Source organism: Chenopodium quinoa, unplaced genomic scaffold, assembly GCF_001683475.1.
Source record: "Chenopodium quinoa cultivar QQ74 unplaced genomic scaffold, ASM168347v1, whole genome shotgun sequence".
Lineage (NCBI taxonomy): Eukaryota > Viridiplantae > Streptophyta > Magnoliopsida > Caryophyllales > Amaranthaceae > Chenopodium > Chenopodium quinoa.
In genome coordinates, this window is record NW_018742951.1 from 4546323 (window position 1) to 4617659 (window position 71337).

General features: G+C 35.7%; 7 protein-coding genes across 7 annotated transcripts; 4 read left to right on the forward strand and 3 right to left on the reverse strand.

The window, feature by feature from the left end:
• Window positions 1-12902: 12902 nt before the first annotated feature.
• LOC110728439 (protein TIFY 5A-like) lies at window positions 12903-13935 on the reverse strand. The gene is made up of 3 exons (XM_021908086.1): window positions 13650-13935; window positions 13453-13540; window positions 12903-13321 (listed from the first exon to the last, which is right to left on the reverse strand). The coding sequence occupies exons 1-3, from the start codon at window positions 13700-13702 to the stop codon at window positions 13097-13099; spliced, it is 366 nt and encodes a 121-aa protein (XP_021763778.1). The 5' UTR covers window positions 13703-13935; the 3' UTR covers window positions 12903-13096.
• A 2969-nt stretch (window positions 13936-16904) lies between these two features.
• On the reverse strand, window positions 16905-23285 carry LOC110728544. Its single transcript, XM_021908186.1, has 6 exons — window positions 22882-23285; window positions 22267-22378; window positions 22020-22112; window positions 20582-20779; window positions 17368-17584; window positions 16905-17233 (listed from the first exon to the last, which is right to left on the reverse strand). The coding sequence occupies exons 1-5, from the start codon at window positions 23172-23174 to the stop codon at window positions 17378-17380; spliced, it is 903 nt and encodes a 300-aa protein (XP_021763878.1). The 5' UTR covers window positions 23175-23285; the 3' UTR covers window positions 16905-17233; window positions 17368-17377.
• Window positions 23286-27089: 3804 nt separating this feature from the next.
• LOC110728545 lies at window positions 27090-28320 on the forward strand. The gene is made up of 2 exons (XM_021908187.1): window positions 27090-27512; window positions 27601-28320. Exons 1-2 carry the CDS (start codon window positions 27260-27262, stop codon window positions 28215-28217), a joined length of 870 nt encoding a protein of 289 aa, XP_021763879.1. The 5' UTR covers window positions 27090-27259; the 3' UTR covers window positions 28218-28320.
• An 8974-nt stretch (window positions 28321-37294) lies between these two features.
• LOC110728637 lies at window positions 37295-38190 on the reverse strand. Its single transcript, XM_021908281.1, has 2 exons — window positions 37818-38190; window positions 37295-37716 (listed from the first exon to the last, which is right to left on the reverse strand). Exons 1-2 carry the CDS (start codon window positions 38188-38190, stop codon window positions 37295-37297), a joined length of 795 nt encoding a protein of 264 aa, XP_021763973.1.
• Window positions 38191-38958: 768 nt separating this feature from the next.
• LOC110728546 (pyruvate dehydrogenase E1 component subunit beta-3, chloroplastic-like) lies at window positions 38959-46459 on the forward strand. Its single transcript, XM_021908188.1, has 4 exons — window positions 38959-39474; window positions 39747-39850; window positions 40031-40065; window positions 45169-46459. Exons 1-4 carry the CDS (start codon window positions 39396-39398, stop codon window positions 46139-46141), a joined length of 1191 nt encoding a protein of 396 aa, XP_021763880.1. The 5' UTR covers window positions 38959-39395; the 3' UTR covers window positions 46142-46459.
• A 10521-nt stretch (window positions 46460-56980) lies between these two features.
• Window positions 56981-57670, forward strand: LOC110728638 (probable prolyl 4-hydroxylase 10). The gene is made up of 3 exons (XM_021908282.1): window positions 56981-56990; window positions 57204-57336; window positions 57453-57670. The coding sequence occupies exons 1-3, from the start codon at window positions 56981-56983 to the stop codon at window positions 57661-57663; spliced, it is 354 nt and encodes a 117-aa protein (XP_021763974.1). The 3' UTR covers window positions 57664-57670.
• A 4472-nt stretch (window positions 57671-62142) lies between these two features.
• LOC110728547 (gamma-glutamylcyclotransferase 2-3-like) lies at window positions 62143-65871 on the forward strand. Its single transcript, XM_021908189.1, has 8 exons — window positions 62143-62572; window positions 62701-62777; window positions 64148-64201; window positions 64309-64365; window positions 64495-64535; window positions 64649-64720; window positions 65198-65277; window positions 65395-65871. The coding sequence occupies exons 1-8, from the start codon at window positions 62464-62466 to the stop codon at window positions 65496-65498; spliced, it is 594 nt and encodes a 197-aa protein (XP_021763881.1). The 5' UTR covers window positions 62143-62463; the 3' UTR covers window positions 65499-65871.
• Window positions 65872-71337: the final 5466 nt, after the last annotated feature.

Below are 71337 nucleotides of genomic sequence, written 5' to 3' on the forward strand. Positions count from 1 at the left end.
TCGGTCAATAATTTGAGTTGTAGTCTTCAGATTAGCTAATTAAATATCATTGTTTGTTCAAAGTGTAATGGTCTACACCCGTCAAGACCTTCTATTTCAGTAGTCCATCTGTCTTGACTTGACTATAAATTGCCGATAATCTTTAATACATCATTTATTTATGATTTGCCTAACTAAATTTGTCTAATAACTATAATAAATTATGCTAAATTGACAACTGCTCATATTGTATATCCTAAGAAAGAGTTCTTTTTAACTTGTTCCAATGCTGGAATGCTAATATAGTCTACTACACTATTAATCTGTCTACTACACCATTAATCTGTCTACGGCACTATTAATCTGTTACGCAATTATGCTACAACTGTATACCCTATTATCATACTTCTTTATAATTAAAGCATTTTTTGCAAAACAAATTACAAAATAAAGGGAACCCGGTGGAAAAAAATATAAATAAAAATGATGACGACGTGTAAATTCACCAAACCTATTTAGCTCATCATTTTTAGCTGTTGGTGTTAGGTTGTTGGTGTTACATCAATCAACTAGCTATTACCCACAAGCTATTAACCATTGGACAAAAAGACCTTTTAAGCAATTCAGGAAAAAGGAAAACTGGATTCCTAAAAAATGGTACAACTGCAAACATTACGTAAATTAAAATAACGAAGGGGTAAAAGTGGGAGAATAAGTATTGGCGCATAGGCCCTATATATTTCACTTGTAAATAGGATGAAATTTTTGTAAATAATGGGAATCTGAGAAAAATCGGTGGTAGAAAATATGATGACAAAATGTACCACTAAATTCATAATAGTACATAATAGTACACAAAAATGTACCACTGTACCATTAAAAGAGAGAAAATGTACCACCGAATCCCCGATTACTCTCCTATATGCATGCAAAATACATAGGCCCTATGCGCCTATATGCACTCAAGTGGGACCAGCCAATACAGATTCAACCCCATCTTATTGAATAATGTGTTTAGTAATAAAAGAACAAATCGAAAGTCAAACCCTTCAAACCCTCCAAACCCTAAACCCTAAACCCTTCAAACCCTAGTGGGTAAACCCTTAAATATGATCAAACGCAATTGGATTAAATTATTATGCAAATCTAGTAATGTAACTACTTTTTGGAAAATGTTTCATCGGTCTACTATTCTTCTCGAGTTGATCGTATTGTTGTTGTTGTTGTTCCTCCTAGCGTTGTGAGATTTATGGTTCGTCTATATATTGATGTTCCATTCATTGCTCCTTTGGATGATTATATTGTGCAAGTAGATCGAAGTATCGATGCTCCATTCTTTGCTCTTGTAGTTGATTTTATTGCCCAGTATAAAAGAATGTAACGGTATTACACAATTGTTGATTCGCTCATAGTTGAACAAAGCAACGTTGTTAGTTACTTTCCCTCGTCGTCATCCTAGTAACGTGGTTAGACTTATCTAATCTAATAGATCGAAATATACTTTTCATTTTTTCACACAGTGCACTTTGATAGTACATTTTCTTTTATTAAAAGATCCATATTCCTAGAAAATTTGTTTGTTACAAATGATATTATTAAATCGTACTAAGGTTATGCAATGATTTAATAATTATTTGTTAATAAATATTTTCGTTAGTAGAATATTTTAAAATAGTAATTGTAAATTAAAAAGGCCACAACCTTAATACATACTATCTTCAGAAGCATTGTAATTTTGTACTATTCCATTGAATTGTTCCGACTCAAATTACCATCGTATTCTAGTGCCAATTATTTATAAACCTCATAAACGCAAATTTATAAACCCGAAGAGTATTGGTATCAACGAATTTATGGTTCGGGTCCCATTCAGATTTCAACATAAGGGTTCGGCCTATGGTCGAATAACAACCTTTACATATTATCTTGCATATTACCTTACATATTATCTTACATAAATAATAAATAACAACTTAAATTATACTTGTACATTGAATTGCTCCGACTCAAATTACCATCGTATTCTAGTGCCAGTTATTTATAAACCCGAAGATTATTGGTTTCAACGAATTTAATTACGGTTCGGGTCCCATTCCGATTTCAACATAAGGGTTCGGGCTATGGTCGAATAACAATATTTACATATTATCTTACATATTACCTTACATATTATCTTACATAAATAATAAATAACAACTTAAATTATACTTGTACATTTTATTATCCGACTCAAATTACCATCGTATTCTAGTGCCAGTTATTTATAAACCTCATAAACGCAAATTTATAAACCCGACTATATATACAATGTGCGTTGTTGAATTCTTCTAAGCTCCGTCTAAGAATTATTATTCCGTAACAATTGCATTACCAACACTGCAGATACGATTTACGAATGGGTGTATGAGATATTTGAAAGTATGAGTGTGGTAAAAGGACATGGATTCACCCTGGTAAATCACCTTAATTCACGTGATACTTTTGTTAACAATGACAATGCAATGGAAATGACCCACTTCCCTCATGATTCAAATATTGCTGACAATGACAACTCAATGCCCAAGTGTCGGAGATATTAAAAGCACGTCATTCAGACTGCTGTTGTACAACTTCCTATGAGAATGATAATAATGGCAGTATAGTGTATAGCCGAATAGTCAATCAGTAATTTGACAATGAGCAGTGAAACGTCATAAAATTGGCTTCGATTGTCGTGACTTGTTTGGCCCCTATGAACTTATGTGGCCCCTACAAAATATTTATATTTTACCGTACCCCTTTTCTCTTTTCTTCATTGCCACCATGGGACCTAACTAACAAAACAACTGTCTTATCCAACTGGGTTCTTCGCGGCTAGGGCAAATGATAACGCCAAACACTGTTTCAAGTACAACACGAACCCTTTACAAGAAATGAACTTCAACGACTATGTCTATTTTCACAGCCAAACAGGAAAATTGACCTGGCATGTCATTAAATACAATTTTCTGAGGAAAATTTTCGCCACCCTTAAAGAAGAACAACACCTCATGGACAGGTTGATGATGGTGAGATTTTTCCGGCTCACTTACCCAACATTGCTGATTTCGTTGGTAAACCGGAGGTGCAAGCTGCCAGCTGGAAAAGGAAAGGATGATAATGTCAATTTTACTTGATGTCAATTCTTGTTCGACCATCAAAGTAGACTGCTTTAGCCAATTGTAGTGGTTGCTTGATTAATTCTATTCTTGGTTCAGTAATTTTTCAATGCTAAGTTAAAGTTGTGTAATTTTTCAACGCTAAGTTAAGATATAAGTTAATCATGATAATTTTTAAGTTAATCATAATAATTTCTAGTGTTCAAATTGGTCTCAACGCTAAGTTGGAATAAGAATTCTCAAGGTCTTGAAATACGCTTCAAAGGCGGAATAAAATGATTCACTTATCGGAGTCAAGGCTTTGAGATGTACTTCAAGCCTCGATATCTTAAACAGAATATAATTTGCGAATTAAAACCGAAATTATAGGCAAATAAAGTAAAACATAAATAAAAGCAAGTAAAGTAAAGTCCACTTTGCATAGTCCATGCACAGCCTGTATTCGAGGCACCATGGTGTTCTGGAACCCTCATAGGGTGGATTCCAACCACGCTGATAGCAGCCGATGACTCGAATGATGACCGTATTATGGGCACCTCCTATAAAATGATCTCAAGACCTTGAAATTATGAAATTTCGTCCTAATCGAACCAAAAATAAAACTGAGACAAAACCATTAACAAACATCGCACGTGTAGTAGCAATTGTCCTTTTAACCAAATAAACTTTGTTTATAAATATGTAAAATTTGTTTTAAAATCAAAGAAACTCAAAGCATTTAAAGTCTTGTTTTTAAAAAAGTGAATCAATTTACTCCGCCTTGAAAATGATCTCAAAACCTTCAAATTATGTTAATTCTGTCCTTTTACAAACTATTGAAAAGAATATGCTCCCGTAATCTGTTTCTTCATATGCTCAAACAATAAATGGTTCTTCATATGCTCCCGTAACAATAAGCTACATTTTCTTCATATTTAATCATGATCAGAATCGAGTATATTAATTTAACGATGCAACTCAAATGGTCACGAAATGCTCATTAGTTCATCAAGACGTTTCTGCTTCACCTGTGACAGGTGCGATGTGTTAAATGTGATATAAATAATAACTGAGGTAGAATGACATAAATTTAGTATTGAAACTTACAGGTAGCTTCCGAGAAGACGTATTTGCCTTCCCTTTCCCCTTTGTTGTCTTCCCCTTTGACATACCGGGTTCTGTCATTCCAGCCTTTTCCTACATCCTCCTCCTAAACACCAAATCCTGCAACACCATTTCCTCCTCTTCAACACCTGCATCCTGCTCTCCATCCTGCTCAACACCATTTCCTGTTGCATCCTCCTCAACACCATTTCCTGCATCCTCCTCCTCAACACCATTTCCTGCAACCTCCTCAACACCATTTCCTGCATTTGTTGTCTTCCCCTTTGTCTTACCGGGTTTTGCCATTCCTGCCTTTTCCTGCATCCTCCTAAACACCAGATCCTGCAACACCATTTCCTCCTCCTCAACACCTGCATCCTGCCCAACACCATTTGCTGTTGCATCCTCCTCAACACCATTTCCTGCATCCTCCTCTTCTCCACCATTTCCTGCATCCTCCTCAACACCATTTCCTACATCCTCCTAAACACCATTTCCTGCATGCTCCTGTATGATATAGATATAGATATAACAGCAGTCAGAAAATAATAACAGGATAAGCAGTCAGACCCTTTAAATATTGAAGAAAGCATAAATCTTACCGGGCTAGGCTTCTTATTCTGGTTGGTTTTCTTGTAGCCAGTTTCAGCTAACGTTTTGTGCCTTGAACCCTTAGGTCTGCCCCTTTTCCTTTCCTTAATTATAGGGTCTTTGATAACAAGGTCCATGGCAGCTGGACAGGAGTCTATGGCATTAGCAATAGGAGCAGGATTCCTAACTGAGGAAAACGTTCTGCCTTCACTGGCTGATGACAATGTACTAACTACAGGAACAATTTCCTTACTCTTCTTGTCCCTACGCTCTTTAACAGCTAATTGAAGCTTCGATAGTGTTTCAATTACCATATGGACTGTTTGATCGTCCACCATGGCAGCGGTTTCACATTATGGCTCGAATATTCCCATCATTTTGTTGAATCTCTTCACATTGACCGTGTCCCCCGAATCATGGTAGGCCACCTTCACCCTAGTGTGCTTCCGGGGTATGTCCTTCCTCCAACGGTCTACAACGTACTTCTCTGGTAGATCTTCAACCAAGTTTTCATCCAAAATCCTAATACAGTGTTTGCAAAGTATGCCACTTGTCTCAAACTTCCTACAGTCACACTGCACCTCCTTTGTCATTGGACAAAAAGTAACATTGTAGGTTCTTCGCCTATTTGTAATGACATCCTCACTCGCACCGGGAGGTACTATCCATACACGATCGACCACCGAATACTGAATAAGGTTTTCAGACAAAACCTTCTCGTACACTCCTTTTGAACTTCTTAAAACTTGTTTTTGAAGTTCTTGAAACTTGTTGTCCGTGTATAACTTTTAGAATATTTTTTCGAATTTGAATCCACTAACCAACCTCCTAAGGTACTTCGAGCAACGCTCATCTGCACTCACTTCATATCGAACGCGTTGATCCAAGGCCATGCAATACTTTTGAGGAAACTCATGGAGTTTTGTTTTACGGTTCACATATCCGTCAAAAAACCGATTGATGCTCTCCACCCTTTGTGTGGTCTTCATACCAGCCTAAAAAAAATCCTTCATGTACGTAGGCACCCACATACGACTCTCTTTGTGTAGGCTCTGTAGCCATTCATTGTCCTCCAACTTATACTTAGCAATAAACTCTGCCCATCGGGTTTGGAACTCCTCGGGTCAAAGCTGTCAGACACCAGCTCTTTGAGGGGGTTGACAAACTCTGGGTAACTAGACAAAAATGATAACGGCAGAACAGCAACAACAGGTTAGCTTATCTTTAATAAGGGAATCAGATTATTACGCCTTTGAAACTAATATCAAGACCTTGAAATTTGTAAAGTCGGGAGGAGGAATTTCACAACATACCGTGCACACTTGCCAAGTTTCCTAGGGATCTTGCTCATGATATGCCATATGCACCAACGATGCACTGTGTTTGGCATGACTTCAGCAAGGGGCCTCCGCATAGCTGCCACTTGGTCGGTCAATATGGCTTTAGGAGCTTGATTGTTCATGCAAGCTAGCCACTATCGAAATATCCACGCAAACGTATAGCAGTCTTCATGTGAAACAAGACCACATCCCAACAACAACGATTGCCCATGGTGGTTCACACCAAAAAAGTTCGCAAATGGGAGCTCGTACTCATTCGTTAGGTATGTTGCGTCGAAGCAAACCGCATCACCAAAGTCCTCATAAGCTACCCTACTTCTTGCATCCACCCACAACACATCCTTAAGCCTCCCTTCTTCATCCAAACGTTGAGCATGGAAAAAAAATTGGTTCCCGGTTTTCATTTTTTCAAAGTACTCCATCATTGCCACCAAGTCCCCCCCAACCATCTTCAACCGCCTAGCCTTGTACACCTCATGTTGTAAATCTTTTACTGTGAGAGCCATGTTACCTTTTCGTTCGGTCACCATGCAATCGCGTATTTGAGAAATTGGTACACCTACCTCATAGAAATCAATCAGCCTCTTCTTCACTGTGGAGGTCATTTTCTTCATGCGGTACTCCTTCACAAGCTTAGAATTCGCCGGATCAATCTCGTGATTATGCTTTAGTTGCACGGTCTTCAACTCCCGCTAGCCATCTTCGTTAACTTTAGCATAAACCCGGGCCTCACATTCGCACTTTTTCGAAGTCCTCTTCATACCACTTAATTCATCCTCACATACCACCCCATCAACTAAACCACCTGAACCTCCAAGACCTATTGCCTTTGCCCTCTTCTTCGCTTCCCTCCTAGCCCTCATGTCGGGTTTTCCCCAACACTCACACTTCCACGTGACTTTGATTTATTTTATTTTTTTGTCCGCCATCTTAGAATTTACACCTTGAGCATTTGAAACTCCAAACCCCATCTGCTCAGCATAGTCCTTATAGTAGGCTTCAACCTCTTGCCAAGACTGGAAAACCATCCCTTCCTTAGGCTCCTCAACAACTACAGCTATTTCGTTGCTACCAACCACAGTGTGAGTCGTATGAATTGTTTTCACGGGAAATAAATACCTAACATTCATGTCATCTGCACAACTATGTCTTCTATACCCTCCTCCATATGGACGTTACCCCGAGACTTAACTCCACTGCCACAATCACCAACACCAACCTCACTGCCCCTTATAACGCTTTCTGTTTCCATTTCCATAATATCCGTCATAATATCAATCTTCTCCATCAAAAACAATTCACCCTTCAAATACAGAACACCGACATAAATACGATACAAATTAATACAGAACACCAACATAATTATAATACAAAATTCAACACAAATCAACCAACACGTTTTCACAGCACAAATTCAACCCAACACAGATATACAACCATCCGAAACAAATCAACCAACCAATTGAACAACCAACACAACCAATTTTCAAATAACCTCACAAATCAACAGAGGGATTTTTTTCATAGCATACGAAGACAACACGTTTTCAAAAAGTAAAAATTGCATTTTAAACAAAATCCTCCGGCCATTTCCGGCAACCTTAAACCCATTTTAACAGATGCGGAAATCCTCATAATCCCATTACTTTCAAAATTATTCCTATTTCGGTCGCAAATTTGAATTCAATTTCATGAATTGTTGGCGCATCAAGACAACAACAGAATAAAACTAACAACTGGAAGAACATAAAACTACCTCGTAATTCGAAGATGTGCGTTTTTTTCAACTGGGTCTGTTTACTGGGTCTGGAAAGCTGTACAAGCCTCCAATGTGTGAAAAACTGAAAACTACCTGCTAATTGATGGAGGCTTGTTTTCCAACTGGAACCTGGGTATGGAAGCTGTGAATACTTTCCCTCCAAAACGTCCAGAAGGTAACGTCATCTCTGTTATGGATTGACAGAAGGATGTCCCCACTCAGCATTGCTCCAAGATACACTCGGCAACACTTGACACATAGGCGAATCCGAGTCAGCAAGTCAGGAAGTGAAAAACTTCGATTTAATTTCCGAAATTCCACTGTGAGAAACTCTTCTATTTCTCACAGTGAGTAACAGAGATTTTCCCGTTGTCCAATCTAAGAATTAGTCTGTACCATGGTGCTAGTAGTAGATGGAATGATGTGTTGCTTTTACTAAGATGTTGTCCCTCTTTGGAGGCACTCCAAGTATCATTGGCCTTCTTGTTGGACTCGGTTAAAGAGGATAGATATAAGATATCTTGGTGTGACTAATGCCGATTTTGAGATGATAAAGTACATTTTGAATTAAGGAATAGGGTTCGAATTTCTTTCGGTTAACCTTTTCATACAAGGTAAAAATGCAAATGTTCGAAGAGAAAAAAATGTGTTGTGTGAGAAAATTCTCCACCTTCATAAACCCTCAGTTAGTGAGATCAAATTATCTGGTCGATATGTATCCTCTTCAAGTAAGGACTTCATTCCTTTTTGTCGAAGTATTTGCTTAGCGCCTTGCATAAACAGAAAGTAGTTTATCATTTGACGATCTTGGTGATTAATGCCTAGGAAGATCATACTCACTTCGTACCTAATAGATTCATTGTTTATGTATAAATCTTTTGGTTCGGGACATTTTGTTCTTTTGGTTCATGTGTTACTTTAAGAATAAATATATATACAATATAGTGATGACATTCTTTATTTTGGCTATATTTAGCATTTTTGCTTTACCTTATTATCTTGGCTTGGTAAAATAATTTTTTTAATAAGTCTCCTCTGTTTCCTATAAAGTGAGGGATTTCTTGGTGCAGTATGATTATGCATACATCAATGTTCATCATAATCAATGATGCGACTTCTGAACTGATAACTCTATGTTGTAACAAATTCTTTGTTATTCCACAATAACTACAGTGGAGTAAGTTTAAACGATAGACTTTTGAAACCAGACGTATTTCATATTTGCGTCCTATTCAATTTTATCTTAGTTTAAAGGTAGTGATGCTCTATTCATGGGGTTCCATGAATTTTAACTGTTTTGAGAGTCTGCTAGAACTAAACAGCAGTGTTGTATGTTTGAAGTAAAAAACATGAAAGGATTAACCGAATGTGCTAGCTAGTTTGCGATTAACGACAATTAACAACAACGAAGACGGAAAAACAAGTAACAAACGAGACAGGGAGAATTTACCGTGGGAAACCCGAGAACTGGGAGAAAAACCCACCAATCCACTATGGAGTAACAATTTGATAAAGATTAATGTAGTTTACAAGCTTTCAATCACCATGAAAGCTCCACCCCAAACTCACCCTCTCAAACACTCAAACCCTAAGTGTTTGGGTTTACATTGAGGCTCTCTCTCTCTCTCTCTCTCTCCCTCTCTCTCTCTCTACATCTTTCCCTTCATCCTCTTTCTCTCTACAATGACAAAACAAGAGTATATATAGTGCAAGAAGATCAACGGCTAAGATTACATCCCAAGAGAAATAAAAGAAATCGCGTCGCTAAAACAGGGGCTGTCGATTCGACCGAACCTACCCAGGGTTCGGTCGAACATAAAGTGCTTCGGTCACACTTCTTTCTTGGTTCGACCGAACCTCCTCTAGAAATCAAAGAGCTGTAGAGTCTGCCTCAAAACTAGGTTCGACCAAACTTTTCAACAGTTCGGTCGAACTCCCGCACTACGCAAACAACTCTTCGTAAAACGGCCATAACTCCCTCGAATCTTGACCAAATTAAGCTTATGACCAGTCATTGGAAAGCTCTTAAGACGAGCTATCACCTGCAACTTGAATCGTCTTATTACCACTTCTAGATCTTGAGATATGGCCATTTGAAGTTAGCCCTTTGCCATTCACCATTGCTTAACACCAAGCAATAGCCCATAGCTTAAAATCCTAAACTATGCACCACCTTAGCCTTCTTGAACCGTTCTCCACACTTCTCAAACCCAACAATCTCCCACCTAGAGATCGGTTCAAGTGTGAGAACAAACACACTACACATATACTCTCATGGCTTCTCCATTGTACTCTAACATCTCTACATAAGCCTCACAATCTCCCAACCCGAAAATCGACTTATCATCACGAGATCACACCAACACAATGAGCCAACCATTGTCATTAACATCTTTACTAATCACCATAGCAAAGACTCGTTTTCTCTACACCAAGAAAGCAAACCCACTTCTTCTAAACCAAGGAAGTGACATCAAAACCTTGACAAACTCATCACACAACCGAGGGGCTTTGCCATGTTCTCCATGCACTTTTACCATGCTCTAACCAAACACATGCACCCTCCAAAACAAAACACAAGCCAAAGGAATTCATCTTTGCTCTTGGAACAACTCACCATGCTCCCACCCGAACAAAACATCCTTTGCTTTACTTGCTTTCCACACACAATGCCCTTGTGTATGTGCAACACGCGTCCTCTTCACCAAGGAACACCACCAAAGTCTACACCAACTTTAGACACAATCATTTCCTTTTCACCAAGGAGACACCATCTCCTCTACACCAAGGAGACCAAACATCAAGATTAACACCAATCTTGATAAAACACTTTCTCTCAACCGAGAAAGCACCACTTCCTCTACACCAAGGAAGCAAACCGGAGTCTACACCAACTCCAACACACCACCTTCTACACACCAAGAAGGCAATGCAAACATTGAGATTACAACCAACCTCAAGAACACACTCATTTCCTCTACTCCAAGGAAATGACACCTCCTGTCAACCGAGGAAGAAAACATCAAAGTTTACACCAACTTTGATAAACATCACGTTATCCAAGGGATTTTCTTAGTTCTCCAAGCACTCCAACCGCACTCCACACGAACTCACCCTCCGTGACAAACACAAGCCTTTTGGGCATTTTCCTTTTGTTGATGGAACACTCCTACCATGCTCCCACCTCAACAAGCACATATACTTGCCTTTCATACACACAAAACCATGTGTGAATTCACCACTCACAACCACCATGTGAATCCTCATGATACACCTTCACTTGGCACGTCTTTCCCGGTCTTCTTCTATCATTGAAACACCAAACACCACGGCTTCTCTCCAACGACAATCCAACCAACAATGCCTACCGCAAAGATTCACATCACCTCACAAAATCCATGTGAGACCCCTTCACTTGACATGCTTTTTCCGGCCATCTTCCACAATTGAAACACCAAAACCATGGCTCTTCCTCAATGGCAATCCGACCAAGCCATGCCTCCACAAAGAACACACCCCCATGACTACCCATGTGCTTTCCAAGGTTTCATGGCACCACTCAATTGTCCCATGAACTTCAAACCCGAGTTCCCTCAACAATTTCTCCATGGCCCTCCCTCACACACAACATGTAGCCATCAAGATGGGAAAATTCTTGATATCCTTCAACTCCAACATCAATACTCCATAGATTTCAACCTCCTACTCCATCTTCCATTGTTAATCAAACCCAAAATTCAAGACTTTTCAATTCCAATTACAACCAATTAAAATCCATAACAAAGACTCAAATTTTGAACACCCACAACACCAAAATTGAAAATTAACACCAAAAATTCAATCCCTAAGTGTTTAGGTTTACATTGAGACTCTCTCTCTCTACATCTTTCCCTTCATCATCTTTCTCTCTACAATAACAAAACAAGAGTATATATAGTGCAAGAAGATCAACAGCTAAGATTACATCCCGAGCGAAATAAAAGAAATCGTGTCGCTGAAACAGGGGTTGCTGGTTCGACCGAACCTACCCAGGGTTCGGTCACACTTCTTCCTTGATTCGACCGAACCTCCTCTAGAGATCAAAGAGCTGCAGAGTCTGCCTCAAAACTAGGTTCGACCAAACTTTTCAACAGTTCGGTCGAACTCCCGCACTGCGCGGACATCTAACTCCCTCGACTCTTGACCAAATCGAGCTTATGACCAGTCGTTGGAAAGCTCTTGAGACGAGCTATCACCTCAAACTTGAATCATCTCAATAAAACTTCTAGATCTTGATATATGGCCATTTGAAGTCAGCCCTTTGCCATTCACCATTGCTTAACACCAAGCAATAGCCCATAGCTTAAAATCCTAAGCTATGCACCCCCTTAGCCTTCTTGAACCGTTCTCCACACTTCTCAAACCCAACAAAACACACAAAAAGTTGGAATCGATGTATGTTTGAAGTAAAAACACACAAAAAGTTGGGATCGAATGCATGTCAAGCTTCTTTCTGTACAAATATTGCAGGAATCAGAAGTAAAAATTATTTGATGCGTCTATTCTACTTCCCTGCCTCATTTTAGGATGTATTTAAATGTAATTATATCATTTGAATACAGAAGGAAAGACTAGAGCCTCATGCTCCCTTTCTTTAAATTTATTGCATTGGTTTACCTTTTGAATATTTGCTGTTACAGAGTAATTATGATTTTTTTCTTTTTTTTTTTTTGTTTGATTCACTTCAGTTTTCTTCCAGCTGGTGCATTTAGGAAATTTTCCGAAGGCATCTTTATGTATTTTATCATAATTACTCCAAATATAAACCGTCAATTTCCAAGACCATTGAGCTCCCCAACAAGTAGACAATTGTTATATTAGTACAGAACAATCCTTCTATTATTCATAATTTGAGCAATGATATTGTCCATTTTTGGCTGCTGTGAGTCGTAGCCTTGCAGGATAATGACTTTAAACATGTAGTAGGATTAAGATAGAAATGAACTACTATCAACTGATAGTTAGCAAAAAGAATTGCTGAAAAAGTCGCACATCATCACATCTTCATACTCGATCAAGCGAGGAAAACTCTACATAAAATGAATTCCAAAACTTTACAAAGAATATAAATATCATCCTCTGAAAGAAAGTTAAATGAACAACAAAAAAATCAGCTAGCAGATACATTCTTCTCTAATCTTCTAAATCCTAATACTCTAATAGTATGCTTAATATGTCTGCTTTAGATAGTATGGAGATGTAGCTTTGATCCTATGCCTTCGCTTTTCAAGAAATTGTCGCAAAGATTTCTTCATAGAAAGACCATTTTGTGTTTGACTACATAATTGCTCATATTGTAACTTTGGTGAGATTTGGTCTGCTCCGCCTGTTGCCGGAGATATACACGTTCCTTCTCCCATTTTTCTACTTGCTCGATTTATTATACCTCTTGCCTGAACAATATATTAAACACAAATTTAGTTGCATCATTCTAAAAATAATTATAACTTTTAACTCATTCCTTCATCAGAGCATGCTCGTTTCTGGGTATATCAAAAATAGATAAATATATAAAAAAAAATACCTGAGCTTCAGTAACATCACAAACGCAGATTGTTCCATTATAGAATATTGTCAATTGTTCGCGCTTTGAATCATCTACATTAGATCCTCTGTTAAGATAAATCACAATTACAGTACATAAATTAAACACATCCATATATGTTAATAGAAATTAAAAAAAAAAAAAAAATTAAACAAGGATAAAGATAAGATACATACGTGGAGCATGTAGTAGAAGAAGATGAGAGACGAAGCTCCAATTTACAATCCATCTTTTAATTTGTTTCTAGTTTTTCAAACAATTCCAATCCAATTTATATGCAGAAAGAAAAAAGAGAAAGAAAAAGAGTTTGGAATTAAAATGAGAAGCTAAGAATGTTGAAAAATATGACCAATTTTAATGAGGACTGAAGAAAGAAAGGCGGTTGTAAATTGGATTTAACTTTATAAAAACATGCGAGAAAAGCAGGAGTTTGAGAGACTTAGAGTTGTTGAGTGGAGGTTTATAAATAAAAGGAGCCGCAGCTTAAGAAAGATGGAAAATTAAATGTAGAAAATAAACACGTGAAAAATGATGGATTTAGGATTATGCATGTTGTGCGGCACACCGATTTCACTCTGCATATACAACAATACAGATTTTGTTTTGTCGACTACTACTGCGGTACTACCCTTATTAGCTGTCGTTGTCTTGTTGACATGCGGTACTACTACAGCATTAAACTTTTTTTTTTTTAAAAAAAAAGAGTTTATATATATCATTAATATCGTTAAACATACTTTACTAAAAATTACATTATAAAATACAATTAATATTTTGAGCATGATGAATCTAATTAGACTACTACAACGATTAAAAGAATTTTTGTTAATTGTGTAGAATTTCAGACGTAATGATTTTAGAAGTGAAAGAAATATTCTTTCAAAAAAAAAAAAAATGAAAGAAATATTAAGTACGGAGTATATCTCTTTTATATAAGTCAAGGTCTGAGGTGCTACTTTTTGTTTTTTAACACTAACTTTTATATGTGGCTAGTCATATGGTGTGGCCAGTCAAGGAGCCACCATGAGATTAATTGGTTAGTATTATAAGGGTTACTCAGTTAGGATTATAAGGGTTATTCTGACAGTGTTGTAGGAGTTACTCTGTCTATGTTATAGGAGTTACTCTATTTATTTTACAGGCGATCTCGAGGTATGACCAACCGCACATAAAACACTTTTTTTTTTTTAAATTTAAAAAACATAACACCACCTTCGAGAGCAAAATTTTAATATTGGAGTTAATCAAAATTTATTCACGTAAAATTTATAAAATTATAGGGTAATAGCAACCATTGAAGACTCGAAGCTAAACCGACATTGAACATCTCATCTACTAGATGAAACTTAAACCAAATAACCAATCATTTGTAATATACTACCTCCGATTTTTTTTATGTGCAACTTTGGTAGGCTTTACGATTCACGAGGCAAAACTTAATAATGGTGATTAATGTATTATAGGGGTATGTAATTAAGGTGGAGAGAGAATGTTCTGAAAATTAATCAACCACCCACTGCCACCACCAAGATCAGCCAACACCACCGCCGCCTTCACCAACACCACCGTCTGCTTCACCACCACCACTACCACCCCCACGAAACCACCACCACAACCAACTCCACGAAACCAACCCCACCCTCACGAAAACCCACTGAAACCCACCGACGGAACCACCACCTCCACGAACACACACCAAAACCCAGAACAACGACCACCCACCAAAACCCACCGATGGAATCACCAAAACCCACCCACCAGAACCCAGATCCACGACCACTCACCAAAACCCACACACCAAAACCCAAATCCACAACCACCCACCACAACCACGACCCACACCGCCTTCACCGTACCAACACCACTGCCGCCTTCAACACGGGCCCTTCACCACTACCAGTACCACCACTACCAACCCCACGAAACCACCACCACCCTCATGAAAACCCACGAAATCGCCGGTTGAAGTTGAAGAGAGAGAAAGAAGATCAATGGGGGAAGATGAGGATGACAGAGGAGAGAGAAAATATGGGGGAAGATGAAGATGAAGATGAAGATGAATGAAGATGGTTTTGAAGAGGAGAGAGAAAATATGAGGGAAGATGAAGATGAATGAGGATGGTTTTGGGTTTCTTGAATTGAAGATGAAGAGTTGATGAATTAGATTGGGTTGGTTGGGGTGAATATTGGGTAAGAATTAGTGACTAATAAAATCCGATTATAGTTAATAAATTGTGTTTTAATTTTTTAAATGAGGGTAAAATTGACATTTGACTAGTTTTTTTACTAAAAATAGAAAGAAAAAAGTAAGTTGCACATAATAGTGAGCGGACTAAAATGACAAAAGTTGCACATAAAAAAAACCGGAGGTAGTATATATAATGATAAGAGATTCAAGTTGTCAATACAATGCATAGAGCGTCATTGGTGCAAGTCATTCACTGCATTTACAGAAGATTCAGAAAGGCAATTTATATTCAAGGCATGGTATGCATTATTTACCTTTAAAACTTGTATCCATCTCAAAGTTTAATAGCTCTAAGTTCAATTCATAGTTAAACCAAGCAAAAAACAGATATGACTAAAAAAAAGTGCTTTTAAGATGATCCTAAAGATTTCGACAGCATTCAGACCCCTGTAAATAAACAATGTTTGGAACTGCTATAGATGATAAATCCAATTAAAACTATTTTGCATAGCTGCCAATTCTAAGAAAAAACTCTGCATAATCATAATTATAGTACTCCCTCCGTCCCATAATATAGTTCATGTTTTCCTATTTTGGAGATCCAAAATATTGTTCCTGTTTCTATTTTAGTTAGTATGTAAAGACCATTATACCCTCACTTTTTTAACTTTATTCATTGTACTTTCTAATTTACCCTTGAATTTTGCACATGCCTTGTACTTTTTTCCACTTTCTCTCTCCAACTTTAGTCTATGATTGTACTTTTCACTTTGAGTATGTACTTCATCCACTTTCTCCGCCTATTTCTTAAATACCGTGAAAAAACACAAACAAAAACTATATTATGGGACAGCGGGAGTATATTACTTTGTAATTATCTATCTAGCATTTTGTTCCTAATAGAAGCCCCTAACCTGTATGCTTCTGCTGTAGATTTGTAAAGATATACGAAGTATATATTGAGCACAAACATTACATTGCTAGAAGCACACCTTTAGGTTTACAATTGCGGCTTAGAAATAGTTGTGCTACATATAAACTACTGAATTTGAGGCTTTTAAGACCAAAAGTTAGCACCTTTGAAGCTATGTGAAGTTCAGTTTATCGTTACATACTGTATCATTGATATTAACCCTTCCCCTGTCCTTCAAACCCACCCGGTAAAAGTCATCCTCCATTCTCCACACTGCCCTTCCAAATAACCCTGCACCCTACTTGCTTTGTTTTTGGAATAAAATCTGGATGGTCATAGGTTATCATGAGGCTTTGATGTATAATCGAAGAGCATACATGTGAATTATATAATAAACCTGACCAAAGAGTATGTTAAGAATTACAAGCAAAAGTTACCATGTACATGAAAACTTACAACTTTTGCTCACACCTCATTACATGCCATTTCATCAAGTTTCTTATGTTTGGTATGCTCACCAATAAGGTCCGAACAATGTCTTCAATGATCTAGGTTCATCCCCAATATCCTTTTCAACCGCAGCATAAATAAAGTTTCACACTTTCACTCTCCTCCAACTCAGCTAAACAGGGTTGAGTTTAGTTGCTTATCCTTCCCACCTACACATGATTGCAGCACAAGATTACAATAGAATAACTACAAACGCGAATTATTTTTAAAAATGGCATCTCCTATTTAGAGCTACTCAACTTCTAAGCTATGTAAATGATACAGTAAAGATAAAATGTGGTACCTTGTAGCAGTTATGACCAAGGCCATTTTGCATCAGTCCAACTAAATTGATGATCTATTACATTTCTGTCTTCTCTGGGGCACAAACTTGTTTCAAAGTCCCCTGCCTTGCAGCAATTTAACTTCTTGTCACGTGATACAGCTTCCTCTCTATAAGCTGGATTATTATACCTAGGATGTTGGACGAATGAAACACTTTTCCACCAAAGCTTAAGAGCCTAGCACATGAAGAGAGTAAAGGAAAAACATACACTTGTTAAGTTGTTAGATCATACACACTAGAGCAATTTGCTCCCGGTTAATGCTATTTTTATTTTACCTGAATGTTCGTTTAAGAGATTTTAAAGCAGATGGCCAATGTATGAGACTTAAAAACTTTAAAAATCAATAATATGATCATATTTCATCAAAAGAAGATTTAACAGATAATGTGTGAGCTGGGATGAGAATAGAACTAAAAAGTGCCAGATATGTGTAATTTGAATTTGCAAATCCATCTCAAAGTTTGTAGCACTACAGTTGATCCTGCCAGTAAATGAACAATCCTACATGGAATTCTGTTTATGTGGGTCCATTTGAATGTGACATAGATTACCACTTATACCACTAGCAGAATACTTCTGTAATCCATGGCATAAAAGACTTGGGCACATCTTGAAAGACACAATGCATAAACTGTAAAATATTAGAAAATATGACTAAGAATTCTAAGAAGGGTGCTTTGAGTTTTTAACATTTCAAATCAGTTGAAACACAAAAAGTTACTTGTAGTACATAACATAGGATATAGAGCTATACTGTCTCATCGAGTCCTTAGCTAATTTCTAGTCATCTCTAGTCTCTACAATATCATGGATTCGTGATCAATCTCTTATGCTTTCTGTAAGTCTTATAGTTTTAAAGCCATAATATATTGGGATTTTATAGTAAACAACTTTATTTATAAATTGAAGTTAAAAAATTATGGAAACTGGAAGGTCTAGAGGACAAGAAGAAACTATGAAGCCTTATAATAGGAAAGTTTTCACCTCACTCTGAAAGTAATAAAAAGCTTTGCTTCATTATGATTATCATCTGCATTCTATAGTGTTGACTGGCCAGGGGCTAGATAAATGATGTACCATAGATGCATGTATCCGTTGGGCAGGCCAGTGTTTGTATGCTAAGGTCATTCGAAGCAAGTTCTTTTTCTAGATATCGTATCTCAATGATATTGAGCTTGCTTCCTATAGAAAAGGGGCGACAGATAAGACTTAGGACTTCTCAGATCAATTATGAAGGAAATATTATTGGAGATGTAAGCTGTATTCTTGAAATCAAACTCATAAAAGACAAACACAGAAGTTATGATGGGGCACTCCTTTACAAAGATATACATATATTGATGAGGTCCTCAAAAGATTGATTATTCAAAGATGAAAGGGCATTGATGCTCTAATGGATAAAGAGGACAAGATACACAAAGTTTTAAAACCGAGCAGGAGAGAGGAATTGAGAATCACTCCATATGTTTCTGACAGCATGTTGTATGTATGTATGTATTGGTGCGTACACAACAAAATGTTTCCTACATCACAAGATTCATAGGCCGCTACCAGAATAACTTGAAATTAATCAATGGAAAAGCATAAAGAAAGTCCAGACATATATCAAAATGCCCATGATGAATTTGGAGTTTCTTGAATACTGGAGATGTGGATCATAGTTGATGATGATTTTCCGGATAAATATCTACCAGATTTTATTGTACACTCACTCTTGGAGGTTTAGTCTACTTGAATGGTGTAAAGAGGTTAAGAGGAGTCATTAATATGATGCAAAGTTTTTAGCTTCTCACGAAGCTACAAATTAGGTTTCATTATTAATAAAATTATACATTGATGTTCAATTCGGTGAGTTTGTAAGTAGGTCTCTCAAGATATGTATTCAGTATAATGATAACACGGTTTATAAACATTGAAAATAATAATTTGACTTCATCCACTAGAAGTCAATAGCTTAAGTCTATAGCAGAACCATTCATGGAACTCTGCTAATCGTAATCACGATCATACTGATTTTTGTTTCTGTACTATTAAGATTTTGATAAGCTTGTATCTATCTTTCTTGTGTCATACATGTTTGTAGTCTGTACAAGGAGGTTAAAACTCGCATGCAATGAGCCAATGATTGAACAAGGGTATAAGTAAACAGATTCAGGTGTTCTGCACACTTTAAAGTAAGCTTGTACTGCTCTTGCACCTTAACGGGAGCTACTCTGTTTCCAATGTTTAAAGCCTTAAAGAATTTAAAAAAAGTTTTTCATCTATACAAAAGTTTACAAAAGATTTTGGTATTACTTCTCAGGGTCCTTTGTCCATACTCGGGATAATGTTAGAATGGACCATAATATGTTGACTGTAGGACAAACTCAGCCTCAATTTGGCATTTGCATTAAAAACAATAAACTTGGGATTCATTGTTTACAAGGTTTCAGTATGACTAAGGTATGGCCTAGGCTATCGTTCAAGCTTTAACATCCTAAAACATTTTGTAAGAACGAGTATACGCTGTTTCAATGTCAACCAGACTTAAATTTGTTACAAAATCAAGGATTACGATGTGTCAATGTCAACCAGACTGGCATTTAAATCAGAATCAAGGAATGCTTGATTCCTTCTGCAAATATTATGATCTCAACACCCAAATAGTTAACAATAATTTCCACAAGGGATCTATGTTATGTGAAAGGCCTAAAGTAAGATTAGAGCAATCACAATAAGTGGTAACAATGAGCTAAAGTAGAGCTCCAAGGACTATCCCTTTCATCAGGGAAGCTCATCCGCCAATGCTGGGTTCCATATAAACCTAGAAAGGCTAAAGCCCATTCTACAACTTGTTAATGGAAGATCCCAATTAACTACTAAGCCAAAGCTTCCGTCACTTTCAATCAAATGTGTCAGACTATTTCTATTTATATGATCTGAAAGCTATTCTTCCAAAGATGCTCTAAGAGACAAGGAAGGTTGAACTATCTAATTCTGAAAATGATTTAGTGCTTCCTCTGCCACAGACCCAGGTAAAACATGACTGGATTACTGTAATTCAAAGTGTATCTTGAAAAACATCATAGTAATGCAAAAAATATCCTTAAACAATTCAAGCAGTAGGATCAGGTTGAATAGGCTCAAATTCGAAAAAAAAAATGTTGCTTTCCTTGGAAAAGTATCACTTACATGCCAATATATCCAAACCGCAACTTTGTGGGGCATCAACCAGAAGAAGAATAATTGATCAACCTTCGAGGAACTCACTCTTTGCGCTCTTAATATAGCACAGAAATGTTCGCCAAGATCCGGGTGATGAACAGAGATAACAACTGACAAATCATTTCTAGGTGCTGTTGCCTTGATTTTCCAACTTCCTTGCATGTCCTGCATGATTTCTAATACGTCATTTATTATGCAATCAGTTCTTGTATGAGGAATCCGGCTAACACCAAATAGTTGAAGGTACATCTTTACAGAAGTTGAGTAGAATATCAAACTCATCTGCAATGCTGAGATACAACAGCTAATACTTATGCAATCCTAACATAACTCAGGCTAATACAGCTGCAACAGATTTGCCCTGATTTATAATTGATTTTATTCTTCAGACAAATACCACAGTGGCATTAAAATCACCTACTATATCATAAGAAAAGTGTACTACTGCATATGAATGAGACCCATCAAAGTAAAACAATTATCCAATCATAAATTTTAGTTTTTAAACATTCTAAATCAGAGATCCATTGAGTTTATTAAGTAAGTTCAGGAGAAATTAGTACTACGAGTCCAAGGATATAGCTCTGCCGATGCACATCATCAAGAACAAACCGTTGAGTAAAAGGTCTACTCATACAGCACATCATCGAGAAATTAACCTATCTCCCACCAAACTTTTTTCTCATTAATAGACACAAACTGATCCAAGGGTTAATTATACAAGATTAATAATCAAATTATACAGCATTTATTGATTTATAACAAGCACATTCCATATATATTGTACAGAACATATAGTATTATTTAAGAAATTCATATAAAACCCAATAGTCTTACCTATAACACAATAGTCCATTCAATTGTAAGAAATGAATAAATTAAGATGTCAGTAAGCAGTAACCTGCTCTGATATTTAATCCCATGATTTATTTAGAAAAAGTGGTTCCAAGAAGGTGATTCACAATGAACAACAGAAATCTGAAAGAGGTTAGGAAGAAAATGTTTAGGCCACATGCATAGCCGATTCCTCCACCATGTATGCGCTATATTTTAGGCTATAGTTTTCTTAACACTTGGGGACCCAAACAGATGGTGCTTAAATCTATACTTTCAATAGTATAAGGAATTTCTCATGTTTGTGCGAAAGATTATTGTCCCACATTAAAAGAATGGTAGGAAGGTAGGCGGTAGCTAGCATATAACTTTGCAGCCTAATCATCCTATATCATGATTATGATTATAATAAATTATAATAGTTCTTGTCTAAATGCAAAGACCTCTATCTAAGTACAACAGAAACATGTGATATCTTTTGAGTCTTGGCAAATAAAATAAATAATGCTTTGCACACTTATGAATTGAAGGGTGGAAGAAAGGTGAGCCAATTAGTTTGCCAATGTCATACCATGAAAGGGCTAACATGTAATGCTTTTGCAACCACGTCTGAGCTTGGGTTAAAAACAAATGAAACTCTTTCTCCCCAAGGTGTATTAGTTACCTAGACGAAAACCAAATTTTGTCAATATCACAGTAAAAATGAAACCTGATAAACTGTAGTAAATTAAAATACAGTATGCTAAAGGAATCTATATTGACAGAATCAAAAGAGTAATGCATAAAGAATTTGAAAGGTGATTCAATCTCAGTATTACCTCTGCAATACACTTCTTCAAACTGGTAGAAGAGTTTTCTTGGTCATAGCAGTAGTATAAACTCAACGGATTCTGTTCATATCCCACACTAGGCGGTATTGTTAAGAGAAAACTGCAAAATAAAAGCACTGTTTTTCAGAAATGTACACTACGTACATAATTTAGGCCAAATATTCTTAAAAATTCCTAAATTGATATTTTGGAAGAAAATTGATGGCATATTGACAAGTTTATCATCCAAGACTCCAAACACAGCTGACTTTTTACAGAATGAATGTAGATTCAACTTATGAACAGCAAATGGACTCCAAAATATTCATTCGTTATTAATACTGCAACACATTATAATCGAAAAGTTTTTATATTGAAAGTTGTACTATTATACTCGAACAATCTCTCAACCCCATTTTATCAATCAATCAATCAATCCATCCATCAAAGTCTTCATTCCATAAGTAGGGCGGTTATATGAACCAGAAGTGATTATTCCATGAAAAAATGTCAAGTGCGAGTAGTTTCAACCCCATTTTAAGTATATTAAAATTATATGAGGCTTACTTTCTTAAATACCATGAAAAAGTCTGTTAGAGGCTAGAGCGAATAGTTTAAACTTACACGGGGCCAGTAGTCCCAGTAATGTTTCGAGCCTCGTCAGCCGATAGATGGTTAGAAGAAGGTGAAAGAGGCGAGACATCAAGATGAATGAGCGCATAACGAACATTGTATTTAAAAGAGTGGTGGACAGGACGGCGGCGTTCGTGCCAAACAACTCCTTCGTAAAGAATGATGCCGTCGTCATCGGAAGGGAATGCCCGACGGATGAGGAGTCGGAAGGGGAGGAGGAGAGAAAGAGCAAAGGAGATAATGGAATTCCAAATTATGGAGCCTAAGAGATAGAGTAACTCCATTTTTATGAAATTGTGGCGATTTTTTTTGGTTTTGGGTGGGGAGTTTGCTGGTTTTGATGGATTGGGTTGGTTTTGGGAACTAATGATTCTACCCAAGATGAGTGGTGGGTGACTGGTGAGTGGTGATAAGCAAGTCCACGTATGTTTATTATTACTCTCAACTAGTGTGTTACCCGCACTTTGTTTCAAGTGATACTTTAAATACACCTTTGTGTTTTTTTAAGTATTACATTAAGATGGGCATATAATTTTAGACAAATTAATTGACTTAAATAAAATAAGAGGTGAGTGGTACAGACATACAATTAGAAGGTTAAAAAAATGTAAGAGAAAATAGTGCGATTAATAGTTGAAAAGTAATCAATGGAAATAAAAAAATTATAGTGGGTTTTGATGGGACCATGAGAGGAGAGAAATATAATATTAAAATGTAACCTTTTTTCCAAAAACAATAAGTTTATCATTATTAAAATACGACCACATTTGGTAAGTGTACACTTATTAAAACACGGAGGGAGTAATTTCTTTTTTATATTAGACGCATTAAAGAATTTTTAATAGACGCTTTAAAAGACTTTTTAATTTATATTTTTTTTATTGTGAGTAAATTAGAATACAATGACAACAATAAATTATTGGATTAATACCGTTTTTTAATCCCAACTTTCACCAATTTATTTTCATTAATCCCAACTTTGGATTATTCCTCAATAATCCCAACTTTAAGGTATTCTTCATACCCAACCGGTAAGTAAACCTGTTATATCAGGTCACTTGACACGTATCAAGTCCTGATTGGTCTAAAAATTTAAAAACAAAATCAGAAAAACCCAGCTAACCTCCCCTCCCCCACTGTCCCACCCTAACCTCCATTACCACTGCCCAGTCCGCCGCCCCTCCCCTCGCCGGAACGCCGCGTCTCCCCCACTCCTTGCGTCGCCGTTTTCCCCCCTCCCTCGAAACCCCCTCCCATTCCCCCACGCAGCCATCAAAACCCCAAAATCGCAGCCACGAAACCCACAATCACAGCCACGAATCTCCAAAATTGCAGCCACCAGCCACGAAAACAGAGGTTTCAGCCAAAAATCCCAAATTGCTCCTCCCACCACCACGAAACCTTAGCGGCTAGGGTTTTCGATGGGGACTTGTTATTCATCGCCCGCAAATCTCTACATAAAGCCCACATTTTATAATTTTTTGACAAATTTGCCCTTTTTATAATTTTAACCGAAGATAAATTTTTCGCACTAAAAAAATGTGGAGCAGCACCGGATCGCCGAGGATCACCGGAGAATCGCCGTCGTCATCGGAAAACGAGGTTCGTAACGCATCGTAAGGACGAAATGGTGGCTGGCGCCTAGCCAAAAGGCCATGCCGTGGTTGTGGCGCCTAGCCAGGACGCCGCCACCGTGGTAACGGCGCCTGGTGGAGAAGCCTCGACCATGGTAGTGGCGCGTGGCCAGGACGCCGGAGCCACGGCCAGGACGCCGCCACCATGGCGGCGGCGTCCTGACCAGGCGCCCAGGCCGTGGCTCCGGCGTCCTGGCCAGGCGCCACTAGGGGAATATATATTTTTTTTTTTATTTTTTTTTTATTTTTTAATTTAATCCCCTTTTTTTTTTTTGTTTTTTTGTTTTGTTTTTGTTTTTTTTTTTATTTGTTTGTTTGTTTTTATTTTTGTTTGTTTTTCTTTTTTTTTTTTTTTTTAATTTAATCCCCTTTTTTTTTTTGGTTTTTTTGTTTTGTTTTTGTTTTTTTTTTATTTGTTTGTTTGTTTTTATTTTTGTTTGTTTGTTTTGTTTTTGTTTTTTTTTTATTTGTTTGTTTGTTTTTTTTTTGTTTGTTTGTTTTGTTTTTGTTTTTTTTTTTATTTGTTTGTTTGTTTTTTTTTTGTTTGGTTTTGTTTTGTTTTTGTTTTTTTTTTTATTTGTTTTGTTTTTTTTGTTTATTTGTTTTGATTTGTTTTTGATTTTTTTTTGCTTGTGGTGTTTTATTTTGTTTTGTTTTTTTTTTGGAATTTTTTTGTTTTTGTTTTTGTTTGCTTGTGTTGTTTTATTTCCTTTTAATTTTTTTTGGAGGGAATTAATTTTTTTTTTAATTAAGTTTTTTTAATGCATCTTTTATTTTGTGTTTGTTTTTGTTTTATTTTGTTTTATTTTGTTTTGTATTTGTTTATTTTTTTTTATTATGGTTTTTTTTGTTTGTTTATTTATGTTTGATAAATTTGAAATGAAATGTGTGTTATTATTTTTTTTTTTAAATGTATTATGCGTTAAATATAAAAATGATATTTAGAAATTTAAAATTTAGAAATTGCGTTTGTGATAATTTTGTGTTAAGTGTATTAATTTAATCTTAATGTAATTATATTTATACGTTATATGTTATTGTTACAGGATTATGGTGGAGACGGAAATGATTACAGTGGGATTTTTGTACATGATGGCCTGTTCGAAGATGCTCAACAAGCGATTGATTGGGCAAAACAGGTTGCAATTAGATCAGGCTTTTGTTTAGTAGTAGCAACTCATAAATCTCAACGGGATGGTAGAATGGATCGCATTTTGAGATGCGACCGTTATCGCAAAAGAGAAGAACGAGATTTCAGTAAAGCGATTCGGTTTGACTCAAAGCGGAAAGGTTGTGGGTGTCAGTTCCGAGTTAAGGTTCGACAACATCAAAGGCGTGACGGTTGGGAAGTGAAGGGTTACGGCAAATGGGGATATCACAACCATGAGCTGATAGCATACAAAGTGGGGCATCGGCAGTTAAGCGGCCTAAGTCCAGCTGCGAAACTAGTTGTAAAAGAAATGAGTGATGCTCAAGTGAAGCCCGCTAAAATATTAGCGTCTGTGTTAGAGAAATTCCCCGAAGACCAGCCAAACCGAAGACACATCTACAACGTCAGACAGAAATTGAGGTTTGAACGGTCAGAGGGAAGGAACCCTATACAGCAGCTTCTGCACCAGGCACAAGCACGTGGTTACCTTTACTGGTTTGAATCTGACGAAGACACATCGGAGGTAACTCATTTGTTCCTTGTCCATCCTGATTGTGCTGATATGATTTCGTCTTGGCCATCTGTGATTTTGATCGATTCAACGTACAAGACAAACAAGTACAAGTTCCCACTGGTTGAGATGGTTGGGATGGCTCCAACGAACCAGAACTTTCTGATTGGTTATGCAGTCATGAAGGATGAGACGGCTGCGAGTTACCGTTGGGTGTTGGAAAAGTTGAGAAACTACATCGGCCCAAATGTACAGCCATCGGCCATCGTAAGTGATTGTGAGGGAGGTCTTTTTGCCCCTATAGCGGAGCTGTTTCCGGAGTCGAGCCATTTACTGTGCACATGGCACATCAACAACTGCGTGAAAGTCAAAGCCTACAATATTTTCAACAAGAATTTAGTAACAGCAGAGACATTGGTAAATGGTAAGTGGCGGAAGATCATGCAAGCTACCACAGAGGCAGAGTACGATCGAGCCTTGGAAAACTTCAAGGATGCGTACAAGTGGTGCCCGCCAATCGTAGACTATGTGATGCACCAGTGGGTACCTCAGAGGGAAAAGTTTGTCAAATATTGGACGAACCAAGTTCTTCATTTTGGGAACACTACGACATGCAGAGTCGAGAGCGCTCATAGAGCTTTGAAGGACTGGATTGATTCTTCCACGGCTGCTCTGGATACACTGTTCGAGAGAATAAACAAGGCTATTGATACTCAGAGGAACGGCATCAAGAACTATCTCGAGGACTCCAGACGACGACATGGCATGTTGTATGGCCATTTCATATTTAAGATTCTCCACGGTCGTGTGTCACACCACTGTTTGGGGTTGATTCTGAGCGAGTATACCAGGATGAGGGAGTTGGGCGATGAAGTGGCTATTCGGTGCGGATGTGCTATATCAGTGACTCATGGATTACCTTGTGCATGCACCATTCACCGCGTAATTACGCAAGACAGGGCGTCGTTACATGTCGATCAGGTTCATCCATTCTGGCGGACGCTCGTTATCGGAGAGCATGCTGTTCCGCATACGGTTCACCGTGAACAGGAGGAGTTGGAGCAGTTTCAGTTGATGTTTGACCAAGTGTCCTCCAGTCACCCTTCGATCATTCGTAGTGCTACACACATACTTCATGACATGTTCAATACATCGTGTTTGGATACCGAGGAACCGGAAGGGGTCGAGCGACCTAGGGGTCGACAACCACGGCGGAACAAGAGTGCGTTTGAGTACATTCGCGGTCGTGGCCGTGGCCGTGGCCGTGGTCGTACATCCTCATCAAGTGGCAGCCAATCATCGTCGTCGGTGAATATGCCCGGCACCGGTAAGACATTCGACTTCAATTTCTTTTGTTGACTGTTTGATTAGTTTACTGTTGACTTGTTTATTGTGTTTATTGATGTGTGTAACAGGGAGAATGGACATTGAACATTTTCCATATAAGGACAGGATCCCTAATATCATGATGCCATTCTTGGACGGGTGGAATGATGTCATTGCAGATGGTAACTGCGGATTTCGGGTTGTGGCGGATGTGTTTCAAATGGGTGAAGACAACTACGGTTTAGTGCGGCAGTTGATGTACAGTGAAATCGCATCAAACCGAGATGTGTATGGCCATGTGTACGGCGAGGACTTGGATAGGTCTCTGCAGCGTATCCGGTGGGGAGGGGGACCTTGCGATCAAAATCATTGGTTCGATGCGCCACTTGATCTCTTTGCCGTTGCAAACATCTACAAGTGTGCAGTCATGCATTTCGGCCTTGGTTTACATAGTCGAGCCTATTATCCATGTACAACGGTTCTGCCCTGGTGTTCGCGCGAGACCGTCACCAGACCGGTAAGGGACGTTGCTATTGGATTTCTTGGGCCGTCATACAGACATTTTATCCGATTAGACATGTCACCCGATTTTCCGGTCCCACATATCATACCGAAGTGGTATGAAATTCGTAGAGCAAGCGTGGAGGGTTGGGATGCTTTGTACCATGCTCGCGTGCAACAGTGGAACAATTTAATTGCCATGTAATTTTTGTTGATGTACACCTACCTTTTACTATGAGGCCTTGTATTGTCAATACTATGTCATTTCTATGTGTTCATTTTTAAAAGATAATGTTTCATTTTAAAAACTAACAACAATAATTTCACAATATTACAAACTAAAAAGATACTATTGAATTTTAAAAACTAAGAACAATAATTTCAAATATTACAAACTAAAAAGATAATGTCTAATTTCAAATATCAGTAATCCCTCTGTGACGCCCACTGCCACTGCTCAAGGGTCCGTTCCAGATCGTCAATAACAGCTCTGCCTGATGCACTCGTCATGCAGTCCCTTTCCTCAAAAAGTCGGTGTCCCAACTGCATAATCTTGCCCATCCACTACACAAAACAAAAAACATGAAACGACGTATTATACATATATATATTAAAATAAGAGAACAACAAATAAAAGATGAGACGTACCGCATAAGAGGCAGTGGCAGGTGGCACATCGTCATCATCTGCGTCGTCGATGTCTTTGATCAACCTCGGGTGCGAGTGCCGGATGTACCATTCCATGTAGTGCTGGTCACACATGGCAATCACCCCACTTGGCGGCCGCTGCAGCTCCGCCGTCCATAGGCGGGCAACCATCGGAAACTGCTCCCACATGGATATCATGTTTGCCGGCCATTGGACGACGTACTCCTTCGACGACGCAGATCGTACCGCCTTACTGGGCCATGCCGGTGGAGGTGGGACAACTTGGACAAATCCAAGCTGGCGAAGACAGCGCTGCGGCATGTACGCCTCTACGATCTCGCGATACTGAATCAGTCCGGTGTAGAGGGTCCTGGGTACCCTATTACTAGGGTTCTGGCCGAAAGGCATCCAGTTCACCTGCACATTATTTAAAATCAGTAACAGTCATAAAATAAAGCATCAGATTGTAAAAGTAGAAATAATTTAATCACTGTACCTCTAAGGGGGACATCCTGTCAAGCGATAACCGTATGGAGCGCAGGCGGTCAACGGACTTCTTCTCGACACGCGGACTCCACGCACAGGCACGTGGCTGGCCATCACCAATGGGAACCGGGTCGAGGTGTGGTCGAAACGCAGGAAAATACTCGTATATCCAGGTCTGTAACAACGTCAGACATCCAGTGATACCTGCTGCATCAGCCCGGCTCGAGAATCCTAACTGGCGATACAGATACGCCAGCGTAGCCGACCCCCAAGAAAACTGGCCTACTCTGTCGGGCTCACACGCTTCAACTATGTCGCGTGGCCTGAGCTTGTTCCCGCTCTTATCCGGAAACAAGGTACACCCGAGAAGAAGAAAAACATATGCAGCCAGCTGTGTGTCCTGCGTCCTACGTGCCGTAGGGTGCAAACATCGCTGCAAGACGGCTGCGATCTTAACGCCGCCGTGATCCCACACACCAAGTGCCGATGTGTACAGCGCAGCCCTATCCACCGCCAACAGCTCCGCTAGTAAATCTGCCTGATCCGCATCAGTGACGACAGATGCTCGGTTTCCCTCCACGGGAATCCCAAGGATGGCCTCGACGTCATGCAACATGATCGTCATCTCACCGAACGGAAGGTGGAACGAGTTCGTATCCGGCTGCCATCGCTCAACGAAAGCCGTGATCAGCGTCCAGTCAATCCTGTCGTGCATGGTGGCAGGAAGGTGACTCACTCTAGTGCCCCTCAATCGCCCGACCATCTCGCTCTCCTCCGGCCAAGCATCAGCCCAGCTACACAAAAACCTACAAGTCTTTTCCCGGGTTTGGCATTTCAAAATGCCTGTATCCAAAGCCCTCTCCTGGTCCTCCCAAATACGGGTAGCGATGTGTCCTAAAAAGCTAGGAATCACACTCCCGTCTATAGGTCCCCCGACCACCTCACCCCTCACCATCCAAGAATCATTAACGGCCCTCGACCGTTTTCTGCTACCCGCAGACACAGTGGACGCAGATGATGTGCCAGATCTACTAACAAACCTACCATCTCGACCCTTACGCACATCTACCCTATGCGTCTCATACGTATCATCAAGCCTCTGACTGAATGGACCGTAATCATCATATGGTCCACTCTGATCGTCGACATCCTCATCTGCATCATCCTCGTCCTCGACCTCCTCCTCCTCGACCTCCTCCTCCTCCTCATCATCATCATCATCATCATCATCTTGATCGTCCGCAGAACAGTGCACCCGTTCTCTGCGGGCCGAGGCCGAAATACCACGGGATCTAACGTGTCTGGGCCCCGAGCTCTCCATTGAGTAGATCGTACTCCTCACGACGTCAATACTCTTCCCCGCACCAGGTCCAAATTGCGATGCCTAACTCCAAGTAAATAATGAAACATAATAACGAAAACAAATTAAAAAAAGTCGAAAATAAACACAAAAGCAAATAAACAAGTCACGGAAATAAAATTATAAACATAAAAAATATAAATATATACAAGACAATATACATATAAACATAAGAAATATAAACATAAACATATACCAAAAACAAAAAATATAAACTACAAACAAAAAAAAAAAACAAACATAAACAAAAACAAAAACAAAAAATATTACCAAAAACAAAAAATATAAATACAAAAAAGGACGAAAATAAACACAAAAGCAAATAAACAAGTAACGGAAATAAAATTATAAACATAAAAAATAAAAATATAAACAACACAATATAAATAAAAACATAAAAAATATAAATATAAACATAAAAAAATATAAATATGAACAAAACAATATACCAAAAACAAAATATATAACCAAAAACAAAAAATATAAACAACAAACTAAAAAATGAAAAACATAAACAAAAAATCAAAAATGCAAAGAAAAAACCAAAAACAAAAAACTAACAAAACTTAAAAAATTTAAAATTGCAAAAACTTAAAAAAAGAAGAACATCAAAATTTTAAAGAAAATTTATAAAAAAAAAAGGAACTTATAATTTTTTAACATACAAAAATATAATTCAAAAAAAAAAAAAAGACATAGGAACATAAAATTAAAAATTAAAACCAGAAACAATTTTTTTTTTTTAAAAAAAATAGAACATAAAATTAAAACAAATAAAAAAACAAAATTTAAAAAAAAAAAAGATAAAAAAAAAAGGGAACATACAATTTAAAAAAAAGAAAAACAAATTTTTTTTAAAAAAAAAAAAAAAAAATTCGAAAATAAAATTTAAAATTAAAAAAAAACAAAAAAAAAAATTTAAAAAAAAAAAGAGAAGGAGGCGCCTAGGCAAGACGCCCGTACGGTGGTGGCGGCGCCTAGCCCAGACGCCAATACCACGGCCGTGGCGCCTAGCCTATGCGCCGCCGCCGTGGTAGTGGCGTCTGGGCTAGGCGCCGCCACCACCGTATGGGCGTCTTGCCTAGGCGCTTCCTCCGTGGTGGTGGCGTCTCGCCTTGGCGCCCCACCGTCGCCGGAGGTTTTTTTTTTTAAAAAAAAATTACAAAAATTTAAAAAATTACCTTCTGGCCGGCAAACCGCCTTCCGCCCACCGCCGGTGCCGCCACTTCCTTGCCGGGCCGCCTCGACATAGCTCTGGAAATAATTTAGAGAGAGAAAGTGGAAGTAGAGAGTAGAGAGAGAAATTGTGTTTTTTAGTTTGAGGGCAAAAGTGTCATTTCACTCTTATTTTGTGGGCTTTATGTAGGAATTTGCGGGCGATGTTTAACAGTTCACTTTCGATGGTGGGGAGGGATTTTTGGTGGTTTTCGAGAGTGAGGAGGTGGTCTTAAGGGGTTTTCGAGTGGAGGAAGAGGTTTTAAGGGAAGGAGTGGTCGCCGGAAAACTGGAAAGGAGATAAAGAGGGAGGTTGGGGAATTGCAGCAGGAAAACGGGAAAGGGAGATAAGGAGGGGGGGAATTAGCGGCGCAAGGAAACGGGGAATATCAGCAGCTGGTGCTGTGGTTTTTGGGGTTGGTTGGTGGCCGGAGTTAGAAGGGGTTTTATTGGTGGTCGGGGTTGGGGTTTCGGGGAGGGGGATGGTGGTTTAGAGAGTAGTGGCCGGAGCAGTGACTCCAGTGGTAAAGGAGGGCCGGAGGTCCGACGAGGGAGGTGGCTGGTTGCATAATTGGGCGGGTTGCCGGATTGGCTGGGTGGGTTTTTTTTTTGGTTTTATTTTGTTTTTTTTTTTTAATTTTTTAACCAATAAATTTGCGACACATGTCACTTTAACAAAAAAAAACAAAATTAACCCATTCAACCGGTAACCGGTTTTTGGGATTGAAGAAAGATAGGCCGCCTTAAAGTTGAGATTATTGAGGAATAATTCAAAGTTGAGATTAATGAAACTAAATTGGTAAAAGTTGGGATTAAAAAACGGTATTAATCCTAAATTATTTTGGATTTTTTTTGTTTTTTATTCTACATTTTAATATTTGTATGTATTTATATATAAATGTGAATTAGTAAAGCATGATTTATTTCTAACTAAGATGGTAATACATGTAGTTTTCATTCAATGAGGTTTTGTTGAATGATGACATGACGTGATATTGGTGTAAGCAGGGGTACACATGGTTGTTGAATGATGATGTGGTATGATATTGGTGTAAGAAGGGGTATACGTGGCACTAGAAAGTTTTAGAAATGTCTTTTTATTATATAGTACAAATACGGGTGTCTAATCGATGCTTGATTTGGCATTAGGTCAAATTCAATCCTACATCAAAAATTCCATTAGTTAAATAGTGAGGATTAATCCCCTTACATAGAATATTATTTTTCATATAACCCAATAAATATACTCCCTCCGTGTTTTAATAAGTGTTACACTTTGACCGCCACATAGTTTTAGGCAATTTAATTGACTTAAATAAAATAAGAGGTAAATGGGGTAGTTGGAGTATTATAAAATTGTAAAAGAAATATAGTGGGTTAATAGCTTATTGAAAAGTAATGAATGTGAGAGGAAAGAAATAATAAAAAAAGTAATAGTGGGTTTGGGTGGGGATCATGGGAGGAGAGAGATATTATATTTAAATGTAGTTTTTTACTAAAAAAGGAAGTGTAACACTTATTAAAACACGGAGGGAGTACTCATCGTTGGTGGCTTGATGTTGCAAACTCTAAACCCTTTCAGCAAATCTTCCAAGTTTCATTGATTAAGCTTGAAACCTTAAATTAGAAAGAGACAAAAAGAGGTGTCTTATTTCAATTTTGTGGTGTGAATTTCAGGGGAAAAAATACTCCTTCTGTTGAATAGGAAATAACCGTAAAATAAAAAAGGAAAGTAGGAGAAAAAAAGAGGTATAGATAAAGTAAATACTCCCTCTATTTCATAATATTAGTCTCATTTAGAATTTTTTTATGTAAATTAAGAAAAGGGAGATTCTTGGAATAAAGTACATTGATACCATTAAAATACATTAAGACCATCCTTTTTTGGAATAAAATACACTGATGCCATTAAAGTACATTAAGACCATTTTTGGGAGGATTAAAATTGAGGATAATATGTGAAAATAAAGAATATATGTGAGGGATGAAAATTAAAATAAAGTAGGATTATCTTTTTAAAAAGTCCAATATAAAAAGTGGGACTAACATCGTGAAGAAGAGAGGGGATTATAGAAGAGAATGGGGTTATAACTTATTGGAATGAGAGAGTGTGAAAGCCTGAAAGGCATGGGAGGCTACTTGATGCCAATGTTTTGAAAGGGGAAAATAAAAACTTACCCGCATTATCTTAGCAAAATATTAAAAAATAATAAATAAATTAAAAAAAAAAAAAAAAAACTAAGGTTAAGCTAGGGGTACTCATCTAACACAAGGGCAGCCCATGACCCGGCCCAACACCCTTCTTTTTTTTACCAGGTTGGGTATGACCCATTAATTTTGAAAAAATGGAAAAAAATAACATCCTTAAATTTAGCGGGTTAGCAAGTCAAAAAAACCGATTGCGGTACTTTGAAACACCCTCACTTACACCCAGACAAACCTTTAAGGCGCAATGCAAGAGTTACCGATTTGCATAGAATAGTGGACATCGAAAAGTGAAACTAATTGTAGATTGTGAAATAGTTGTTCGTTTGTTTGTGGAATTTACTCCTCCCAACTCTCCTTATATTCACATCATCCGAAAGTATAAATCCATGATATGATTGCTCATAAGAATGGGAATTCATAATCGAACATAAAGAGAAGTTAACTGTGCTGGTGTCTCTTTTAATCAGAAGTTATCATATTTGAAGTAGTCCCTAGATATTTTCATGTCATTTTATTGGAGGACTTTGGTGGAGTGGCTTGTCTTAAAATGGTCCCGAAAATTATCTTAGTTTAATTTTTTTATTTGCTTTCTTTGTTGTTTTTCCTTTGTTGTTTTTGTTTTGTTCGTTTCTTTAAGTCTAGCTTTCCTTTGTTTTGTGGCTTGCCCCTCAGCTTCACCAAAAATAAAACCTACTACTTTGCTTTGCTACAAAAAGGTTCGGGATTCCGATTAATAAAACAAATCTTATAGATAAAGTATGAGGAAGCCCAGGTTTATCATTTAGATAAACCTCAGCCGTTTATCAAATGGTATAGTAGTAATTAAGTCGCCTTGGTTTTCGCGCAATGGGTTTTTATATTTTTTCTTTTGTCATTGAATAGCTGGCACAAACGGTGCCTTGTTAACACTTGCGTTAACTTTTACCCAGCTTCTCCCTTCTACAACAATGGAGGAAGGTCGTTGCCCACAAAAATCAGTAAGAAACGAAGCCAATTGCTCGCAAAATCAATAAGAAACGAAATCAGTTGCCCACAAAAATCAGTAAGCCATTTTCATCACCATGTTTTCCTTCATATATCTATTTCCTCCATTACAATTACTTGACAGCCACCATTTCTACAACCACATTTCTGGCGGCTTCGGCGCGAATTAAAAGAAAACCCTAAGATAAAAGGGAGAAATAAAGGATAAGATTTTTCTCCCTCTTTCATCTTCCATTGAAGCTGCTCATGAGGGGTTTGAAGTTTTTATTTTTGGGGAAAGAGATGAAGAGGGAAGAAGATAAAGTATTGCTAACTTTGACTAACGGCAAGGCTAATAACTTTCCTTGACAAAAATATAAATTGACAAAATTGTCCCTACTATTCATGTTTAAATAGTCCGATATACCCTTTGATAAACAAATCAAGTTTATCATAATGATAAACTTGAATTTGCTCATAAAGTATTATGTTATGTTAGGCCCTCTTATATATTCTCCATTTTTTTTTCTAAATAAACTGAAATTATATTTACTAAACTAAAATTGTTTTTACTGAATTTAAATTATTTTTACTAAATTAAAATATATTTCAGCGCGTTTTATGTGGCTGGCCACACCGATTAAGTGACCCTTGATCGATTGAGTAAGCCCTAAATAAGTACCTCTGACCACACGTGTGGCCAGCCACATATGAAACTTTGAATTATTCTAAACTTAATACGAATTACTCCCTCCGTCCCATAATGTCGTGCTTATTTCTCAAATAACATTGTAATTAAGGAGAATGGTGGAAGTAGGGGAATATTCTAATGAAAAGATAAAAAGTAGAGAATATTATATAGGAATAAAAAGTAGAGAATATTGTATGAAAAGAGAAAAAGTAAGTAATGACTTTTTGGGTATATGTGTATTTTGTATGGAAAAGATAAAAAGTAAGTAATGATTATGTGCTATATTTAGAAATAGGCACAATATTTTGGGACATCCAAAAAGGAATACAGACACGAAATTATGAGACGGGTGTAATAATATTTAGTCTATTTTAAGTTATTTTTATAAGTTACTATATATCTATAAATATTACGAAAATAATAACCGCTAATGTCATCACCGTCTATGTATCACTCTCATATTAAATTTTTTCTCGCCTAAATGTAAGGATGATTTAAATTTGTTTTCTTCTTTTTTTTTAGTTACCCTATTTAACATTGCATTAAAAAAAATTATACAGCTTCTACCATACAAATACCACTTTATCATCTTATCTTAGGAAAGTGAAACAATTTTTAGTGTCACAATAATAAATGACCTCTTACGGTCCGACTACTGTCTTTCCCACTATCGTTTCATCATCCCTTGGGTAGCAAAGCTTTCCACTCTCTCATTTCCTTAAATTTTACTCAGTATTTCAATCTGCTCCATTTACTCAATTCTTAGCCTTTTTTATTTATTTATTTATTATTATTTACTTGTATTTTTTAGGAAATTTTGTCAAAAAAAAAAACCACTTATAACAACTTTTTTGTTAGAAAAAACCTTAAAAAAGTTTTTTGACAACTAGAAACCAGATTGTAAAATTTTTTTGGCAACTAATTTCCCATTAATTCTTCTAATTACTCATAATTATCACTTAACTATTTGATAATTAAGTTGATTTATAAATTAAAAAAAAAAAAAACAAAACAAAAGCCACCCTCACCACCACCACCCAGCCACCCTCTCCTTCTCCCTCTCCCGTGGCAGCAGCCCCCTCCCCCATCCCCAGCCGCCACCTAGAACCCCCCACCCCTGTCGACTAACCTCCACCGCCGAACCAACCCCCTCCCTTTCCCCTTTACCCTCGCGCGACCACCCTCCTAAACCCTAACCCAAAAATTCCACCCAATAGAGTGGCTGTGAGGCTGCGGCTGCGACCAAAGTTGGTGCGGTGAGACTTGGGCGGTGCCAGCGCTGATTGGTGAGCCGAATTGTTGACGGTTTGAAGAGGTTTTGTGATTTAATTGTGATTGCTGATATTTGGTGAAGGAAGTAGGTTGTGATGATGTGTAATGTGTTGTTGCGGAGGGCTGGTCGAAGCAGGGGAGCTCGTCAGGCAGCAGCCAAAGTCGCAAACGCGACGGTGGATTGGAGGTTGGTCGCCGAGAGTGGGGGTTATAGGCGGCGACTCAGATAGGGAGGGGGAAGGGGAAGGGGTGGCTAGCTGGTGGTGGGAGGTGGTGGTTTTTGTTTGCTTTTTTTTATTTTTAATTTTTTTTATTACATTTATATAATAATTTAATTATTAAATAGTTAAATGAGAGTTGAAAGTGTAATTAGAAGAAATAAGAGAAATTAGAGGTTAATTTTTTTTTTTTTTTTGAAAGGAAACGACACCACCATATATTAATTAGAAGAAAGGTCCAACATAGACAAGCTTACAATGCTCTCAGGAAAAGAGTCAGTACGGATGAGTTCCTGACACTCTCCTATGTCACCCCTAGCAACGAGGTGAGCGACGGTATTACTATTGCGTTTTACATGGGAAAAAATACAAACATTGAAAGCATTATAGAGAGCTCGGATCTCTTCCAGAATATGGAATATAGGTGCTGCTCCGTAATGTCTTTTGGTGATAGCTGAAACTATGTTGAGGGCATCTGACTCAATCCACGCACTGTTGTAGCCAAATCTCAGCAGGGTTGACATTGCATAGCTGATTGCCATGGCCTCGGCGATGTCAGGCCTTAGTTGAGTGATTTTCTTCGTTGCGGTCAACAGCATCGAGCCATTATTATCTCTAACAACTACTCCTAAGCCAGCTCTGCCTTCTTGGCCAATGTGTGCATCTACATTCACATTGATAATGCCATGAGGGGGGGGGGGGTGTTCCATCTCGTTGCAGACGTTCTATTTGCAGCCCTATTACAATGATACACCCTTTCAGCATAGTATTGGTAATCTTCCACCATTTTACAATAATTTGCAGCCATCATTACCGGGTTTGGAGTGCTATTCCCATATATACGCATGTTATGGCATCGCCATGCAGCCCATAGCATACCAGCCACTCGTAGCACATCATACTCCTTCAGTTTAGAGCTTAGCCAGTTCCATCTTTCACCAAATGAGCCTGTAGGGGCTTCTGACAGCAGGTATCTAAACTCACAATGGTTCCATATTGTCTTCGCAGCCTCACACTCAAAAAGAGCATGGTTTATTGTTTCTTCACTGTTACCACAGATGGAACATATATCATCTTGTAATATGTGACGTTGCATGAGTCTTGATTTCACTGCCATATTGCCAACGTGTTTCTAATCATTTCCACATTCCAAGCACTGCATCCCTCCATGAGAAGCTCTTTTACTCGCATGTCTTCATTTGCGTCACAGGGTATTTGCAAAGTGTTAGGACGACCTTCATACATTAGCCAAGGGTCCTTCCACAGTCTGATATTTTCCCCATTCCCCACCCTCCAAGCAATGCCGTCACGTAAAACACCCTTGCCCCCCCCATAGACTTCGCCATAGGTAGCTAGGGTCATATCCCCTATTCGCCTCAATGACTGATGACCTCTTGAAGTACCTGGCTTTTAATATTCTATGTGATAGTGAGTTTGGTGATTTTTGTAATCTCCAAACTTGCTTGGCTAGCAAAGCTTGGTTAAAAGCACCCAAATCCCGAAACCCCATACCACCCATATTTTTTGGCTTACATAAAGCCTTCCAATTTTGCCAATGAAGTTTCCTGCTTTCCTCGGTCGATCCCCACCAAAACCGGCATAACAAGTTGTGGATTTCATCAATGATTCCTTCCGGGATTTTGAAAATGCTCATCATATAGGTTGGGATCGCCTGGACCACTGCTTTAATCATGACTTAGGGGTTAATTAAGTGAATTAGGGGTTCTTGGTTGTCCTCAACAAAAAAAAATTTACAATCTGGTTTCTATTTGCCAAAAAAATTTTATAAGGTTTTTTTCAACAAAAAAACTGTTATAAATGGTTTTTCCTGACAAAATTTCCTATTTTTTATTATCATTTTTCCTTTAATGGATAATTCATTTTTAAGTTCAAACCGTATATCGTAGGCAACTAGCACACTCGTTAATTAGATCCTTTTAACTTAAAAAAAAAAAAAAAAATATCACAATCCTCCCTCAAATTCTATAATAGACATCAACCACCTGCGTGTTGGTTGGCAAACTAACTTTTAACAGCACAAGAGAAAAGTAGGCGATGCAATCGAAGTACACTAACAACAAAACCCAAAATCTTGTGGTCACAAAATAAATCCAAATAGCTTAACAAAAAAAAAAAAAAAAACATAAAAGAAGAATGTTATTTGTTGTTGCTGCTTCTAACTTTCTTAGAGTTCTAACCTGTAAACACTCCTACATTGCTTTCTTCCCTCAATTTCTCCGCCCAAATTTCTTCTTCCTATAAAAATTCATCAAACACCCAAATTTTCTCTCTCCTCCATCTTTCTACCAGTACCAATTTTCAATGGCTGCTAGCATTCAGTCTTTAGGTGCTCCATCGTCTTTCTCTGCTGTCAATTCAATCGATTCCAAAAAATTGAATGGTAAAATTTTAATTTCTGTGTTTCTGTTGCGTTTTAGTAATTTAGATTTGAATTGGGTTTTCTGGGATTCATTCAATATTGTTTGTGTTAGGATTTACATTGGTTTGATTCGTCTGATGCTAATAGATTCTAAGTTTGCAATAATACAACAGTCGAAATAATATATTATGTAATTTCTATGGGTTTTATCTTGAAGTTTAGTGGAATTTTGATTGATTTGTTGATCAGTTTTAAAAAACTTGTTATTGATTAATTTTATGTTTTTAATTTAGGAAGGAAAGTTGGGTTTGTGGTGGTAAGATCTGACCTCAATGCTAAACGTGGTTCGATGCCGGGCCGTTGCCGGACTGCGAAATTGGTTTCTCAGGCTGTTTCTGTGAGTAATTTCTATCCAATTATCTAATCATGTATTCTAAATCATTAGGAATTTTGCTTATATTATACTCGTATTAAGCTACTTTTATTTTAGGAAAAAAAAAAAAAAATCTAATCATGCATTGTGCATTTCTGAAATTAGGAACTTAAACTTGATTTTAATGTTGTTATATTTTTGCAGACACCAGCAGCTCCTACCGCGCCTTCAAAAACCGGGTATGCACTATGCTATATTGCCTATATGAAGGCCTTTTATGCCATTTTCCCATGTGACTATTTTGGACCTTGGATATTTTGGCTTGTTGCCTTGTTCTTTATACATCAAAAAATAGTACATAGATTTCTCTAATATGTTGGTATTATTGGTTGTTAGAGTTTTTGCATAATTTACAGTTTTTTTTTTTTTTTTTTTTTTTTTTAAAGATAATTTATAGGTGATTAGTGCATTTCATATCCAAACAAAGTACATATATTTCTCTGTCTCTGCTGTGGATGTGCTAGTAGCATATGAGCTTCGGTTACATTAGAATTCACTCAAGAATAGAAATCACTCTTAACTATGTAAGACAACTAACATAATGACTCGTTTGCATCCATTGGCAATTCTTTGAACCTCTCTGCCATAGTCACAATACTCACAAACCTATGATCTGGAATGATACTCTTCAAACTATGCTTTTGGTTGGAAAACTTACTTTAAGTAAATATTCTTTTTCAAAGTTCATGTGGTAAGGATATATTCTCAACCTGTTCATTGGTTTTAGTCTATGATAGAAGCCAACATTATTTAGATAGCATATAAGTGGTATAACCACTATTTTGGGTACTTAAGGGATTTCTATGTGTTAGTGTGTAACCCGTTCTTTCTTCTAGTTCATTTTCCTTGGCTAATTCTGAGTTCAAACATTTTGGATTACTAAATAATAAATGATGAGAGTTCTAGCTCTTTTTTCATTACATGATGGAGTCTTGGCAAACTATAATTTTTGGGATATTCTCATTAGTAGCCCTGCAATTTTGACTTTTTCCATTGGTAGCCACCTTTTTTTTTTTTTTAAAAAAAAAGTCAATGTTAAACCTAAACCTATAAAATTTCTCAAACGTGATCTTAATTATGATTTTCCGTTAACATTCTGTTAAAAATCTAACTATAGCTAACTATAGTTAACCTTTTGCTCACTCTTACCTTCTTCTTTGTTCACAAGGCTCAACTTTTCTATCATGAACATTCACTTTCTTTCTCCTCCATTGAAACACCTTATTCCTCCACCTTCCATCCATCTTTCCTGGCCACCACTGTCACCTCTCTTCTTCCCCCAACCCCTCCCCCACCACTCGTTTCCGGCCCCGCCATCGACTACCATTACTGCCGTCGATGACCGGATTGTGTTCTATGAAGTTTGAGTTGATTGACTTGATTTTATGCTTAGATATGCTTGGTCAAGAAGGGTGTTAGTTTTGTGGAAGGTCATTGTTGTATTACAAGTAATCTACAAACCAAGTGGAGCCTTTTTGATGTGATATGTGTTTTAGATTACTTAAAGGACTCAATTTCCTCTCTAACTTGTCATTCTTCACTGTATTACACCGTACTGTATTCTTCTTCTCGAACTTCGAGGCTTTTTTCCTTCAAATTCTCACATTACAACCTATAATCAACCAATTCTTGTTTAACTCTTGTCTTATACTCCCTTAAATCCCTAATTATATCATTCAAATCTTTCGTATTTACTACAAATAGTCTCTTATTCTCGCATTCGATATTTGACTCTGGGAGAAGGAGCTGAATATTGTTGGCGTAAGCGGAGCAGCCACTGGAACATCCACCATAGCAGTCAATTTCTACACCACTCTAAACAAAATCTACTATCTCATGAAGTACTTGAACTCTGTTTCTCATTGTAGTGCTGGAGGTGGTGTTGTGGTGGTGGCGGTTGAAATTTATAATATAAAGAGACGAGAAAGGAAACTTATATTCAACTAGATTAGTGCCCGTGCGATTCACGGTAGTAATAATTTTTTTTCCCATAATTAATTTGTGATATAATATAAAAATGAGACAACTCATCTGGAATAAATATATGCAATGTATATAAGAAAAATGAAATAGTAAGGCAAAAATTGTTTTTGATCAGTTGTGTTGTACATTATATTATATTAATGATGCATGTTATTCCCAATAAAACTATACAATGTAGATGTCGTATGTCTTTTTATAAATGAATTAATTTAGTAAAAAAAAAAAAATATTATACAATTAACTTCAAAAAATAAGCTAAGTAGAATAATTTTTTTTTTTTAAAAAAAAAAACTTAAAGCTGGCATCATATATTTTATTGGCGGGAATTTTTTTAATGATAGCTTAGATTGACATATGTCCAAAATGATTAATGTAAGCATGACCTGTTTTAGTAATAGTTAATAAATTTTTTGAAGGGGAAAAATGTTATAAGTTGGTAAAATTATTATATAAGTTGGTAAAATTATTATAGAAATATTTAACAAAAAACTCACTCAATTATTATTATTTCATAAGATTTTCAAATCATTGCCATGAAAAGAAATGTGTGTTTTTTTTTTTTTTTTTTTTTTTCATTGAACCCCACTATTGTACAACTATATAATGGTAATTTAAATGTTAATATTGTATTTTTAGCCCCGTTATATTATACTCTCCATCATATTTCAACCTTCCAAATTATAGCTTATTCTCTCTTAATTAAAAGGTCACAAAATCTTGTGTAACTATTTTAAGTAAATAGAATACGAAATAAAAAGGAATACGATTATTATAGGAATAATATATTATTATAGTTTTATTATCCAAATATTCCAAAAATAAAAGTTTTTTGGTAAAAAGGGAGAGGAGAGTTTTGGATGGAAAAAACAGCACCAGAAAGTGACACGTGTCATTCATGGTGTCTGTTTTAGTATTATGTTATTGATTTATTCCAAGAACAATTTACAAGGCTTTAAATAGGAAAGTGCTACTAATAAACTACATTATTTAATTAAAAATCCTAGGCTACCAACATTCCATTCTAACAATTTCGGATAAATTATTTAATTAAGAACAATTTACAAGTTACAAGTTGTGATCCAATGTATATGTTGATAAGTCCTTAGACTTTTAAATTACGGTAACAACATGTTTATAATCTTTCATTTTGTGAAGGCTTCTCAATACTTTACTAACAATAGTCTCATTAGTAATGGTGTCACCATAAATTCTCATTTTACTTGCAATTTCGGATACTCTAGACAAGAAACTTTGGATAGTTTCTCTATCTTGCATTGTCATGCTCTCAAAACTACTATGTAGAGTTTGCAATTTAACGGTAATCACCTTCTTATCACCGAAATATTCTTGCTTCAAAATTTACATAGCAAGAATATTTCAGTGATAAGAAGGTGATTACCGTTAAATTGCATACTCTACATAGTAGTTTTGAGAGCATGACAATGCAAGATACTATCCAAAGTTTTGTCTAGAGTATCCAGAATTGTAAGTCAAATGAGAATTTATGGTGATACTAATGAGATTAATGTTAGTAAGGTATCGAGAAGCCTTCATAAATGAAAGATTATAAACATGTTGTTACTGAAATTTTGGAGTCTAAAGACTTATCAACATATACATTTGATGAGGTCCTTGATGGCTCATGAAGAAAGGATGGATAAGTCTGCAGATGTAATTGTCGAGGTAAAAGACTTTCAAGTTAAAGTCGTGAGTTCATTATCGTGTTCGAGTTGTGATTGCGTGTTTGCGGTCGTGGTTGCTTGCATCTCCGCAATCCGTATCAAAGAGAATTATTAGAGTAGTTTTCGTTGTAGTGATGCATGCTATGCTCTTTGAAGCAAGGGTGTGTGTTTGTTGCAGTGCTTCAAAGTTGTGGGATGTGCATGAGCAATTAGCTATTATTTCTTGGTTCAATAGTTAACTATTCACGCACATCCCGCTACTTTGAAGCACTACAACCAGCACACCCCCTTGCTTCAAAGAGCATGCATCACTACAACGTAAACTACTTCAATAATTCTATGACAAACACTAATGAAACAAGACGATGTTCCTTGTTTCACTCACGACTTTTTTTTTTTTTAATAATGTGTTTTGGCTTAGGATCAAACCTAGATTTGCTCGGATACCATGTTGAAATTATAGTATAAAGAGATGAGAAAGGGGAAAGAACATTAAAACTTGTGTTCAATCCATTCCAAGAATAATTTACAAGGTTTTAAATAGGAAAGTGCTACTAATAAACTACATTATTTAAATAAGAATCCTAGGCTACCAACATTCCTAAATAATAGAAACTGATTTTGATCACGTTACTCAACATTTGCCTGGTGGGAGTAAGGTGTGGATTTTGTTGGCTATTGTTGCAAAGTGCTGGGGGTGGCAGCAGTGGTGGTAGTAAGGTGGTTTGAATTTAGTTATAGTGAAGTTTGGGGACTGAATCTTTTATATAATGTAAGAGTTTTTTCTAACTTCTCACCAAATTCCTCCAAAACTCCAATCCTGCAATTTTGTGCACTCCCTTTTTTTTTCACTCTAGTTTAGGAGAAAAAGAGAGGAGAGAGGAGAAAAGCTTTATAACTTAACCATGGTTAAATAAAATAAGAATTAATATAATTTTAACTGAAAATCATCATTAAGGTCACATTTTAGAAATTTTATAAGTTCAAGGCTACCATTGATAGTTGAAAAAATTAATTGGCTACTAATGAAAAAATTCAAAACCACATTGCTACAATCGAGAATTTCCCTAATTTTTTCTTCATGTGGAGTGAGGGTTGGTGCCTTTAGGAAGAACTTTATCACCAACTTTTCAATATAGAAGCCTTGTAGCTATATTGCTATAAGCATGAAGGATTACACCTCCTATTCTAGTACTATGAACTGAGAAGTGATTATCACAAACCCAGAGCTATGGCATTTTTACCTACGTATCTATTAAGGGGAAGGAGTGGAGTTTTTTAATATAATATATCGTATTATAATGAGGAATGAAAGATAAAACAAGTATATCGTATTATTACTATTATATACTGCGTTTAGCTGTTTATATACTAGAATTAGTGGGTAGAAATTTGTGCATATGCTTTCATGTTAATTTTTTGCAAATATATTTCGCTGTTTTTGAAGTTGACTTGTTTGGTAATTCTTTTTGCTAAATGTGAACCATTTTGCAACATGTACCTTTCATTCATGACCGTTCATATTATGTATGTTATGGTTCAGCTGATTTCACATTGACAAATATTTTGCAACTGGTTTTTGCTATTTCAATTGTCTAAATTTTCTTGGATTGTCAGGCACGAGGTCTTGCTCTTTGAAGCACTTCGTGAAGGTCTTGATGAGGAAATGGAAAGGGATGCTCGCGTATGTGTCATGGGTGAAGATGTGGGTCACTATGGTGGATCTTACAAGGTTACTAAAGGACTGGCCCCAAAATATGGAGATCTTAGAGTTCTTGACACCCCAATCGCTGAAAATTCCTTCACGGGAATGGGCATTGGAGCTGCTATGACTGGCTTAAGGCCTGTTATTGAGGGAATGAATATGGGATTCCTTTTATTGGCATTCAACCAAATCTCGAACAACTGTGGCATGCTGCATTACACTTCTGGCGGCCAATTTACCATTCCTGTGGTCATTCGTGGCCCTGGTGGTGTTGGACGGCAGCTTGGGGCTGAGCATTCACAACGTCTTGAGTCTTACTTCCAGTCAATTCCTGGTATCCAAATGGTTGCATGCTCCACCCCTTACAATGCTAAAGGACTGATGAAAGCCGCGATTAGGAGTGAGAACCCTGTTATTCTTTTTGAGCATGTTCTGCTTTACAACCTTAAGGAGAGGATTCCTGATGAAGAATATGTTCTATCATTGGAAGAAGCGGAGATGGTAAGACCTGGGGAACATATAACAATCTTGACCTATTCCCGTATGAGGTACCATGTGATGCAGGCGGCGAAGACACTGGTCAACAAAGGGTATGACCCTGAGGTGATCGATATCCGCTCATTAAAGCCCTTTGATTTGCACACAATTGGAAACTCCATTAAGAAGACCCATAGAGTGCTGATTGTCGAAGAGTGCATGAGAACAGGTGGTATTGGTGCTAGTCTGACAGCTGCTATTAACGAAAACTTCAATGATTATTTGGATGCCCCGGTCGTATGTTTATCATCTCAAGATGTACCTACTCCCTATGCTGGGACTTTGGAAGAATGGACTGTGGTTCAACCTGCTCAAATTGTTACTGCAGTCGAGCAGCTGTGCAGGTAGGGAATGATTCAGTGGAGCTTTCTATTCTTTATTTACCCCCTCCCCTCCCCTCATATCTATTTTTATATTTTAAGCAATTGGATTCTTATGTATTTTAGTAGCTAGCAAATTCTTGTCTTGTATATTTCTGATATAAGTTAGTTGAGCCCTGTTGCTCCTAGATTTCCTTAGCAACTTTGTTGTTTGCCAGTGAAGAACTTCTTCTTACAGCGTTTGCTGTTGGAATTATTGGAGTTTCTATTATAGTTGAAATTGTTCTTGAAGATTAAATTTGTAGGAATTTATTGTCTACAAGGGGACAAAATTGGTTTGTTTTCATCATGTTTCAGATAATTCAGAGCTACTCCTTTCCAAAAGTATATTTCAAAATATTTCTTCATATTCACCTCATTGATGGATACAAGAGTTCTATCATCCAGAGACATCGTTACATCTCTCCGTTTGCTCTTTTGATGGCCAATTATCAATGGAGAAAGTTAACCACATTTTTTTGAACAAATTTAACCACATTTTAAATGTGATACATTGAGTGGATGCAGGTGCTTTGCCTCTTTTGTTCACCAAGGAGCCATGTCTACTTTGTATTAGAAAATAAGCATAAAACAATAAAATATTTGTCTCAATGTTTTTTTTTTTTTTTTTTTTTTTAATGAATGTTGCATAATTGTCGCGTCGTGGTGAGCCATTGTCCTAAAAGATAGTTGTTGAAGCGTAAGAGGTTTTGATGATGATGAGTATAGGCAAACTTCAACTAATGTGATTTCTAGGTGAAGTTGACTTTGGAAGTGGAAGAATAACCTATCTATGAAGATCTAAGGAGAAAGAAAGGAAAGATAAAGAGAAAAGAAGTAGAGTTCCTCATTGGAACTAGAAGTGATCCCTAACAGGAACACAAAGAGACGTTCCTAACAGGAAGAAGACTAGCTTGGACTGCGTCGAAGACATCAAGTTCCACAAGAACTTGGACTGCGAGTTCCAGCAAGGAGCTGGAGAGTTGAAGACAGCAGGAACTTGGTCTTGGTGTGTGTAGAGCCCAAGTATTCATACAATGCAAAGCTTGAGGAGGCAATTCAGCAATAAACTTAAAGTCTTTTTAATAAAGTTTTGTTTAGTTTATTTTTGTGAGGATTGTTGTACATATGTGTTGGTTAACAAAGCATGAAATCGAAAAGAAGCGTGTCAAAGCTTGGCAAGCTTTATAAATATGGAAAATGTTAAAAACGATAAGTTTTAAATCTAGAAAAAGATCTTAGAGAGATTTTATCTTATATAATCTGGTTTGCAAAATTATAATATTTTTCAAAATCATATCTTTTTTAAGTTTTCCAAAAGATTTCTTCAAAAGATTCATTTCATGTTGAAGTTTTATCAAACAACAGTTTTGCATATTCTATCTTTTGAAAACCCTGCTTTACATATAGTATAAAGGAGTGTCCGTATCTGATACAACTTGTGAGTTTATGCATGAAAAATCCAAGAGTGCTTAAGAGTAAGTTTGCCAAGTTAATAGCTCTGTCATATTAGTTTCAGATTTCATGTGTAGCTTTCTAATATCATATTTGAGTCAAGTGTTTGTATTGTTTTGGGTATTAGGTGTGTGATTTGTGTTTGCATACAGTGTGGTAGGCTTGAGAGGAAAGCCGAGTGAATAGTACTCTGGGAGTGCTAAGTGGAATCTAAGTTTGGGACTTAGGTTGGGTAGGATAGGGTCCTATCGAGTAGCAAGTTTAGTCAGGAACTTGTGAGAAAGGTCTGTGAATGTAATAGGTTGTAACTAGGTGTGTTGCCCTATTATAGTGAAGCGTTTGGTTTTAAAATCCCTTGGAGGGTCGAGGTAGTTTCAGATTTCATGTGTAGCTTTCTAATATCATATTTGAGTCAAGTGTTTGTATTGTTTTGGGTATTAGGTGTGTGATTTGTGTTTGCATACAGTGTGGTAGGCTTGAGAGGAAAGCCGAGTGAATAGTACTCTGGGAGTGCTAAGTGGAATCTAAGTTTGGGACTTAGGTTGGGTAGGATAGGGTCCTATCGAGTAGCAAGTTTAGTCAGGAACTTGTGAGAAAGGTCTGTGAATGTAATAGGTTGTAACTAGGTGTGTTGCCCTATTATAGTGAAGCGTTTGGTTTTAAAATCCCTTGGAGGGTCGAGGTTTTACTTCCAGTTTGGTCCCTAAAAGGTTTCCTCGTAAAATTCTGTGTGCATTGCAAGCTCCTTTAACATTATGTTTTATTATTCCGCAAAAGTAGTCATTATGAACTCACTACAGTTCACCACCCTCTTGTAGAAGTTCGTCTCAACTAACAACAGTTCTACACTGTCTAATGCCATAGACGTAAAGCGGTCGCCTTCTAGGATAAGAATTACACCGGAGTTTGGGTGCACTCACAAACCCGGCTACAACTCAGAATAATTGCCTAAAATCCAAAGGATTTTTTTATTTTTATTTTTATTTTTTTACGAGAAGAACATTTCTAATTTTATATGTATGTATTCATTGGCAGAGCCAGTTAAGGGGAATATAAGTTTTTAACAAAATGGTTCAATATAATCATACTAGAATTGTGATATACAGTTTTTTCGCCAAAATTTGCTCTTAATCTGTGAAATTTAACTTATTTTTATGATCAATGTTGTTGATTTTAACCAAGAAAATGAAGGAAAACTTGTTGAAAGTTCTTCGAATTGTAGCTCCTATGGCCTTTATTTTTTTGGAATTTGAGGAGAGAGAAACTCACAAATGTTTAGATTGAGGAGAGAGAAAGTGAAAGCTGTTTGAGTTTGAGGGTTTGTGATTTGTTTTAATCGTGATCGCTCGTCTCAATCTAATCCTACGATTGAGTTATTCTTATATAAGATTGGATTCTTATATAGAGGAGGGTTCTTCCCGGATCCCTCCCCTATATATATATATAAAGCCGGTCTCGCAGCCAAGCCACGAGACATCGACACTTGACATTCCAGTTTTTCGCCAAGTGTCGCGCCACGTTGGAGATAAATAGGTATTATTGTGACACATATGATGCTAAGTAAGCACTTTTTGGATAGATTTTTTAATATAAAATTGTTGCATAAAGTTTTAGTATCGATAAAATTCTAATATTTCATATATACAAAATTAATCATAACTTTTAATAAATATCCTATAACTCAATTCTATTTCCATCATCAAATCATATCATATCATATCACTAATAAATAAAACCGGTCTCGCAACCAGGCCATAAGACAGCGACACTTAGCATTCCAGTTTTTCGCCAAGTGTCGAGCCACATAGGCGACAAATAGGTTTTATTGTGACACATATAATGCTAAGTAAGCGAATTTTGGATAAATGTTTTAAGAAAGAATTTTTGTGTAGAGTTTTATTATTGATATACTTCTAATATTTCATATATACAAATTTAATCATAAATTTTAATAAATATCCTATAACTCAATTCTATTTCCATTATAAAATTCGTTTTAAAAAGTTCTTTAAATAATATCCATTTATAATACTTTCTCCGTTCTTTTAATATCGCATCACTTGCTTTTTAGGGAAGTTTCACAAATATTGCATCACTTCCATTTTAGGACAAAAAATATCTATGTTTACACTGCAAATACCCAACATACCCTTGCTTTTTCACACTTACTTTCTATTTTATCTTTACATTACATGGACAATTTAGTATTTTTACGTTTCTCTCTCTTACTTTTTCCCACTACCAAATTTTGCTTCCAAAACCCCTATGATGCAATAAAAAAAAGAACGGAGGAAGTATATTTATTTTATAAAATTAATAGAGAATTAGTAAAAATCAGTTTTAATCCGTAAAAATAATTTAGTTTTGTAAAAATACTTTTGGTTCAGTAAAATAATTTAAGTTCAATAAAAATAATTTCAATTCAATAATGACATAGATATCTTATTTTATACTATTTAAATAATCCTTTTTGATAAATATCATATAACTAATATATAAAGCTAAACTTTTAGCTAGGCCACGAGACAGCGACACTTGGCATTTTAACTTTTCGCCAAGTGTCATGCCACGTAGACAACAATTAATTATTAGTATGACACATAGGATGAAAATGTTGGATAGATTTAGCAACTAATGTTTCAAACGTGGATAGATTTAGACATTAGTAATAATGACTTTGAGATTATAATTATTCCTTATAATTATTTTATAAGTAGCCAATTAATGTAAAGATTTTTAAAATATAAGGATATATATTATGGAGGGAATTCGGGGCATCGCTCGGGGGGTACGTACTAATCACTATAAATAAAGCTGGTCTTGTAGCCAGGCCACGAGACAACAACATTTGGCATTCTAGTTTTTTGCCAAGTGTCGCGCCACGTAGGAGATAAATAGGTATTATTGTGACACATATGATGCTAAGTAAGCGCTTTTTGGATAGATTTTTTAAGATAAAATTCTTGCATAGAGTTTTAATATCGATAAAATTCTAATATTTCATATATACAAAATTAATCATAACTTTTAATAAATGTCCTATTACTCAATTCTATTTCCATCATCAAATTCGTTTTAAAAAGTTATTTAAAATAAGATCCATTTATAATATATTATTTAATCACAAACTTTTATATGTAGCTGGCCAAACCGTATCACCAACTGTATGTTACAAGATCAGAGTTACTTCGTTAATGCTATAGGGGTTACTTGGTCAGTGTTTTAGTGGTTACTCAATCAGTGTTATAGATAGGGGTTACTTAGTCAGTGTTATAGATAGGGGTTACTTAGTTAGTGTTACCAGGGTTATTCGATCAGTTTTATAGGGGTTACTTTGTCCGGCCAGATGGTGTGGTTAGCCGCATACAAAATGCATTGTTATTTAATTTATATTAAAAAAATATTAGAGAATCAGTAAAATAAGTTTTAATCAGTAAAAATAATTTTAGTTTGGTAAACATACTTTCAGTTCAGTGAAAATAATTGAAGTTCAATAAAATAATTTCAAGTCAATAATAACATAGATATCTATTTACAAAGAAAACTATAAAAATTACACTCCATATGATATCGTATGTCCAAATATCCTACATTATCAGAACGAATTATTTGACCGTATTTAACATTCAAGTAAAAATGTTATCTTAAAATTTTATCAACCATTTGGGCATCGCCCGGGCACAAAACTAGTATATAAATATGTGTGTGTGTGTGTGTGTATATATATACACACACACACCCGCAGTGACACTTTTTTTATACGTATTCCATATTAATGTAGTAATTATTATATCCTAAATAAAAAGATTTCACAAATCTTGCTAAAAAAAATTTGGGCAACTATAAACAAAAATTATATTCTTAAAATAATTTGTGACCTGTTTTACAATAAGAAAAAAGATTGCTCAAAGTTTTTTCCTACTTTTGTTTTAGTTGTATATTAGATGCTACAATTAAAAAATGCAAATACCAAATCAACCTATCACATAATTTATTATTCTTTGACTAATTTATTATTATACTTATCAATCAATAATCTATAAGTATATATATAACTATAGATCATCGCGCATGGCATGGGATCTAACCTAGTATATATATATAGGGGAGGGTGAGGACACCTCCCTTAAGTGAGAATCCCAACATATATGAAAACAAATCTAGACCTTTGAATTTTTTAAATCTAAGGCTGCGATTTTTCCCAAAAAAATCAAAACCAAGAGTATTTTAAACCAGTCCCCTTATTTCTCTCTTTCACCTCCACATTTCTTTCTTTCTCTCTCCTCACCTACTCTTTCTCTCCCCTCTCACCTAAACCTTTTTCAGTATATATCATCAACTTTTTCACGCCATTAATTTCAAAGAAATTAAGCTCAAATTCTAATCAACCATGGTGTCTTTGAACTCATATAACCATCGACTTCACGCCATTAAAAACAAGGAAATTAAGGTCCATAATTGCGTCTTCGAGCTCCAATTAGTGACGATTATGTTCGCCATCAACAACATCGCCATTAACATCATCGTTATCAACTTTGCAACATCAGTAACAAAGAAATTAAGCTCAAAATTTAAGACCAATTATGGCGTTTTCAAGCTCCAATCAACGACGAATTATGGCCGTTCCAGTAAAATTGAAATATTTCAACGATCGAAAATGAGTTTAATGAGTGTATTTTTTTTAGAATTTTTGACGGATTTATGATGATTTTGTTTGGTTTGATTATGTATTTTATCATTTGTATGATATTGTGTGAATTTGCAACCATTCAATTTTTGCCATTAGTATGTGAACAATTCATGTGTTATGCTCATTTATGCATTTTTACTATATGTGTTTTTGCTCATTTTATTTTAATTTGCTCATTTTATTTCAGTTTGCTCATTTGAGTTCAGTTTGCTCATTTTAATTTAGTTTGTTCATTTTAATTTCAGTTTAGTTTGCTCATTTGTGAAGGATATGAGCAGAACAACATGTATTAAATTAACCTTGTGAACTTTCTACTTCAAAATTAGGCAGAAAATGCAGTGTACAATATAAACTAACATGGTTAGTCTCTTATGGTCCAACAATTGTTTGTATTTTCTGATATAGTAAGTTCAAGGTTTTATATTAGTTTGAATGTTTTAGAATTGTTGCTCATTTGATAATTGAACAAGGAATTGTTGCTCATTTGATAAAAGTGCAAAAAAAAAAAAAAAAAAAAAAAAACGTAAAAAAAAAAAATTAATTTTTTTTTTGCTTATTTGATAAATGAGCAAAACAAAGAATGGTTGCTCATTTGATAAATGAGCAAATAATTGTTTGCTCATTTGATAAATGAACAAAGAATTGTTACTCATTTGATAAATGAGCAAAAAAAAAAAAAAAAAAAAAAAAAAAAACATGAAAAAAAAAATTAAAAATTTTATTTTTTTTGACAAATGAACAAAAAATTGTTGCTCGAAATGAGAAAAAAAAAACAAAAAGGTAAATTAGGGGGTATGTTTGATCGTAAAATTACATTTTTGCCATTACTATGTGAACAATGTCAACAGTTGGATCATGTGTTATCCAATGGTTGTGATTTGTTTTCATATATAATAGGGTTCTCATATAGAGACCTATTCTCACTATATATATATATATATATATATATATATATATATATATATATATATATATATATATATATATATATATATATATATATATATATATATATATATATATATACACACACACACACACACACACATATATATATATATATACATATATATATATATATATGGGATCATATGAGACCACATCCCTTATGTGAGAACCCTTTTATATGTGAGGACTCATTATAACCGTTGGATCAATTACATCCAACGACCACAATTAATCCCGGTCAAATACGTTTTTTTCTCCCTCCTCCTTCCTCTTTCACGCACAATTTTCTCTCTCCTCGAAAATCCCAACAAATTTGAAAGATTTAAGAGAGAGAAGCAATACTATGGCAGTAGAAGAGCTTGAGAAATCAATGGCGGTAACTGAGATTGAAGACCAGAGAAAAGACGATGATGATTTGGAGGAAGACGAGATTATCGACGACAACTCAAACGCCGAAAAACCCAGCAAATCAATCGCAACAACTCATCCTTTTGAGAATGCTTGGACTTTTTGGTTCGATAATCTTACTGCTAAATCGAAACAAGCTGCTTGGGGTAGCTCTATTCGACCCATTTATACTTTCTCTACTGTTGAAGAATTCCGGAGGTTTCTCTTTTTATCTTTGTTTTTCAGTTTTATTAATTTGATTGTGAATTTATTGAATTTGGTTGTTTGAATCTTTTTGTGTTGTGGGTGATTGATTGATTATATTCTTGATGTTGTACGCAAAGAAGTTGTGAATTGTGACTGCTTACAAGGTATTCGACGAAATGCCTCACTGATTTTTTTTTTTCAGTTTTCTTTCATTTTTGTTTTTTGTGTTTTTGTTTTCTGGTGTTGGATCCGAATGTGAATATTTCAGAGCTCTAAATCTGAGTATAATTGCAAGAAATTGATTGAGGCTATAATTTTGTTGCTTAAGCTTGCTGTGTAGATGATCTGAACTTCTGAAGTGTGTATATAGTTCAAATTGGGGGTTGTTGAGGATAGTTGTATTCTTTTGTGATTTGAAAACAACTAAGATCTTGGATTTTGTTTAATTGCAAGATAGTTTATCAATTTTTCTGGCAGTTATAATTTGAGTAAAGAAAATAATTGATCTGGGATTTGAAAATAATTGATTAGAATCATTAGCAAATCATTATTGTTAAACAGCCGTATAGGATATATCTTTGGCTGACTATTGCAATTTACTTATCGATTACTCCCAATGAAATTCAGGTTCTGGCCCCGCATCCTCATTGATGTAAGTCATATAGACATTACGACAACTGTCTTGGGTTTCAAGATTCCCATGCCAATCATGATTGCTCCTTCAGCTACGCAAAAAAATGGCTCACCCCGAAGGTAAAAAATTCAAGTCCTTGATGTTCATCTGAACGCTCAAGTGTTCTACTTTGATATGTCATATGTCAATTTGTGTTTTGGTTTATTGATGCTCATATGCAAAAAACTAATGCAAGTCATTCTAAAAGTATCCTCAATATGCAATTTGGTATTGTAACTGCTACTCTTGTTTTCAGGATAGCTGGTCAAAATTAACACAAGGCCAGCAGACACCTGCTATCCTGTAGCCTGTAGGCTTTAGTAATACATTCATTTATGATCTGAATATTAAAAAGCTCAATCAACTTGATATTTTATTTTAATTTAAAAGCAGTATTGGATCAGTGCTTTGAATCAAATTATCTAAACTAGATGCTCTATTATATATGAATATGATTTTGAAGATGATACTTTAATTAATAGTATTCACAGTCTGACACTCTTCAATACTCTAGTCTCACGGTCTCATGAGCCACATTTTATATATTCCTGCTTTTAAAGTATATAATGTGGCATGTACCTGCATAAGGTGCATATATCTGACACTCCCCAGGGCATCCTCACCATGCTATTATTGTTTCTACTATGACATTCATTTTTCTCAGTTTCCTCCTGAATAGAGGAGTGTTTAATTTATTTGTCTAAGCTTGCTATATAGATACTCTATGCTGAATTGAGAAACTGGAAAACCTCCTTTTTTGAAGTGATCATTTTCTTGCAGGAGAATTTGCAACAGTGAGGGCAGCATCTGCTGGCACAATTATGGTTTTGACTCACATTTCTTTCCCTTCCTATTTTTCCTCTCTTTCTGACCTTAAGTATCAAATTCATTCTTTGATTTGCATGTGTGATTATTTGATCTAGGCATTGTCTATAATGGCCACATCTAGCATTGAAGAAGTTGCCTCAACTGGACCTGGAATTCGATTTTTCCAGCTTTATGTGAGTATTAAGTACAAAAGAAATTGTAATGTAGTAACTCCAGCATTTTTCCAGCTTGCTGATTTAATGAATAATTAAACAAATGTTTCCTCATTTGCTGATTTATTCTTTACTAATTTGTCAAAAATGAGCAAATAATTTGTCAAAATGAGTAATTAATTTTTTGCTCATTTGTCAAATGAGCAATTATTTTTTGTTCATTTGTCAAATGAGTAAACTATTTAATGCTCATTTGTCAAATGAGCAAATGATTCTTGCTTATTTTGTCAAATTAATGCTCACTTTTGAGTGTGTTTAAATGTTTCAAATACGTTAGCCTACTAGCTCAAGGGTAGAGCATTGTACAAATGTACAAAAGATGTGGGTTCGAATCCCACGTAGGTTCATTTATGTAAAGTGGAGACACAAGTTTGTTTGAGAGTTTAATTGTAACAAAGTTTATATAGTTATAAATCATTTCAAACCAGTTTTTTGCTCATATAATTTAGTACGAATTTGATTTTTTTTCTTTTTTTTAATTAATTTTGTTTATAGAGATAACCTATGTAGGAATTGAACCTACATCCCCTATGCATTTGCATAGTGCTCTACCAATTGAGCTAATAGGTTTTATCATATGTTTTAAATCATTTTCTATGTTATAAATTTTTAATCAGTTCATTTGATAAATCGACAAAGAATTGTTTGCTCATTTGATAAAATGAACAAAGAATTGTTGCTCATTTGATGAATGAGAAAAGATTTGTATGCTCATCTGATAAATGAGCAAAGAATTATGTGCTCATTTGACAAATGAGCAAGATTTATTTGCTCATTTGACAAATGAGCAAGAATTATTTGCTCATTTGACAGAATGAGCAAAGAATAATTTGCTCATTTGACAGAATGAGCAAAGAATAATTTGCTCATTGGAAAAATGAGCAAATAATTGCTTGCTCATTTGACATCATACACAAGCCAAATAAGACAAATATTATCCATCATTTCTTATAAGAAAATCTTGTAATACTTGAGGGCTTAATAATAAGACAAATATTATGCACCAATTTATTCCTTACTTTTTCTTATTTGTACGACAACCAAGAATTAGTTTGATCATTTGACCAAAGCTCTTATCTTACACCACAACTCCACCCTCACCTTACCCAATCATGCACAACTCCACCAAAGCTCTTATCTTACACCACAACTCCATCCTCACCTTACCCAATCACATGCACAACAACAACATTAACACCACAGCAGACCACACATCCTAATATCTGCACCACCAACCATGCCCTGCTATCAGCAAATTTGCAGCCATTGTTCCTAGCTAACACTAAGCTGCTGCTACAGTCCTCACAACCACGCCACACATTGCAGCACACCAACAACACCCTGTAACAAATTACCACCAATAACGATCCCATAATAGCAACCCAAACCACCCAATTTCCTCCATTCAACCCTTAAAACAAAAGTGACATGCTATCAGGTGAGAGGTAAAATAAAACTAATTACAAATGAGTAACTAATTATTTTGGCATATTTGCAAGAGGGAGAATTTGCTATGGCAAAGTTATCTGTTATTTTCTGTCACATGGCATATATGATCTGTTTATGGTTAATAAACACATGCATATTTTTCAGGCTGCTTGTTTGAGAAAACAGGGACTGCTATCATGTCCTAGAATCTTGTGATATACAGAGCATGCTGAGGGATTGCAGATTCTTCACTATGAAGAAGGTCAGAAGTACGAACCGAACCATGATTACTTCCTTGATGAATTCAACAAGAAAAATGGTGGCCAAAGGATTATTGCTACTGTTCTAATGTACTTGTAAGATCTCTAAACCAACACATTGGGACCATAGCTCACTAAAATTGAACTCATGCTTCACCCATTGAGTGTGTTCTCTTTTCCACTTCTAACTTTTGCTGGTATTCTCAATGCAGATCAGATGTTGAAGAGGGTGGTGAGACTGTTTTTCCAGCTTCTCATGGGAATTTTAGTTCCCTGCCTGGGTGGAATGAGCGGTCTGAATGTGCTAAAAGGGGCTTATCTGTAAAACCAAAGATGGGTGATGCCTTACTTTTTTGGAGCATGAGGCCTAACGCGACATTAAATGTATGTTTAGTTTGGAGTTGCAGTCATTTGTTAAATTAGCACTAAGTATTTGCTCATTTGACAAATGAGCAACTAAAAGTGATTGCTCATTTCCCAAATGATCAAAGAAATGTTTGCTTATTTTCCAAATGAGTAACAAATTATTTGCTCATTTGACAAATGAGCAAAGAATCGTTTGCTTGTTTGATAAATGAACAAAGAATTTTTTGCTCATTTTAACAAAATGAACAAAGAATTGTTTCTCATTTGATAAATGAACAAAGAATTGTTTGCTCATTTGATAAATGAGAAAAAAATTATTTGCTTATTTGATAGATGAGCAAAGAATTGTTTGCTCATATGATAAATACCAAGATCGTCATCTGTTCGAATACCACCAACTAAGACATTAACCTAACTACCCCCGTCTGCCACACCAATCTGACTACCCCTAATTACAAAGGGCAGTTCATTTTCCCCATCAAAAGTATCTGAAGTATTACCTACGAACTCATTCAAAACAAACTCAGCTCATTGATAATAGAGTACCAAGTCACAAGATTTCTAACAAGCATTTTATCAAACACCTTGTATGCACTATCAGGATATTCATAAGTATCATAAAAATGCACCAATGACCCATTTTAAACCAAGTTTTAATTGCAACACAATTACAGAATTCATAACCAAAAGTAATCAACTAAGTAAAAGGATTCTGTCAACACAAACAAGATAACGATAAACAACAACACAACGTAAATTCGAAAATACTGACAAAAATTAAGAAAATTATATTCGAAAAAAACTAACATAACTTTTGTTGATTATTTACCTGTATAATATATGAAGCTTGTTGATTCTTGTTGCTGCTGAAATCTGACAAAAATCATACAGAATTGTGTTCGAAATCCTTGAATCTCATTGAAATTGAAGTTCGTAGTTTCTTCACTTTATTTTTCTGAGTAGCAGCAAGTGTATGGATGAAAAGTTTGGATTTATTAGAGCCGCTGATATCGTTTGATCCTAAGGCTTAGATTTGTTCTCATATATTAGGAGTGTTCTCACATAAAGATATATAAAAAGTGCATATGATATCCTAGATTTCTTGTAGCCTACTAGCCTAGTGGTTAGAATATTAATTTTTCCATTAAGGGTCACGAATTTAATTCTCTTGCCCAACATTCAATTTTCATCTTTCTAGTTTGATTTGTAATATTTTTTTTTTAATATTTCTTTAGCATTTTATTTCTTGCTAAAACCTTGCTCTCTTCACCTTAATATAATACAGAGTAATGTTTGGTAAATAAAATTTCAGTTTATTATAAATAATTTAATTTCAATAAAAATAAGTTCAATCTATTAAAAAATAATTCCGTTGCAGTAAAAATAATTTGTAATCAGTAAAAATTAGTAAACTTAAGGAAAAAAAAAAATAGAGATTCAGTAAAAAATAATAGTTTCAATGAGTAAAATAATTTCAGTTCAATAAACTTAATTTAATTTCATCAAAAATTATTTCAGATCAGTAAAAATAATTTCATTTCAACAAAAATAATGTGAAGAATAGAGCCTAAAGGGCTTGTTTAGTTCACCTTATTTTCCTTTATTTCAGGTCTAATAAGTTCAATTAAGTTCAGATAAGTTTAATTTAGGAAAAATAAGTATTTATGAGGGTTACCCAAGTTCAAATTAAACCTAAATTAAGTTTTAATAAGTTCTGATAAGCTCAAATAAGTTTAGGTAAATTTAGATAAGTGAAAATCAAGCGAATAAAACACACCAAAAGATTAGAGTTAAAGTTAATTTGTTTACTTCTTGTTGTCACAAATCTTCCAATATGCATTAAGCACCCATAATGGGTGAATGAGTGACTCAAAACCCTCCCCACAACACTCTCTCTCCTGTTATGAGGCTGCTCACCATTGTGAATGGTGACTTGTGACGTGATGCTGCTCCCTCTTTCAAGTCATTGACCGCCTTGGCACACGAGCCTAGTGACAAAGAAGAAGATGACAAGTGGCAAAAAGTTTGCCATTTTTAATTAATTTTCTACCCTTAGCATAAAATATTTTTTTAATTGTAATGAGCTAGCTCACCATTGTGAAAAAAATAATAGGGTGACCCATAATAGTGACTCAAATTAGTAGAATATGATGTGAAAGAATTAAAAGTGGAGAGAGAAATTATGAGCTACTCCACCAATGTGGATGCTCAACCCTAACTCTTACTTTTATCTTACTTATCTTGCATTAGCTTTGGGTAAAGTAACATTCTTGGCTTTACTTGTGTAATTACAGAATCATAGTACTCCCTATTTATGAATACATATAGGTGTCGTTTGGTTCGCATGAGAATTAGAACTTCCTATGAGTTGCAAATTTATGGGAATTAAATTCCTATAATTAAATTCATGGGAATTTCTATAAATTATTTGGTTAACAATGGGGGAAGTAACTTCCTATGGGAATTTCTACACCTAGGCGGATTAGGTAAGTAAATTCCTACATTTTGTGGGAACTCAAAATTTTTTGAAAGTTGTGATAGCTTGCTATTTGGTATGATTGTAGAGTGGTTTTTAGCCTTGAATTTGTGAGAAATCAATGTATTAGTTTGCTAATCACTCTATTTTTATGCATTTTTGTGTATTACGTGCTTCACGGGTTTGTTATTGTTTTTTATGACATTTTAGGTCCCAAGAATGGATTATGAAGCATCCCAGGAAGTAAGCAAGGAATTTAGAGCAATGAGGAAAAGAAGTGAAGCTAAAATGAAGAAGGAAAAAGCAAGATCGAAGAAAGAAAGAAGAAAGAGGCCAAGAAGACCCTGCATGGCCGTGCCAAGCCTTGCACGATCGTGCAGGGGAAGTTAGAATGTGATGTAGCCACAACCAAGTCTGCACGATCGTGCGAAATCCAGCACGTTTGTGCAGGACCTGGCACGCCCATGTCGGAATTCTGCACGTCTGTGCAGGGTGTCTGGTCCCAAAACAATAACTACTACCTCGACTTTATAGGCTTTGCACGGCCGTGCACGATCTGGCACGTCCGTGCAAGAGGCTGCACGTCCGTGCCATACCTTGGCACGCCCGTGCAGACCTACTGTCGAACCCGATTCTTGTTTTCTCCGTCCTTTTTATCTAGGGGTCATATAAATACCTCCCCTGAGCTTCTTTGTACGGATCTTCTTTTCTCCTAACTCCCTTAGGCTTGTTCTCATAGTTAGTGCATAGTTTTTCTCCCCTTTAACTTAGATTTCCAAAAACTCAATCATTGTACAAGAATTAATGGAAGTTTGTTCTACCAATTTCAACAATTGTTCTCTCTTGAAGCATCAATTTTAGTAATTTCTTTCCTCTCTCTTGTCATTTAATTTTCTAATTTTCATCCTTGATTAATTCTAGTTCTTGTTTAATCTTTGTCAATTGTTCTTACATGTTTAATCCATCCTTATTCTATCCCTCTCCTAGTTTAAGTGAATTCATGATAGCCTTAGATTTAATTGTTGGAATGTTTTCCACCATGTGTAGTGAGTAGTTCCTTATTTAGGGGTTGGGTGGAAACCCAACCAAGCCATGGTTGATTGATTTAGATTTCTTCACAATCTACTTTGGGTTGATGTCTCTTTATGCTTGATTTGATTATTGAATGTGTATTTTGGTGGCCACTTCATGCTCATGTATTCATTCCCTTACTCACATTGAAAGATGTGGTTTGGTAGTGAGTCCTTTCTTGTGCAATTGGATTATGCTATTTTCATGACTATGGATGTTTGGTTTCAATGAATAGGATGCTTTAATATGGTAATTTAGGTGAGAAATTCCAATTATTTGTGCTTCATGCTAATTCAGAACGATCGAAAGACAAACTCGAGCTAGAAATCCACTCCCTACCATTGAGACTTACTCCTTATCATGTTAGTGTTTGATCTAGGGAATACTTATGTTGTGACTTTGAAATAAGGCAATGTTAAGTTCTCATTCTATCGCCCATGTATGTTCATGATTTATCCTTGTTATCGATTATTTGGTTTGGTTAATGTTGAATCCCGTTTCCCCTAACGTCTATCACTATAGAAGTTAATTAACCAAAACCCCAATTTGTGACCGGCCTAGCTTACAACCGTTCCATACTCTTGGTATTCTTTACTCATTCCCAGTGGATACGACCCTTTGCTTACCCTAGACTTGTCTTAGGTTAATTTAGGTAGAATTAGTGTTTGGTTTAGGGTGAATGTCCAACGACCGATTTATCCCTCACTAAGTTCCACTTCTCCCATATTACCAAACTTTTGCCAACCAAACAACACACAAAACTTGCTATTCATAGGAAGTCTCAATTTCTATGCTATTTTATGTCAACCAAACAAGCCCATACTTGTACATTGTAGGATTTAGGCACAAAACTACCTAAGAGTGTCAGAAAATTAAAATTCGTTGGTAATAAATATCTTAATTGGTTAAAGTTTTGGGATATTATAAAAACCTAAGATTGAATTTCATTTACGGACTACATCAATAATTATTGAATATATCCCCTAGTTTAAGTACTTGATAGAATTGCATAGTTTTTGAATATTAATAATTTATAATTATTGATTATATAAGATTTCATTGGTCAAAATTTCATTTTTTGAGGTTAACATGGATTAAATCCTTAAATGTGTCAATTAAACTAGCACTTAAAAAAAAAAAAAAAATACACTTCGCTTCGATTCTTCACTTTTTAAATTACAATATCCTCTCAAGCTAGTACAAAGAAGCACTTTACAAGTCTACACTCAAGTTCAGATTTCTGAATGATAGAATATAATCTAATTGGTTAAATAGAATAGGAGAAAATAATCAGAATTTAAAAAAAAAAAATGGTGTTATGGGTTTTTGGATACGGATCATTGATATGGAAAGCAGGGTTCAATTACGATGAACGCCTTTCTGGGTTTATTAAGGGCTATCGCCGTGTTTTCTACCAAGGCATCTTTCATTTTTATTTTTTTCTTTTGGAAATTATTTCACATTTTTCTGGCTTTTTTTTTGAATAAAATCTGATATTTTTTTTGATATAATTTCTAATATTTTTTTTGATGAATTAATTAATATAGGAAGTACTGATCACAGAGGAACACCTGATTACCCAGGAAGAACTGTCACATTAGAGCCTGCTCCTGAAGAAATTTGTGTAAGTTATTAAAAATAACAATTTTAATTTCCCCTTTATTTTATTTTTTTTAAATTAGTATGCTTAGATGAATTAATTAGACTTTGATTATTGTATTAAATGTGCAATTAGTATTTGATGATTCTTGCTATATAGAATGAGAAATCATATTCTTGATTTTAGATTGAAGTTTGTTGTTAATCACTGATTAAAGTAAGTAATTTACTTACTAATTGTTGACTTTAGTTTTTATGGTTGTGGAAAAGAATATTGAAAATAGTACCACCTATACTTACTTGGATTTGTGATTTTTACTGTACTTGAAAATTTTGTACTGAACTGCTTTGTATTATTATTAATCTGGGATAGAAATAAACGAACATTGAATTCGATTTAAGCTTAGAATTTTGTGAATGTTGGCTAGATTAATAGTGTCACTCTACCTTGTATTTCTGAGTTGCTTTTAGTTTTGGCTAGATTTAGCAGATATTATTCTTGGTATGCATATCGTGGGCTGATTTCCTTCACAACAATCTCTTCATATTTTTGACTTGTTTAAGTCTAGATTCACGAATGGTATCTTCTATCTTTGTAACGTATTTTCCCATGACTTGTGTTGCTATATATAATTGACTCACTTTGCTCGGTTAGCTGTACATTACATAATTAGTGCCTTACCCTTGTATATATATTTTGTAATACTCCGTAGTATTCTATGAATATACTACATAATTTATTCTCACATTATTAATTTGTACACCATATAGTATGTTCATAATCTAATCAATTAAAAGTTTAAGGTTCTGCTGTACATTATGTACGATTTCCCACTTGTCCATCTGGTTATAACATACCAAATTGAGGACACATAATTCAACAGTTATGAAATCTTCTTGTTGATTGCAATTCTATAGCCACCAACGAAACTAAGGGTAAACTTTATACAGAGTACCAATTCAGTTTTAGAAAACCTTTGAGGGTTAATCTAATATGGAGTAGCAATTCAGTTTTAGAAAACATTTAAAACCGCAAGAGCCCAGCCCAGGAGGAATCCATGGTTCCCAGCACTGAGAAGATGTTCTAGTCTGAAACACTAAATCGATTATTGATGTGGATCATGAGAGACATTGATCTTGTTTAGTGCCAGGTTAGGTCGTTCTTGTTCACAAGGACCTTAACTTTTGACTTGGAGGATTTCTTGAGCTAGAAGTGTATTTTTAACAATTTATAACAGTCGACATTCTGACTCTTGGCTCTTTGCTTGTGATCTTTGTATAAAGTGCTATCTCTCATATCTTATGTATTGATGATTTGGAATTTTTGCTGTTTTAATGCAATGTACAAATGTTATTACTTGGTAATTTATTCAATTCTCTCTTTGTTCATGTTAGTATGGAGTTGCTTACAAGGTTTCCCAAAAGGAGGATATTGAAACTGCAATCTCGGTAAGCTTTTACAAGCTAATGCAACTACCTTATTTCCTCTTTCCCTAGAGTTCATGATTGATGCCACCATTTTAACAGAATCCCTTCTTTGGTGTAATGGCATGCAGTATTTGGAGGTGAGAGAGAAACAATATGACCAAAAAGTTTACTTGGATTTTTATACGGTTAGTAGTGAAAGACTGAATGCTAAATTTATTTCTCTTAATTCATCTTGATCTCTACAAGTCTAATATTCTGCATCTCATGCACCATTGGTTGATGTACTGTTTTGAAACCACATATTTGGAATTTAGGAATCAACCAGTTCAACACCAGCTGTGAGCAATGTGTTGGTGTAAGTGGCCAAACCGACATGCTTCTTGATCACATTGAGTGTTTGTTATTATGTGTGGCAATTGGAACTCTGTTTAAATTAGACTGACTTAGTGATATTTTAAAAAATTTCAGATATGTGGCATCTTCAGATAAAAAGCTCAATCAGAACTACTTGGGTCCTGCATCATTAGAGGAGTTAGCCAAGTATGTTTATATCTTACTATGTTTTTTTGTCTGTTACACTTGCAAATGTCGCAGTTTTTTTTTTTTTTTTTCTTTTTTTTTTTCTGGCAATTGTGGCAACTTGTATTGAGGATGGCAATCAATGTTTAGAAAATGGGGTGGAAAAAGAACGCTAAAAACTTTTAATGTTCATTTCTTCGTACAAACACTGAATTTACCTAACATCTTCCAAGAAGGCTTCCATAGTTGTTTTTCTCCCCTATGCAATGATGACATGTTTGTAGCCTTTATGTATCATACTTGCACTTGATTTTTCATAAGGTCCAAAAAGTAACTTTGTACAATCTTTCTTGCCCCTCTCAAAGTTCTGTGTAGTTTAGAAAATCTGATGTTTCTCCCATTGTATCCACTCTCTAACCTGAACAAAACATGGATATTAGGCTGTAGTTGACTCACTTTACAGTGATTGCTTGCTTATTTCAATTCCCTGAAATACAGGCAAATTGTGCGCGCAGAAGGCCCCTCGGGTCCAAACAGAGACTATCTGTTTCAGCTTGAGAAAGCACTAATTGAACTTGGTATGCTTCCTCTGGACTTTTGTATTTGACATTTACTATGCTGATGTTCTATCTTGTTTGTGCCTGTAAAATAACTTTAAATATATTTCCTCTCTCTTTTTGTTGCCAATCCGCCAGGATGCAAGGATGCACATGTAATGGATCTTGCTAGGGAAGTGAGATGCATTCTCTCAAAGGAGGTGAAAAGCTTAGAGGATGGCGATCTCTGTGAATTAGAATGAAAACATTGCTGCCTTGATTGCGGCAAGCCCCTCAAAACGAAGTATTATTGCTTCAAATATTTCAAACATTTTTCTCCCGAGGCATTCGCCTAGGAAGCCCTTTAGACACAATATTTGTTAGAAACACCTATTCGTGCCAATCATTTACAGTTCATGTTGGAGGTTGGAGCTTTCTTTCGGTTTATTTTTTTTTATTATTTTTTTATTTTTTATTTTATTTTTTAAAGTCAGCAATAGCATGGACTTAAGTATAAAACACTAGACTTTCTCTAAGATGGGTAACATTTAGACTATTTGTACCTATAAACTACACGGATAATGTGTTGCTTGACATCATAATGTCGAAAGTCAGAAACTGTAGTTTGCTATTGCATCTGCGGAATAAACTAGCATCAAGGCGACAAGGCATCCATACCAGCCTGTGCGACCAATAAATTTGATATAGAAATCTCATACCTTGAGCATATCTTAACTTGCCCTTTGCAGTTTTTATCCTCTAATTTTGCATAGTTAACCATTGTGTTCCAAATCCTAAATGTAAAAGACAAAATCTTCAATAAATATATAGAACAATTATAACCAAATGCAAAACGATAAAACCATCTTTTGAAAAGCATAATACAAAGCTCTTTCTAGTCATCTTTTGTTAACAAGGTTCCTATATTTCAACTTCTAGAATCAGATTTGTGAACTTTTGTAGACTCCTGATTGTGTCTCCTCAAAAACCAAACCCAGTGATAAGTACCTTTCACATCTTTGATTATCGAGTTAGGTGAAGAGTTGAGGAGTCTCGTGAATTTCCTAAGCCTTGACCATATTTCTAACCTTTCTTTAAATGTTTTAATCCAAAATCATTTATTTCGTGTCCTTAAACCCAAAATCATTCATTTCGTGTATTTGAAAATTGTTTATTTCGTGTCCTCTTTATAAAATCGTCCAAACCAGTTTATTTTGGTCCATAACATGAGTCAATAATTGTGTAGTTGGATGGGGCTTGTGAAGAGCTTTCCAGCGATATATTATAAGTTCAAATCCGAGTTATAACGAAAAAGTTATGGCCAAAATACTAAACCTAGCCCAAACCGAGCCTTACCTACGACCCAATGACCATGTGGAGGGTCCATTAACCTTAAACATCATTCCTAAATCCCTTAAGATTATTATTAGCTTGTAGAATCCTCTAGAAGGTTCTAGTTTATCCTGTTTTTGAAAAGATAAAGACTAAAGAACTTTAAATCGGGTAAAACACTTGTTTTTCAATGATTTTAATTCTAATTAAATTAGAATACGTACGGATATTCGATTAACCCAATTTGATTGGAAATCAGATTCCGTACGGATTCTATCTTCTAGAAGTATCGCGTCGCGTTAGAAATATTGCGTCGCGATAGAACCTGTTTTACTCCGAGTCGGATTCTGACTCTTTTTTGATCTTTCGACCCTCTTTTTTCCCTATAAATAGAGGTCGTTTTACCCCGTTTTCAATCATCAACAAGCTTGATCACCAACAATCATCATCTAATCCCCTCGCTAAGCTAAAAGTTTTTCTCTCTCTTCTTTCATATTTTCTAGCCTAGCCTTAGCCTAAACACATCCCAACACACATTATTTGATCTTTTCCTAAACAAACATCATACTTCCTTCACGAGCCTTGAATACTCCTAGCCAAGCTCGAAGTTGCCTTCAACCTCAAAGTGAAAGGCTGATAGTTCTGAGGGTTTGGTCCCAAATCTATATTTCAATTATTATTTGATTTATTTAGTTTGTTTGATTTAATCTTTCTTGAAGTTTACTAACGTGTTTATTGTTTTGATAGAAAGAGATACAAGGCATCAAAATGAGTAATTCGATTACTTAATTATTCTTTTGGTATAGAAATCATGCTTAGGATGTTATTTTGATTTCTAGTATCATGTTAGGATGCTTTTGTAATTCTTAGTATCATGTTTAGGGTGTTAATTAATATTCCTAATATCATGCTTTCTAGTATCATGTTTAGGATAAAACTTTGATCTTTATTATTTAGTGACATGCTAGGGTTTGTTATTAATCCATTTAGTATCATGCCTAGGATCTTGCTATTAATCATGTTTTGATGAGATTATGATTATATTGATGACGATGATTGTTGTGTCAATTATACATTGCTTTATTATTTATTAGTTATTCTTATTGCTTGATCACGCCCTTTCTGCATGTTTAAAGGGAATTTGTACTTGAAATCACGCCTAATAAGATAATTAATAATTTGATTTAGGCTTAATATGATTTTAATTCAAGTGATCACCAATAATAGATTTATTTGTGCATTAATAATCAACCAATATAGATTAAACATGTTTAGGGCTAACTTGTTGTGTGTATGTTGATCGGAAAGCGCACATGAATATCATAAGAATTAAGTAGAGGATGATTTAGGGTGGGTTCAATCTCTTTTAGGTTGGATTCGTATCATCATCCCCGAATATCTAGTCATGGTTTCGGACCACTATGGAGTTAGCGATTTCCGTGATCGTGAATGGGGTGTAACCTTCACACCCGTGAATGGTTTACAATTTCCTAAAACTTGTTGGCGACTTCTTTATCTCTAGCTTCCTTCCCTTTGGACGCCATCATGCTTAAATGCATGATCACAGTGGGGCTCAAAGTTGGTGTTTGAAATATTCCCTACAACTTTACTCATGCCCTGGTTCCACCCCTAAATACAAGCTCTTCCTAATTTGTAGAAAACTAAAAGCATTAAAAACACAAAAAAAGATGCATAAATACACATCAAGTTCCTTGTCGTTGGCCATTCAAGTGAATCGTCTAGAATTATAAATTTCGATTCTGGGCGACCTAACATCAAGTTTTTCTTGAAACATGATTGTCCCGTATATAATAAAGATTAGGAAAATTTATCAAAAAAATCCTTTTAACAACAATATTCTGAGAAAAAAAAAACCCTTCTAAAAGCTTTATCGTAAAAGAAAACCTAATGGTAAATTTTTTTGTTGAAGACAACCTAATGCCTCTAATTCACTTAATTAACCTCTAATTTCTTCAAATTACCCTTTAAATTTCACTAAACCATTTAATAATAAATTAATTTATATTTAAAAAAAACCCACCACCAGCCAACCACTCAGTTTGGGGAGGGGGCTGCTGCCACGGAGAAGGGAAAGAGAAGAGGTGGGGGTGGTGGTTTATGTTTATGTTTTTTTTTAATTAAAAAAAAATTTAAAAATTAATTTTATTATTAAATAGGTAAGTGAGAGTTAGAGGGTAATTAGAAGTCAATTAAATGAATTAGAGGTACTAGGTTTCAACAAAAATTTTTACAATAAGATTTTCTTTTACCATAGCTTTTAAAAGGTTTGTTTTCGCAAAATGGTGCTTTTAAAAGGTTTTTTTTTGACAAGTTTTCCTAAAGATTATTAAAGACTTTCTTCTATTCATCTCAAAAGATTTTATCAAACATTTATGTTATTCGAACTTATTATACTTTTTTCCTTCAAAAAAAAAATTATTATTACTTTTTTGAACTAAATTTTGTTGAAAATTAAACATGATTAATAAAACTTAATACCTCCATAGACCCTAATAGTTTTAAGGTTAATTGAAGAACATAACTCGTTTTACTCCCTTTGTCCACCCAAATAAACGTCTCATTTCACCAAAAACATGCCGTAAAATATTATTCTTTTTTTTAACCTTTATTATTTCTTAATTTACTTTTAATTAACCAAAATCTTCTCTTATTTTTTAAGAGAAAATACAAGTTTATAAGCATTTGGTTAACTGTTGTTTTCTCTCTCCTCCTTCAACCTTTTGTTGTTTTCTCTCTCCTCCTTCAACCTTCAATTTCAATGGTGGAGTACATCTTTTCACTATATGACGTCGAACAAGTGGAAATCAATGGAGGGAGAAAAGCTTATCTACCCTTTAGGGTTAACCATGCCTGTTATTTTTCACTTTATTATTTGGGTTTTCGTTTAATTCTGGCGGCGAAGCCGCCGGAAATGGCGGTGCGAAGTCGAATTTAATGGAGGAAGGAAAGCTCAGCTACCCTTTAGGGTTAACCATGCCATTAATTTCTCCTTTTGTTATTAAGGTTTTTGTTTAATTTCATCGGCGAAAATGGAGTTGAACGGACTTGAAAGAGAAGGTGAAATTGGGCAGAGATTGGAAGGAGAAGATTAAGGTGGGTGGGAAGAAAAAATATCAACAAGAGGAAGAAGATGAACATGAAGAAGAAGAAGAAGAAGAAGAAGAAGGTGGGAGGAAGAAGATGATGAATAGTAGCAAAAGGAGAGTTAACGGTGTTAACTTTGAAAATCTATCCAACTTGTCATAGTGGCCTACAAACAGTAAAAAATAATATTTTTTTAATCAAAAAACACAATTTGCAATGCAACTTATTTACGAAAATGCCATTTGATAAACATAACTTGTTTATCTAGGTTATAAAGTGAGCGTTGCTGATTTTTAATTACTTCAAACAATTAAATCCTTTTTTTTTTAATTCCTTTCACTGGATTAGTCTCATGCGATGCACGATTTTGACAACTAAATTTGTTATATTGTCACATTTACAAAGTGATTAGACTAATTAATACACTAAATTTTCAAATTAAAAAAAAATGAATAATGAAATAGATGACCAAAAATTTTAACTAAAAAATATATAAAATAAAGTAATGACATATGTACAGTTAAGAGAAGAGATGATGTTATCGATTGTTATTTTAGTAATAATTATAGAAGTGACCAATCCAATAAACATTTAATATCGAGTTAGGCCCTGTTCACTTCACCTTATTTTTACCGAACTGAAATTATTTTTACTGAATTGAAATTATTTTTGCTGAAATGAAATTAATTATACTGAATTGAAATTATTTTTACTAAACAAAAATTATTTTTGCTGAACTAAAATTATTTAGAAAATTGGCATAAAATAATACCATTAATGGTGTTTCGAGGTTTTTTTGGAATCCCTCGGGATACAGGTCTTGAACTCAGCCGAATGGACGCGGACACCTGTAAAACAACGAATATTCCGGTTGACGGAATATGCGCCTTCGATGATCAAGTTAGTCACCGGAAAACGAAATAATTGTAGAGATAGAAAGTAGAGAGAAGTTGGAGCTATTCAATGCTCTTTTTATGATGTGTCTTAATCCACCCCTCCCTTCATAAATGATTAGGGTATTTATAGGGGTGGCAAAATGTGCCCCTTTAGAGTTAGTGCCTTAAAAAGCAAGGCTCTAATGGCGGCGCAATCAGGTTAGAACATGTGTCCTATAGTGGCGCCGTTTTGCGTTTTCTAGGGATTTAGGCCCCTTGATGTAAGAAGGCCTTTTCTTTCTTTAGGGTTCTCTTATGTTTGACACGTGTCATCTTCCTATAGGGACACATGTTGCCCTTTTATTGGGCCACGTATCGCTATGGGATTGGACCACGTGTTGGGGTATTTTTACCCTAAACATTTAACGCTCAAAGGGGGTGACTCGTACTATACGGGCCACCTCCTTTGATCCTTATCCGTCCATTATTGGCCGAATGTTTGAGCTGATGGAGCATCATCATTAATAGGAGACGGACATTACCGTCTACCTGCCCATGGGGTTTCTCCCTTGGGCTAGCTGCCTTGATTGGTTCGCCTGATTTTATTAGTGGACCTGAGTCTTAAAATAAGGCGGACGGGTTGTGCCAACTGGCTTTGAGTAGGACACCTGTCTTCCGTAATTTCCGGAATGACCGTTCGGATTCTGCTTACCTGGCCGTCTATTTTGCCGCGTCGTTAGGGTGGCTGTACATCTTCCCGTCTTTAATGACGGAGCAGTTTTTTTAACCG

Excerpts from the sequence above, each read along its gene's own strand:
- LOC110728637 (XM_021908281.1), bottom strand. The coding sequence starts at position 38,190 with ATGGCAGTGAAATCAAGACTCATGCAACGTCACATATTACAAGATGAT. Across the intron at positions 37,717-37,817 it reads TGCTGAAAGGGTGTATCATT|GCAGAGCTGGCTTAGGAGTA; the intron begins GTAATAGGGCTG and ends TTGGCCAAGAAG.
- LOC110728546 (XM_021908188.1), top strand. The coding sequence starts at position 39,396 with ATGGCTGCTAGCATTCAGTCTTTAGGTGCTCCATCGTCTTTCTCTGCT. Across the intron at positions 39,475-39,746 it reads CGATTCCAAAAAATTGAATG|GAAGGAAAGTTGGGTTTGTG; the intron begins GTAAAATTTTAA and ends TTTTTAATTTAG. Across the intron at positions 39,851-40,030 it reads TGGTTTCTCAGGCTGTTTCT|ACACCAGCAGCTCCTACCGC; the intron begins GTGAGTAATTTC and ends ATATTTTTGCAG.
- LOC110728439 (XM_021908086.1), bottom strand. The coding sequence starts at position 13,702 with ATGGATTGTAAATTGGAGCTTCGTCTCTCATCTTCTTCTACTACATGC. Across the intron at positions 13,541-13,649 it reads TCTTCTACTACATGCTCCAC|AGGATCTAATGTAGATGATT; the intron begins GTATGTATCTTA and ends TTATCTTAACAG. Across the intron at positions 13,322-13,452 it reads GTGATGTTACTGAAGCTCAG|GCAAGAGGTATAATAAATCG; the intron begins GTATTTTTTTTT and ends TATATTGTTCAG.
- LOC110728545 (XM_021908187.1), top strand. The coding sequence starts at position 27,260 with ATGTTTGACCAAGTGTCCTCCAGTCACCCTTCGATCATTCGTAGTGCT. Across the intron at positions 27,513-27,600 it reads GGTGAATATGCCCGGCACCG|GGAGAATGGACATTGAACAT; the intron begins GTAAGACATTCG and ends TGTGTGTAACAG.
- LOC110728544 (XM_021908186.1), bottom strand. The coding sequence starts at position 23,174 with ATGGAGTTACTCTATCTCTTAGGCTCCATAATTTGGAATTCCATTATC. Across the intron at positions 20,780-22,019 it reads TACATGTTAGCCCTTTCATG|GACATGCAAGGAAGTTGGAA; the intron begins GTATGACATTGG and ends GAAATCATGCAG. Across the intron at positions 17,585-20,581 it reads CGGTTTGGATATATTGGCAT|GCTCTTAAGCTTTGGTGGAA; the intron begins GTAAGTGATACT and ends TTCATGTGCTAG.
- LOC110728547 (XM_021908189.1), top strand. The coding sequence starts at position 62,464 with ATGGTGTTATGGGTTTTTGGATACGGATCATTGATATGGAAAGCAGGG. Across the intron at positions 64,366-64,494 it reads TTTACTTGGATTTTTATACG|GAATCAACCAGTTCAACACC; the intron begins GTTAGTAGTGAA and ends TTTGGAATTTAG. Across the intron at positions 65,278-65,394 it reads GAAAGCACTAATTGAACTTG|GATGCAAGGATGCACATGTA; the intron begins GTATGCTTCCTC and ends CCAATCCGCCAG.
- LOC110728638 (XM_021908282.1), top strand. Across the intron at positions 57,337-57,452 it reads GCTACTGTTCTAATGTACTT|ATCAGATGTTGAAGAGGGTG; the intron begins GTAAGATCTCTA and ends TTCTCAATGCAG.